The sequence below is a fragment of the Vanellus vanellus genome, assembly GCF_965231255.1.
Source record: "Vanellus vanellus genome assembly, chromosome: 5".
Lineage (NCBI taxonomy): Eukaryota > Metazoa > Chordata > Aves > Charadriiformes > Charadriidae > Vanellus > Vanellus vanellus.
Genome location: NC_138910.1, coordinates 49498685 through 49559632, shown reverse-complemented (window position 1 = coordinate 49559632; position 60948 = coordinate 49498685). Strand labels below are relative to the sequence as shown.

At 50.8% G+C, this 60948-nt stretch overlaps 2 protein-coding genes across 2 annotated transcripts; one reads left to right on the top strand and one right to left on the bottom strand.

Annotated features, from left to right (window-relative positions):
- Positions 1 to 955: 955 nt before the first annotated feature.
- On the top strand, positions 956 to 18779 carry LAMC2 (laminin subunit gamma 2; the record flags this gene model as incomplete). The annotated part of the gene is made up of 23 exons (XM_082483680.1): positions 956 to 1037; positions 5443 to 5631; positions 8113 to 8242; positions 9184 to 9282; positions 9507 to 9643; positions 10034 to 10156; positions 10286 to 10475; positions 10831 to 10943; positions 11267 to 11485; positions 12338 to 12517; positions 13030 to 13263; positions 13503 to 13639; positions 13975 to 14128; positions 14234 to 14439; positions 14719 to 14798; positions 15252 to 15389; positions 16129 to 16273; positions 16522 to 16671; positions 17012 to 17126; positions 17214 to 17413; positions 17985 to 18143; positions 18233 to 18332; positions 18529 to 18779. 23 exons carry the CDS (start codon positions 956 to 958, stop codon positions 18777 to 18779), a joined length of 3531 nt encoding a protein of 1176 aa, XP_082339806.1.
- Positions 18780 to 23931: 5152 nt separating this feature from the next.
- On the bottom strand, positions 23932 to 52711 carry NMNAT2 (nicotinamide nucleotide adenylyltransferase 2; the record flags this gene model as incomplete). The annotated part of the gene is made up of 11 exons (XM_082484652.1): positions 23932 to 24034; positions 24175 to 24242; positions 24443 to 24544; positions 26181 to 26257; positions 27542 to 27586; positions 27702 to 27782; positions 28421 to 28550; positions 29735 to 29813; positions 30536 to 30603; positions 31334 to 31422; positions 52627 to 52711. 11 exons carry the CDS (start codon positions 52709 to 52711, stop codon positions 23932 to 23934), a joined length of 927 nt encoding a protein of 308 aa, XP_082340778.1.
- Positions 52712 to 60948: the final 8237 nt, after the last annotated feature.

Genomic DNA, 60948 nt, shown 5'->3' with positions numbered 1-60948 from the left:
TTCATGGACCACTCTCAGTCATTTGCAACAATAGGTGTCCCATAATAGTAAAGCAGGGGAGATGCATTGTCATCCCAGCTCTATCGGCAACCTCCGGCAAGCCTTCTCCCTTCTCTTTCTCTGCTCCTCAGCCTTTTTCTAGTATGAGCGCAGCTGTACTGCTAACTGTACATCTAACCTCATTTTCTGTCTTGGGAGCAAAAGCAGACAAATGTGTGTGATGATTCCTGGCCTCCACCCCATTTCTAGGTCTGGGGATTTCCTGAACCTGATGCTTGTCTTGTAAATCCCGATAGATCTGCTTCCTGAGTACATGTCCGAGCTGTCCTTGGGGTCTATTCGCACCCCCAGCAGCCCTTGGTTGCGAGTCCCGTTAGTCACCTCTTCTGTCTGCTTTTGAGCCCTGCTTTTGTGGGTTGGTTGGCTGGACCAGGCTTGTGAGCAGGCAGTCCCCATCCACCCTCCCCAGGCTTCCCGTGAGCTCATCATGTTTCACTGAGCTCCCTGCAAGCCGCCTGCGTGCCCAGGCAGCCCCGTTCTCCCCAGCCAGCACCGGTGCCCTGCCCATGGAGGCAGCCGGTGGGATGGAGCTGGACAAACAGGATGGGCAGGAGGGCTGTCCGCAGGGGCTGCAGCTAGATTTTATTTTTACCCCATGAAATAGCACCCCTGGGTGGGTGCAAAGCAGGAGGTCCTCGGGGTGCTGCCCCCGTCGGTGCCTCTCTCCGCAGCGGTGCGATGGTGCGGGGCGGGCGCCCGTCTGTGCTCCCTGGGCTGGGCGCTCCTTCCTCGGGGTGAGTCAGCCCACGGCACACGTGCTCTTCCTGTTGGGAGTGACTCAGGTGGAGCAGCCCATAAAAACCACCCGAGGAAAAAAGAAAAAGCAATAGGCAGCCGGTCGCGAGTTCCCCCATCGCCTGCTGGAGCGGGCACCTTGTGCTCCCCGGCGCAAGAAATGGCTGGGTGCTGGCTCCCGGCCCTGTGCTGCCTCGCGGCGTCTCTCCTGCCCGCAGCCCTGAGCGCCAACGGAGGAGAAGGTGAGGCCTCGGCAAGGTTGGCTGTACCTGCTTTCGCGCTGACATGCAATCCCGCGGGTGGTTTCGCTCACAGCCCTGCCCCAGTGCCGGAGAGCCGGCGGGGTGCCGCAGCACCCTGCTAGGGTGCTCTCTCCTCCCATCTATGGGATTAAAATTGGTCCTGTAGGTACTCCTGCTGACATGTCCTCCAGGGTTAAATGTCCCATGAGCATTTACACTTTTTTTTGTGTTGGTTTGTTTTTTTTTTGTGTGTGTTTTTGTTTTTTTTTTTTCTGTCATCCTTTTTAAATAACTTATTTATGTGCAATTCCTTTATTGCTTTCTGCATAAAGCTACTTGGGTGGGATCTGGGCACGAGCACGAGCATCGCCCAGGGAGCGGGTGGCTGATTTGCCCACCGCTGCTCCAACCAAAACCTTCCCTAAGCCCGAGGAAGAGCTGGAAGCATCCAGGATCCAGTTTGCTGTAGCAACATCTGGGGTGTCTGCATTTTGTGCGAGTCCGCGGCGCTTTTGAGGTGCCCACATCCCCGCCGCACCCCGTGGGAGGCAGTGAGTCTCCCACGGTACGTAGACTGATGGTGAGCTTTAAAAATCCTGAGGAACCTCTTGCATGTGCAATTGTAGCAGAGAGTGCAGTGCAGGGATGCTTAAGCACGTTCAGCCCAGTGGTAATTCAATATCAGGGTTTCAGTCATATTGACGTACAGTCTGGAGATGAGTATGATTGGCCAAAATCAGGTTTTTCATGTATATTTTGTAAATACTGGGTGATTTCAGTTTTTTTTTTTTCTTTGTCTGCAGTACTGGTGTTCTGAAATACACTCACTGGGCTTGAAGTTGGTCTTTTACCAGTTTTCCTTTAAGTGCAGTGCAACCTGATAGGGGGGGGAAAGTGCTGAATAAGTGTGGGTTGTTTTTTTTTTTTTTTTAAAAAAGATGTGATTTGTTTACATGCTACTTGTATATTTATTACAGCAGCCTTAATTGCATACAAGTTTTAAGATACTGATGTAGATTCTTCTCCTCCCTCCTCTCCCTTCCTGGCAGCGTATAGGCAACTGCTGCTTTTCTATAGACTCTTGAACATATCTCTGCATGTATGTAAAAGCGACGGTTGCTAACCAGACACGCTTTTACGTCGCAGCAGACCTTCTGAGTTGGTTTGGTGGCATAAATTAGTCCCCCATGCTGTTACTACTCCCATCCTAGCATTAGATGTGTGCTTGTAATTAGCACGCGTAATGCCGTTTTGCTTGCAAATTAACTCCTTGACTCAAATTGGGTTCGTGTACCATCTGGTGGAGCGGCAGAGGTCAGGGCGCTTGTACTCTGAACTCTGCGGAGCCTTGCCTGAGCAAGCCTGTGTCTGCCTTGGTGGTGTATGCCTGCACATGATGGCTGAAGGCATCTCCCTGGCTTCGGGGAAGAGTTGGGTTGTGCAGGTCAGAGCTCCACTGTGCCAATAAGGTTTCTGACTCGGTGTGTCGGAAAGGAGAAGACATCGGATGACAGCTTTTGGCTCCTGGTGTGTGATCTCTCCCTGCCGATGCTGATGGAGCCTCAGGAGACAGAGGCAGGTCTTCCTGCAGTGAGAAAGCTGTGGAGTCGGGTGATGGGGAAACCCAGGACTTGGGGTAGCAGATAGGACAGCCTTTTGGGTCACTGTCCCAAAAGCACAAAGCAGGGAATGGCTTGTGTTGTTGCAGAGGCTTCGTTGCATGCAACGCTTTATTGATCTCTTGATGAAAGGAGTAGTCTTTGCAGACCGGCTCGTAGGTACAGGGCTATCAGGTCTGCTCCCCACAGACCCAGGGCCAACCTTATCTTCTGGTTTTGTGAATTTAAGAAGACAATTTAAGAGGTGCAAAGCTGTCTCTCTCCTTCTTTAAGCCTTTCTGACATGGGAATTTGTCCCAGCACAGCAAACAGGCATTTTTCACACTTCATTCTGCTGGGTGGGAGCTGGAGGAATGATGTCCTGCTAGGTGTATGCCACAGACCTCTTTCATCCCCGTGCAGTGCTGAAGAAATCCAGCTGCAAAGCTTCCCCTCTGCGGAGCCTGTTCTTCTCCACAGCTGTCTGAGAACTGGATGATCTCAAGGCAGAGCCTCAGGGCACCTGGGTACAAAAATGATCCTGTCCTCAGCTGGCCCTCAGCTTCCAGTAGCTCATGTGTGCTCCATCTCGTTAGCAACTCTAGTGCCTCTCTCTTGGTAAAGATTAAGCTGCCTGAGCTCTCAGGTTTCCAGGAGAAGACCAGCAACAGGAACAGCTACACCGATGAGGTGGTGGCACTAATCTGCAACAACATCTTAAATGGCTTTGGATTAGTGAGACCTGAATCTGTGCCAGGGCTGGAGAGGTGGCTCCTAATGTGCTGCAGCCTTAGAGCAAGACTTGAAAAAAGATTTTCGTTCCCTGGGGGAACGGTGCTCATGCGTGTAATTTAGCAACCCAGTAAATACTCTGGATTACGTAGACGTAGGGTGATGCATGGGTGGAGTTTAAGTCGATGATCCTTATGGTGGGTCCCTTCCAACTTGAGATATTCTAGCTTTAGTGTGGAGGGAGAGGGAGTGGGATTGACCCCAACCAGTCCCGCTGTAAAGGTGAGCGCAAATACCTTGAGAAAGTTCTGTGCTGCTGCTCTCAGTGTTTGTATTGTCTCTGCCTTTTAGTCACTGGTGATGTCCACTGAGGCTCTAGATGCTTTCTCATACTCTAAGAGGCAGGACATCTGTACCTGCAGGTCGCCTTCCAGCAGGCTGGGGTGGCAGAAGACCACCTGCAGCTGGGTCTCGGTCTCCTGGCAGCCAGGCTGCAGGGGAAGAACTGTGTTTGCTGGAGCTGGAAAAATCTTTCTCCCTGTTTGCAGGCGCATGAGGTCATCTCCCTTTTCGGCAGCAGGCTTGGCTGCCGCTTGCTGAGCGCCTTCGTCTGGTATGCGGGTGCTAATGGGTGTGTGTGAGGGTGGCGGGCCATGGCCAGGTGTGAGCGCTGGGCGTTGCGTGCTTGGGTGGTGAGCGCAGGAGGCTTTGCCTGGTCCCAGGAATCACAGATGCAGAGGACAGGGACACTGTATCCTCAGGCTAAGCCGTTCCAGAAGAGCGCTGGGAAGGAGGAGCCTCCACGTGTATCAAGTACAACCCGCTGTCTGCGTCCATGCTGCAGGTTTCTGCTTGCTTTTGGATCTCCTCCACCTTCCTGTGCTGTCACAGGTGGCCTGAGCTGCGGGTGGGCAGCTGGGGGCCACCTTTCATGTCCCAAGGAAGTCAGCAGTGAACATAGTTTCTTGGAGGGAGGTTGAGGATCCCATGGCAGTATTGGGGTAGTTTGGAGCAGCTCATCAGCAGGCCCTGCACCCCTGCAGACCCTGCTTTTTCCCTCACAGTGTTTCTTTCTCCTGCCTGCCTTTGCCAATCATTCTCAACTGCGTCTGCTCTCCTTGGTGGTGCTGAGGAACTTGTCCAAAATGAAGGTCCTCAGGCTTCTAGTTCTGGCTGCTGAGGGCTTGGCTAGTAGATGAGAGGTGGCTTCAAGAGAAGACCTGGGCAAGGCAACGAAGAGTGCTGGAACAGGCGTGTCTGGTGAGATATCTGCCAGTCTGCTCTCCAGAGCTCCTGTCTCTCCTGGCTGTAGTGGGATGCAAAATCTCATGCCCGTCCTTCGTGGCATTTGTCACGCAGTGATGTGGGCAGCTGTAGCTTTTCTTCTTGGGGAGAGTGGGGTGAGATGACCTGTGTAATCCTGCCAAAACCCTTTTTTTTTTTTTTTAAATTTACCTCTTGGCTGGCACTCTTCCACCAAGCTCCTTTGATCACAAACCACTCCTCATCACCCCTGTGCTTGAGTGGGAGGACACTTGCACTACAGACCTGGATGGAGGGACCTGGTGGAAGTTGGTTGAGCTTTCCTTCTGGGCTCGCTCCTGGTCAGAGGCCAAGTGAAACAAAACATAACCTAAGGGATCCTTCCCTTTTCCCTGAAGTCACCAGTAAGATTCTCCATGCTTTTCTCAGGAAAAGGTTTAGGTTTTTTTTTATCATCTCTGCTCACTGAAAGACATCATGTTGGAAGGCCTCTGAAAGGACGGAGGACACCCCTGGACATGCCGCACTGTGGAGCGGAGCTGCTTGGGTCGAGGGGTTCATCCATCCTGAGCTGTGTTGGCAGTGAAATCAGGCATTGCTCTGAAGTGCGGGGATGCAAAGCATGCTGTGGGCACCGGTGGCACAGGGGTAACTGATGGACACAGACGCATGGGGGCAATCACAGAGATGTAGGGACAGGGCTTGTTATTAGCAGAGTGAGAAGGGGAGGTTTGCATTGCCTGGGTTTGTTCCTTTGTAGCTGGTGCCCTCGTCTCTAAGCATCATTTGAGATGCCTCTTTCCTCTCCCCAGTCTGCGACTGCAATGGGATGTCCAGGCAGTGCATCTTCGACTGGCACCTCCTGAGGGAGACGGGGAATGGGTACCGCTGCCTCGGCTGCCTGGGCAACACAGAGGGTGCCCACTGCGAGCGCTGCAAGGAGGGCTTCTTCCGCCAGCGGGAGGAGGACTGCTGCCTGCCCTGCCACTGCCACCCCCAGGGTATGTGACCGCCCGGCGGGAGGGGATGGGGTTGGGTGAGGGATGGAGGGGGGCTTAAAGTGCCTGCCACTGTGTGTGTCCCTAGGCCCTGGTGAGCACGTGGGCTAGGTCAGGCCCTGGGTCCCTACACACCAGACCAGAGCGTCGCAGGAGGAGTGAGTGGGGCCAGCTTGGCTCCAGATGGTATTATCTGGGCAGCTGCCAGAGCCCAGCGTTGTGTTGCTGCACTGTAAGTCGTAGGAGCTGCTCCTCCTCCTAGGTGCTTCACTGCTTGGTGCTGGGAGTTTCAAACCCCTCAGCAGCTCCAGGTTGTATCTAGGCTTCAAGACCCACCTGCCACCCAAAATAATCACAGACTCACAGAATGGTTTGGGTTGGAAGGGACCTTCAAAGATCACCTTGTCTGATCCCCTTGCCATGGTCAGGGACATCTTCCACTAGATCAGGTTGCTGAGAGTCCCATCCAGCCTGACTTTGAACACTTCCAACTTCTCTGGGTGACCTGTTCCTGTGTTCCACCACCCTCATCATAAAACATTTCTTCCTTCTGTCCAACCTAAACCTCCTCTCTTCCAGTTTAAAACCTTTTCCCCTTGTTCTGTCACTACAGGCCCTGGTAAAAAGTCTTTGTACCACCTCCCCTCCCAAGATGCAACTCTCTGAACTCAGGAATTATCCTTTCACTTTTATGATGCAATTAAAAGCCTTTGCGAAGCTCACCTTTATATATTGAGCCCCCTGTATATATTGAAAGGCTTCAATAAGGTCTCACTGGAGCCTTCTCTTCTCCAGACTGAACAACCTCAACTCTCTCAACCTTTCTCCACAGCAGAGGTGTTCCAGCCCTCTGACCATTTTCATGGCCCCATCTGGACCCACTCTAACAGGTCTATGTCTTGTGCTGGGAACCCAGAGCTGGATGCAGTGCTCCAGCTGCAGTCTCATGAGAGCAGAGGGGGAACATCACCCCCCTCGACCTGCTGGCCGTGCTGCTGGTGATGGACCCAGGACACATTGGCTTTCCAGGCTGTGAGCACACATTGCCAGCTCATGTCCAACTTTTCATCCACCAGTACCCCCAAGCCCTTCTCCTCAGAGCTGCTCTCCATCCATCTATCCATCCATCCCCCATTCTGTGCTGATAATGGAGGTTGTCCTGACCCAAGTACAGGACCTTGCACTTGACCTTGTTGAACTTCATGAGGTTCACAGGGGCCCACTACTCCGGCCTCCCTCTGGATGGCATCCCTCCCCTCCCTCATCTCCACCAACAATCCCTGCCTGACAGACACGGATCCTGCTCTGCTCTGCCCCGAACTTGGCAGGTGGCCATGAACTCACTGATGCCTGCCAGGAGCTGCCCTGTGGGGACCTGCTTGCCCCTCCCAGCTGCCATCCTTATCTTGAGGATGACGGCCAAACCCCAACATGGGAGTGGCGGCTTTTGCCGGCTTTGTGAGTCAGGCTGATGCTTCCTGGGTGTCGTAATGTTTGGCAGGCTCCGCAAATGCTCTTAATTGCGTTGTAAAAGTATAATTCCTGAGTTCACAGTGTTGCGCCTCGGGAGGGGAGGTAGTTCAAAGTGCTGCAGCGCTTGGGTACGGACAGAAGGCTTCAGCCTCTCCAGCTCCTCCACTGGCTTTTTGCAGGCTGTAGGGTTACGAGATGGGATTTCTAGCTCTGGGGTGTTTTCTGTGGGTCTTATGGTAGTCACACAGTAGATGCGATGTCTCCTTCATCCCCATCAGGTTTCAGCTTGCTCCACACGTAGGTAGCTCGTACATCTTGCACTGAGGTTCTGTACATACTGAAATTCCTGTTGGTCTCTGTCGATGCAGGAAGATCACTAGAAGCGCCGCCTGAACATGAAAAAAAGGTGGCAGGAGGACAGATCAATAGCCTTTAAGGTGGTGGAAGGGTGAATATCCCCTTCACTGCCCCCCATGATGGCGTGCAGGGAGGGTCCCACAGCAAGACGGCTTCCTGTGGCTCTGGCATCCTCTCCCCTCAGTGCCTGCATATACACAGTGGTAGGTCAGAAACCAAAGATCCTGCCATGACCCTCAGTCCCATAGAATCCCTGTAGAGGGACTAAAATCAAGTTCTACTGATGTCTACTAGCAGAGGGTCTGGCAAAGAAGAAAAAAATCTCTGCTTGTTTGCATGCCCTGCAGTCCATCTTGTCCTTCACAATGACCTTTATGGTAGGGAAGAGGGTCCTTGTCCTGGTCATCTGGTCAATGCCTGCTGGAATTTATCTTCTCCTTGTCTCATGCACCAGTTGGGGAGGCCGGAGCAGCTTTAACAGCCAGACCTGGTGTCCCAGCCCTGTGCTGGGATCTCAGGGAGGGACCTGTCGCCAGAGCTGGGTTGCAGCTGCAGTGACGGTGTGGTGCTTTGCTCCCCTGTTCCACCAGCAGCATCGCTGGGAGGGTGTGGGGAGGTGCCTGTCTGAACGTCTTACCTCCCCTCTTTCCACAGGTGCCCTCAGCCCACAGTGCAACAGTGATGGCCGGTGTAGCTGCAAACCTGGCGTGATGGGCAAGAAGTGTGACCAGTGCCAGCCGGGCTTTGAGTCCCTTTCCGAGGCCGGGTGCCGGAGGAGTGGGCAGTAAGTGCTGGTGACCATTGGTGGCATGGGGACAGCTGGAGAGCCAGCTTCCAGAGCTCTCTCAGCTGCTGTAAAGGGCCCGTCCTGGCTGAAAACACCCTGTGCAAGGGCAGAGGCAGTTTGTTTCGTGGCAACACAGCGATAACTTTAAACGAACCCCGCTGGGAGAGAGCATGCTTGAGTGAGGCTGGGTGTCCATTCCACCCTGCAAAGCTCACTGTCCTGCAATAGTGTCAAAACCTGACCTTAACCACACTCCTAGGCGATTGTTTTATTATCCAGATAACGCCAAACAGGCAACAGCCGGGCTAGCTGGTGTAAAACAAAATATGCCCACTTGTGGGTCTGCCTGGTGTTGGTGCCTCTCGCGAGGACTGCCCCCACGCAAAGATGTGCACGTAAAAATCAACCCCTTCCTTTGCACAAAGCCCTGCTTATAAACACCTTTCGATGTGTTTCTGGTTTGGCTTCCTCAGTGCTGTGTCCTCTTCTTCCTTGCTTCACCCCACTGTTGCTCCTTTGGGGCCCCCAGCAGGCGAAGGGTGGGGGTGAGGGGTGGCTGCCTGCAGCCATGCTGCCATGCCTGGCCTCCTGCCTGAGCCTCCCCGGGGTGTTGCTGCCTGTTGGGGCTCAGCCAGGGTCTATTAAACTCAGCCAGGGTTTATCAAGCTCAGCAGAGCTTCGCTTTGCTCTTGTAGGTGGGTCTGGTGCTCTGGGGTGTCCTGGAGCAGTGGCGTTGGGCATCATCTCAGCCTGGGGTCCGTACTGCTGCAGCTGGATTACTTAGGGAAATGGCTCTGCTGATTATTTTTCTCCTTCTAGCATGGGACTGGTAGCTGTGTGTGAGGGGGTTGTCCGCTGTCTTGTATGACAGCTGGGGGAACTGGGCTCCCAGGCTGAGCTAGAAATCCAGGTAGAGGTTCCCGCTGTCCCTGTTGCAGGAGCCCACAGTGCGAGTGTGACCCAGCTGGCAGCACGGGAGGCTGCCTCTCCGGCCGCTGTGTCTGCAAGGCGAGCGCTACTGGAGAGCGATGTGAGAGGTGGGTGTCAAGAGGACTTGCCAGACCACTGTGTGGCATGTCCTCCATCTACCTGACAGTTACATCTCTGGCTGTTGCACATGTCCATCTCGCCACCCCAGCCTGGCGATGACCTTGAACTGTGCAATGGCTGTGTTGCATGGCTGTCATTAGAGGGCTGATTGTGTTGGCCAGGAAGAGGAGAAAATGGACTTAAACATTGTCACCTTCTTGCATTTGCCCAGGTGCAAGCGACACTTCTATAACTTGGATGCCAGAAACCCTGAGGGATGCTCCCCCTGCTTTTGCTACGGGCACTCAGCTGTGTGTGACAGTGCAGACAACCACAGCATCTACAACATCACCTCCACCTTCCAGCAAGGTGAAGCCCAAGCAGGACATCCCTATGGCTCCTGGGGGGTTTTGCCATCCCTTCTCTCTGATGTGCTGGATGAGCCACCTGGTTTGCAGCCTTGCTGGGACTCCCTGTGCTTTGATGGGTGGGGTGGCTTGATCCCAGGCAAAAGTAGGGTGTGAGGGTGGGGGGACTGTAGGTTTGCTTCATCATGTCTTTCCTGCCAGTTTGGACGAAACCTCTACACCCGGCCTGGCTTATTTACAGATCTATCAGCACAGGGATATCTGTGCTGCCCCCTCAGAGATCAAGGGGTAGGAAGCTGGAGGGTTTTGATAACTCACAGCTTGAGAAAGTTGCTGGAGTCCTGGAAACACCTTGCTTGTCCCTGCTGACTGCTCCTTGTTGGTGCTCCAGGTGCCGAAGGCTGGCGAGGTGTCCATGAAAGTGGCTCCCCAGCCCAGCTCCAATGGTCCCCACGCCATCAGGATGCCTTCATAGCAGCGAGGAGATCAGAGCCAATATACTTTGTGGCGCCTGGTAGGTGTGGGATCGGTGAGGGGGAGAGGTGATGGTGTCCTCTTTGCTTGGTCAGATCCCATGAACTGAGCCTTTAGGAGGAAGGCAAGATTTTTAGTCTTTAATTTTTTCCCTTCCTTCCCTTTGCAGCGAAATTTCTTGGGAACCAGCAGCTGAGCTACGGCCAGACACTTTCCTTCGATTACCGCCTGGACCGAGGGGGACGCCAGCCATCTCCTCATGACGTGGTCCTGGAAGGAGATGGGCTGAGAGTCACTGCCCCCTTCTTGCCCCAGGGGAAGGTCCTGCCCTGCGGTGTCAGCCAGACATACACGTTCAGGTAAAGGGGGATGCTAGGGCATTTGGGGCAGGGTGAGCAAGAAAGGCTGCAGGTTCAAGGAGGTTCCTGGATATTCAGCTGTGATCCCTTGGAGGTGGCAAATGATTGCCTGGTTTGGGATGGATGCATCTTGGGTGCTTCCCTCATGGATGAGGAGGTTACTTTGTGAGAGGGGCAGTAGAAAATCTGGCTTGAGGTTGGGCTGGGTACTTTGCTCAGGGTCAGTCACATGGGTGGATGTTGTTCCCCAAAGTCTTGAACTTAGGAGGGGGATGGATGAGGGATGCTGCATTTCCTTGATGAGGCATCTCATTTTCTGGCAACCGGTTCCACTTCTCCCCCTTCCCACGGGCAGGTTGAATGAGCACCCGAGCAGCAAGTGGAGCCCAAGGCTGAATCACTTTGAATATCGAAGGCTGCTGGGAAACCTGACAGCTCTCTGGATCCGAGCCACCTTTGGGGAGTACAGTAAGTAGGGGGAGAGCTGTGAGGGGGTAGCGCAAGGTTGGCTTCTCCTCGTTGCTGGAGACACCAAGTGCCCATCGATGGAGACACCTTTGCTAAAAGATATTAAAAAAGAATAATAATTTAAGAAGTGCTCTCAGACAGGCAAAATTAAATTATGAAGAGGTTGAGCAAGGTGGTCACAGTGGGGACAGTGAAGCCTTGGCTCCAGTCCATCTGCCCACGGGCGTTGTAATGAAATGTGTGACCTGTGCAGGTCCCAGGTGCAGGGGACTTACAGGTGGAGCTGCTGGCTCCTGTGGGTGATCAGCTGTATCCCCCTCCAGGCACCGGCTACATTGACAACGTTACCCTGGTGTCGGCGCAGCCCATCGCTGGAGTCCGCGCTCCCTGGGTGGAGTACTGCGAGTGCCCGGTGGGGTACCAGGGGCAGTTCTGTGAGAGGTGTGCCCCTGGCTACCGCAGAGATGCCCCTGGCCTGGGGCCGTTCAGCATCTGTGTGCCATGTAATTGCCAGGGGGGAGGAATTTGTGACCCTGACACCGGTAAGAAAAAACACAACCGCGTTGTGCTTGTAAGGCCTGTGGGATCACAGGGTGGCTGCCTGCATCCTGAGAATTGGGCCTATATGGGAGCACGGGGAGCACTGAGTGAGGTGAGATCCCTGGCCTGGAGGGCTGGAGTGCAGGGAACGCCACAGATAAAACTCCCTAAATCCTAGAAGTGCTGTGGCTGAAAATACAGGAAAGATGCATTGGGATCAAATCAGGCTTTGGTGATCCTCGTTGGAGAGAGAAAAGAAACATGTCGTACTACTTGGATAGCGTTAAAAACTTTTCTTCTGACTTTTTATTTTAAAAGTAATTGTGGTGTCAGTAGATATCAGTGATGTTTCACTACCTATCTTGTTAAAATATCCCACAGTGTTGCCATGTAAAGTCAAAGTAATGCAAAGTTAAGCTGTCACTATTTTCCAAGTCTGAATTGGAATTGAATTTCCAAATATGTGAGCATTGATCAGGAGGCACAGAAGGCAAAATGTGGCTCCTTAGGAGCTATATGAGCTGTGAAAAATGAGATTCAGCCACCTTTGGGTGGTGATGGCCAGGCTCCATGCCATGGGATGGGCTCCTCTGTGGGGGTCTTGCTGGGCTCCCATTGCAGAAGCAGCGCTCGGTCCTTCCCGCATGGTGATAGACTGACAGGCAGAGAAGTGAAGCGCATATGGGCAGGTGTGGGGATTATGAGGGATCTAGTGGAGGATGCTGGACCATGGGTGCTTGTGCTGCAGTGGATGGCATGGCTACCAGTGAGGGGTGGTGAGGAGGTGGAGTGGTGGAGGGTGTCCCACCAGGGGTGAAAGCAAACTGCCCTAAGCCCTTTCCTTCCTCATTCAGGTGACTGCTACTCAGGAGACGAAAATGTGGACAATAGTGTCAGCTGCCCCTTCGGCTTCTACCGAGACCCCTGGCAGCCGCAGAGCTGCAGGGCATGCCCCTGTGACAATGGCCAAGGCTGCTCAGTGGTGCTGGGCAGTGAGGATGTCATCTGTGACCAGTGTCCTCTTGGAGCTGCTGGTAATGCCTTTCTCCAGGTCAATTCTGCTCTGCCTTTCTCCAGAGCTTCTACATGCTGTATAGGGAGATGCAGTGGCCAGTGGGCCAGGATGCTCGGACCCAGGCAGATCATCCCATCTCCTCAGCCCGGCTTGCCTATGACACTGCCACTCCTGCCTGTAACGGGGTGTTTCAGCCTCAAGGACTGTGTAAACACACATTGCCCTGCCCCAGGAAAGGTTCTCATCTAAACGGATAACATGGATGGAAAAAGGATGGGTGGAGAGGGAGGGGAATAGGAAAATAAGAAAGAAACCCACCAAAGAGGAAATGAGTTGCCTTAGTTGTTGCACCTAGCTCCTGAGAACGTGCCTGGTGTGTTGTGCATTGGCTGTGGTGGCGAGGAGAGTGGAGATGCTGTTGTGCTGACCCTGATGGGTCTGCACACTCGCATTTCTGTGGGGCAGAAGGAATGAGGCAGCTTCTGCCTACTGGGCAAGAGCATGAGCTTCTCCTCATCTCTCCTTTCCCAGGGGCCAACTGCGAGTACTGTGCTGACGGCTATTATGGAGATCCAACAGCTTCCCGGCCCTGCCAGCCGTGCCGGTGCAACGGCAATTTGGAACCCAACGCTGTTGGGAACTGCGACCGCCAGACGGGGGAGTGCCTCAAGTGCATCTACAACACCGCTGGCTTCTACTGTGACCGCTGCAAAGATGGCTTCTTTGGGAACCCCCTGGCCCCCAGTCCTGCTGACAAGTGCAGACGTAAGAACTGGGCACTGTTTGAGCTGGGGCTGAGTAAGAAAGTCCATGCCAGCACGTGGGATGGCTTGATGGGAAGGACGATGGTGCAAAAGCCAAGGCTGGAAAGTGGGAGTGGAGGGCAGGAACCAGAGCACTGGGCTAAATGCTGGTAGGAAACCTAGGGGAGAGGGTGGATGGAAGGATGTGCTGAGACTTGAGGTAAGGACAGGTGTTTTTCAACATGTGCCTCTGACCCACAGCCTGTGCCTGCGACTCAGCTGGTGCCGAGCCCCTGAAGTGTGGGAGTGATGGGAGCTGCATCTGCAAGCCTGGCTTCGAGGGTCCCAACTGTGAAGAGAGTGAGTGCCCAGCTTGCTACGGCCAGGTGAAAGCCCAGGTAAGCATGTCTACCAGCCCTGGTGCCCCTGAGCAGCAAGGGGTGCAGAGAGATGCTTACCCTCAAGCATTTCCTGGCCTCCTCAACTATCTCCTGGTGTGAGAGAGAAGTGATTTTGCAGGCTGTGCCTGAAGTTTGGGTTTGTACCTGATTTAGCCAGGTAAATAAAATAAAACGATGACCTAGAACTGCTGGCCCACTTTGCCCCATTCAAAAATGAGCCCTTGCTTTAGTCTCCATCCTCCAGTTGGACCATGGGCCTAGTTTCCACTCTGGTCTTTCCATCATGGGCTCAGCGTCCTGCTGGCTGATGGCCTGGTCTGCTGTGGTTGCAGGTGGACCTGTACCTGCAGCAGCTGGCAGAGCTGGAGCTGCTGTTCTCAGAGGTGCAAGCTGGTGGTGGAGCGGGGAGCCAGGAGTTGGAGAGGAGGATGCAGCTGGCCGAGGAGATGTTGCGGGCTATCCTCGGGGAAGCCCTGAGCCTGCAAGGTACCACCCGCCTGCTGCCCTCAGATGGGGCCATCTGTGCCCTATCGGGGAGGGGTTTGCCGAGTGATGAGTTTCTCTTCAACCTCTTGTTTTTGTTCTTGCCAGCCTCTGACAAATCTCTGGAAAGCCGCGTGGCCAGCATGAAGGGGCAAGGGTCCAGCTCTCAGAGCCACTTGGATGAGATCAAGGCAACAGTGGAGAGGCTGAGGTCTCTAGGGAGCCAGTATGAGGGGCAGGTGCAGGACACCCGGCGGCTGCTGGAGAGAGCCAGGCTGGACCTGGACCGCAGCGGAACTGCTCTGCGTCGTGTGGTAAGAGCATCCTCATGTGACACTCTCCTAGTCTAGACCAGGCCTGGAAAAAAATCCATGGAGAGAGCAAGAGTTTAACATATTCCAGTTACTACATTCATTTTGAGTGCAGAAGATATTCTGGTGGCTCTTTCTGTAGCACTGGGACCTGGAGAGGTGCTGGCAGGGGTCTTTGGGGGGCTGTGGAGGTTCAACATGCTGCAGTTGCCTCTCTCGCTGATGAATTGGATGGAGGGCAGGGAAGAGCGAGCACTCATGCCTCTCTCCCTCCCTCCTCAGACCATTCCTGTTTCAAACCTTCCCGGGGGCTCAAATCAGTTCCTGATGCTGGCCCAGGAGGCTCTGAGACTGGCCAACAGGTGAGTTGCTCTGAGGGGAGGGGGACTGAGATCCTGCTGGGTGCCCAGAAGGTCCCTTTTTAGGGTTTCTTGCCTTGCCCCCAGGCTACAGCTGCCATGACCTCTGTGCTGGTCCTGGAGCCATGGGATGATGTGTCTGCTGGGCTGGCTTCGCTGCCCTACAGAGCCATCCTCGGTTGCCTTAGAGGGTGGTGCTGAATCTATTTTAGAAGTATTTTTGGGGTCAGAGTTTGGTCTGAGGATGTCCAGTTGGAACAGGCAGCTTCTTCCTCCCCCCTGGTGCTCCTCTACCCTTAGGAGATGCAGGAGGGACAAGGAAAATATGAGTTCTCAACAATGATGTGTTTCCCGGGAGGGTCTAACCCAGCATCACTGAATACAACAGTAAAGAAAGTTGGTGGAGGAACCTTGGGTGGGAAACCTTTCTCATGAGCCCCCTCCTGTGCTTTGCAGCCATGCACAAGCCGCCAACACCATTAAGCAAGCTGCGAAGGTGGCGCGGGAGGATGCGTGGCAAGCGCTGGAGTTGGTGCGTGCAGCTGCTGGTGGAGAGGAGGCTGTCTCTGGCTCCCTGCAAGGGCTGCTTGGAAAGTAAGTTGCGGCTGCATCTGCCTGCATGTCTTGGGGGTGACATGGAAGGGAGAAGGAAGGTGGCCAAGCCTCCATGGCTCCTTTCCTGTCTCCCCAGAGGAGTTGCAGAAACATGCGATTGGAGGCTGGGCAGGCAGGGACTTGCCTGAACTTCAGTTGTTACATGTCTGAGTGGTGGAGATGGAGGGTTGGTGGCTCTGTAGAGCATCTGCTTCCCATCCCCCAGACTGTGATGCTCCCAGGGTTTAATGCCATGTGTTTGAACAGGCTCCCGGGGGTGACTCTGCACCCAGTTGGAAAATCTGGTCTGGGTTTAGCCCAAGGGTAGATTTAGACCCACATTGTCTGGTCGGTGTGGTGCCTCTCCAGAGCCCACCACGGTGCTGGAACTTTACACACCACTGATGGGGTGTGAGCAATGGCCCCAAATTAAGTTAAGGAGTTGAATGGGAGGAAACATCTAGTGGCAGAACCACTGCGGAGCCTGTGAGGGTTCAGCTGGTGTGAAACACCTTTGGATTTTGGTGCATGAGCATGGAGCCAGGAGCTGCCGTGCTTGGCAGAGGGGCTGGGATGAGGGCAATGTTTGCAATAAGCTTTTTCAGCATGATAAATCTGTGTAGGGTCTTGGAGAGGACTTGGGCACTGTGAACAAGTCAGTGCTGTAGGCAGCATTAATGCTGTCGTGGGGTTTGGTAGCTTGTCTGGTACCATGGTCTTCAACCTCACATCTGTGCAGGTATGAGGAACTGAAGTCACTGGTTGGAGGCCTGAAGGCTGATGCTGATGGGATGGCCTCCGAAGCAGACAGGGCTTACCAGAGCAGCCTTGTGCTCCTCAATTCCCTGTCCCGCTTGATGAAGACTGACATTGGCTCCTTTGAGGTGAGGGCTTTGTGCCTGCAGGACCAGGAGATCCCCTTTTACTCTCCTCTACACCCTCCCTGCTAGAAGCTCAGCCCTTCCCAGGGCTCTGTTTCCACTGGGGAGCCATTGGATGCGCATCTTCCTGTCCTTTTGCCTCTATAGCTGGCCACAGGCACAAGGAGCAAGACAAGCATCCTATGCTTCTTGCTGTGGTTCCTGGGGAGACGCTGGGACCCCCAGGCAGTCATTACATCTCTGTGTTTCAGGGGGAGGCAACCCGGCTGAAGCAGGACGCCAGTGCTCTCCTGAGCCTGGTGGACACCTACATGGCACAATATAGGCAGCTGCAGAGCCGCACGGGACGCTGGGAGGAAGAAATCAAACAGCTACTGCGGAGGGGAGAGGGCGAGAGAGCGGTAAGAGGTTGGCTGGGGGTCTGCACCTTGAGCCATCTTCAGCATGAGCTCGAGCCCCAGTGGGATGCCTGTGGGACCACCACTACTACGTGCTGTCCTAGCCTGTTCACCTTCCTTGGAAACACAGCCGCTTGCGGTTGGTCTTCTGGAGCCAGTGGGAGACCTCATCTGGTGCAGGGTCTCACTGACACTCCTCCTCCACGTCAGGCAGGTTAAAGACCTGTTCCTGGAAAGATTAGAGCTAAGATGACTCATGATCACTGGAGCTGGTTGAGGGACTGCCCAATGCTCTCATACCGTGTCCTTCATCTGCCTGTTGTGTCGCTTTGACCTGTCACAGATGCTGACGCAGCTGCTGTCCCGAGCCAACCTTGCCAGGAGCACAGCCCTGCAAGCCGTGAGCGCTGGCAATGCCACCTTCTACGAGGTGGAACAGATCCTGAAAAGCCTCCGGGGTAATGTCCTAGAAACCCTTCCTTTCCTCTCCCTTGTGGGGTCTCACAAAGGTAGTGCAGCTTCATTTCCACATGCATTTCTTTCAGAGTTTAACCTCCAAGCAGATGACAAGAGAAGGGAAGCCGAAGATGCCATGAGGAGGCTGCCAATTATCAGCAGCATGGTTGCAAGTGCCAGGGAGAAGACAGGCCGAGCTGAAGCGATCCTGGGCAGTGCCGCTTCCGAGTCCAAGGCAGCCAGCAGCGCTGCAGGGGAAGCGAAGGAGATCACCATGGGGATCCAGCAGGTGAGGGCAAGCCCTGGTGTTGTTGTTGGCAGAAAAAGGTTTGGAAGGGAAAACCATGGAAAAAGAGGAGATGGTTGGCAACTCCAATAGATCTTCCTAGTGGACCTGATGTGTTGACTTTTTGGCTGATGTTCATTTGTAGTGGATCCTGCAGAGATAAGAGTTGGCTGTAGTAAGTGGGTGCATGGGGATCTGTGCAGGCATGTTTGCCCGGTGAGGATCTCTGTGGCATCTCTCTGTAGCCACCTTTTGGTGACCAAGGGGATTTTTCACTTCCTCAGTCTAAGTTGCTGGTAGGCTTGTGAGCTCCCAGATTTGCTGTTTGTGGGTTCGACTCTTAGACTGTATGTTGTAATTCCCAAGGGATTCACTGATGCCTGCAGGAGGGCTTGAGCCATAATCAGAAACAACTCTCTGGAACAATGTGGAAGCACATGAAGGATGCAGGAAAGCCTGCAATAATTTTGGGTCCCTGTGGAAGGAACCAGTTTCCACCAGCTCCACACCCCAGTGCTCCCAGACCAATTTCAGCCGTGCTCTGCCCCTCTGAAAGTCCCATTGCATTCCCTAGGAGATCACACGGCTGAAGGTGGAAGCCAACAAGACTGCTGATGGTGTCCTTGCCCTGGAGAAGGCAGTGGCCACCCTGCAACGTGAGGCCAAGGAAGTGGATCACGAATTTGAGAGAAAACTCTCGGAGGTTGAGGCGGATGCTGCTGTGATACAGCAGGTGGGTCCCCATCTCCCTCACCTTGCCCCCTTTCCCTGTTGATGTTTGGGCAAGACTTCACCTTACAACTACCACCTTGCCTTCTTCAGACATCTCAGGAAGCTCAGAGGGTCCATGCCAAGGCTGGCCGGGCAGGGGTGGTCGTGCAGGAGACATTGAGCACCCTGGAAGAGCTGCTACGTCTGATGAGTAGGTTTTGAGCCACTGCTGTAGGGCGTGAATGGAAACAGGTCCCTGCTGGGGTCTGGGCAGGGGTGCTGGGAGTTGTGTGGGATGATGCCTGTAAACGGGCTGCACAGCAGGACGGAGATGAAGTATCTAGAAAGATCTAATGCTCATCCTTCATCCATGGTTCCCTCTTCCTTGTTTTCCTTCTGTGCAACAGACCAGCCTGGTGCTGTGGATGAGGATGGCCTGAAGCAGCTCGAGATGAATTTTAGCAAAGCCAAAACCAGAAGCAATCAGCTGAAGGATGAGATGTTGGAGCTAGAGCAGACAGCTGCATTGCAGAAGGCGCGAGTGCGGACGCTGGAGAGCAGTATTGACGAGATTCTGGCAGATATTAAGAACCTGGAAGATATCCAGAGGAGTCTTCCTCCGGGCTGTTACAACACAAAAGCCATTGAATTGCCGTGAGTGGGCTCTGGAAAGGCTGCAGCACCTGCTAGGCTGTGAACACAGGAAACCCTGGTCCAGCTGCCCTCCTCAAACCCGGCAGGACCGGCTGCATTTGATCATGTTGAACTGATCCTTACCCTGAAGTTCAGCATGGTGGCTGAAGGTTCACATCGTCATGCTGGCCCTGGAGAGTCCCTGATTTTTCAAAATGGTCCATCCCTCGCTCATGGGAGGAAGGAGATGCCTGGCTGCATGAAGGTGCTACTGGCTGAAGAACAGCACATTCCTACAACATTCCTCTGAGGTACAAGTGGGGGTTTCTTGGTGTCAACCTTGAGAATCTGCACAGTTCAGAGCCTGAAGTTCACAGCTGAGAGGTTCTCCATCCCCTGTGGATCCCCTATCCTGGTCTGGCACACACAGAAGGACTAGAGTCTCTGTCCTTACTTTTGACACTGCCACCACCACCTCCTACTCATGTTCTCCATGGGGTCTTCCTCGCCTTTGGTAGGTCAGGAGGCAGGGAGCAAGTAGTATGAAGTGGCAGGTGGGGGACATGAGTTTTGGTCTGTGACACATGGCTTTCTCCTCCCAACCTGCCCAGTTCTCATCTCACTGGGAGTGGTGCTGGTGTGTTTTTGTTGTAGCTTGGAGATTTGGCATCAGATGCCGCTGATGATCCTTTTCATTAAGCTGCAGGTCTTCCATGATGCTTCCCAGTGAGGTGGTTACTGGTTTTCTAAAAGGAAAAAAAAAAAAAAAAGTGCCAGCTGCCTTTGAGCTCAGGGTGATGTGCTGGATGGAGGAAGAAGGGGATCCCAGGCTAGCAGAGGAGAGAACTGCTGGGGCTCCTCAAATGGAAAGTCTTTCCTGCTCCACCTGCTCCCTTCAGCCAGGAGAAGACCCCCTTCCTCCTGCACTTCTTTTCAAGTCCCAAAGCCCCTGAGGGATGAATTTCTTGTCAAAGCTCCTCCTGGGCAAGGACAGGTCTGTCTACCATCTCCTTACATGGTCAAGCACAATCTTTCCTTCCAAGACCAGCTAGTGTGATACCAGGTAGCTTCCCGGGTCTTCCAGAGCCTGGGAGAAGCAAGGTGGTGGCCCATCTGCACAAGCACTCAGGACCCTGCAGCACTTGTCACAGGAACGAGGGCTTTCTCCAGGGATTTGCAGCCACAAGATCTCATGTCTGAGAGCCCGGCCCCATACTGCTGGAGTGTCAGTGTCCTGATTTGATCCATTTAAAAATGTTGATGATGTCTTGAATGTGTCTCCACCTCTCGTTTGGTGCTGCCCGTTCCCCCCTCCATCCATCCATCCCTCCCACATGGTGCTGGATGTTTCTCAGAGGCTCAAGTAGTTGTCCACAGGATTTCCCACTGTCCATCTGAGCAGAGCTTGGAGGAGTTGAAGACTATGGTGCTCGCTTCAGCTACCCATGGCTTTTCTGTGGGTCCAGCTCTGTTCTGACACTGCTTCCAGCTTCTTTTAGATGCCATTTCAGGGGGAAAAAAAGAGCTAGCAGGTGCTGAAAGTCAACTCTGCTGAAGGTCCCTGACCTGTGTGGTGGTGAAGGAGGAGGTCCTGGACGGAGGAGGACACTATGGGGGACATGCTCACCCCTTGTTAGCTCTGATTATCTGATAAAGCAGCACTCATTCTTTTGCTTGATAAGGATATACCAAGTACTATGTCTGCGTTACAATTTTATTTAAGCAAGATGTATTCTTGCCTCTGGCCTGTCTTCCTTCTCCCGTTGTACAGCATAGGGACAGGTATTATGGACCTGACTTTATTTTTCCACGAGTTGGGTTTTTTGAAAGGGGGGATATCAATAAATAACAAGTACTTTTGGCTGGATCTTGCTTACTGGTTTATTTTCTCTAGCATCCCATCTCTAGCATGGCCATCGGTTCTCCAGCAGTGCAGCCATTTGTGCTCTTTGTGCTGATTTGGTCTTGGAGCTGTTTTAAAATGATACCAGTAACATCTTTTTTCTGTTTTGTTTTGTTTATTACATAATTTAAACATTTTGCTGATAAAGTTTTTTTTTTTTTTGTCAATGACCATTTTTTTTTTTCCATATAGCAACAGAAGAAAAAAAAATTAGGCTCCAAAACTTTTGACAAAGGTGAAATCAGTGGCATGGCAACTTCAACCCCTTTCCCCACCCCCCACCCCCATTTTATTTTTTTTCCAAAAGGAATTTGAAGTACATCTCTCTTTCAGAAAATCACACTGTTTAAAAGTGGTGGTTCAAAGACCAAATCCCACAAGCTTCCTCCCAACCCTCCCCTGCACCCTGGAAACCCTGATCCTCACCTCCCCGGTGATTGCATGGTTCTTCAGGGATTATTTTTTTTTTTCCCTACCCACCCAAAGACATTTTCCAAACCAGTCCCAGAGCTGAATGACCTGTTACAAATCCCCTGTCCCACCCCCCCGTATCATGAGTTTTACTGAGCGGATACACAAAGGCGCAGGTAAGACTAAGACAGAATATACTCATCATCCATACCACAACGCTATGTCTCTAAGGCATGCCATCCTAACCACAATGGGATGGGAAACCATCTGGCTTCCCTTGAGTCCCATCTCACATACCTGAGGGAGGGAGGATCTGAGATGGCTCTCGGACACGCCACCTGCCTTCCTTCTCCATCTCCTTTGTTTTATTTCCCTGCATCTTTTCCTCAGTTAAAACCTACTGTCCTTCCTCCCCTTTCAAAGAGGCATCGCTTCCCCAGGAGGTTAAAATCCCTCTCTATTTGTGTGTGTGTTTTGGAGGCTGATTGCTACCATTGCTTTTTCTCCTCCGGCTTGGAGCTAAGAAATGTGGGTGATGTCTGACGAGGACAGGAGGCTGCTATCTGAAATAAATTCTGTGTTGGTCTGGAGAGGGAGGAGAGACTGAAAAACTGAACATGTGAAAACAATGGGTGGAGAGGAGTCTAGCTACTGGCTTCTGTACGTTGGGTGTCTCATGGATGAGACGTCCTACCATGGGCACCGGCTCACCTTAGCTAAGGGACTCAGTAGGCTGTTGGTGAGCAGCTCGAACTGGCTGAAGACCTACCTGGAGGTGTCCCTGCACTCTGAGTCCTGCACACTGTCACTACCCTCTGCTTTGGCTTCTCCGTATCTCCTCACCCTATGGGATACTGCCTGAAGATACCAGAGCTGGCACTGAGGGATTCAGCTGCTGAATTTACCACAGTTCCCAAACAAGCCTCTCCATGCAGAGGGAAATCCCTGGCAAGGAAAGACCTCTTCTGGCCTTTGGGCAAGTCACATCACTTCTGTCTCTCTTTCCCTTCTGTGAAGGGCTGTTCCCTTCTCAAGAAGTCATTAGCTACTGCCTGTAAAACCCTGCCCACTGCAAGGAGCCTGCGGCTGTAGACTACCTTGTTTTGTCCAAAGTTGTTTGCTGTTGCAGAGATGCCAGCAGCATCCAGCAGGTCACCAAATTGAGCACAATGTCTCATCTTTGGAGCTTCCATGAGAGCAGCTTGTGACCCTTCATAGATGTTTAAGTGAGAAGAAATAAAATGTAATTTCAAAAAAAAAAAAAAGGTAACTTCAGATTTTCCTGAAACACCCTGGAGGACTCTCAGCCTTTGGGTGTTGCATTGCTACACTGTTCTGTGCTGGGGACCAGCAGCTAGTCACAGTGCTGTCCCAGGAAAACCACAAAGCCAGCATGGGCAGTGGTTGTGCCTTGGTGGGGGGATTCTAGCCTGAGCCTAGTTGACCCAAATTTGTGGGGAGTGAGCAGATGCCCAGGAGTTAGGCAGCAGAGCTACACCCAAAGCGATACAAGGTTAGACAGAGCAAAGGGAGAGGAAAAGGCGAGGAGTAAAGTAGGACTGTACCTACCTCCTTGTGGCTGTGACCTTTCCCAGGTGCTGTGCAGGGTCCTTGCACCCCTAGGGATGCTCAGCAGGATAACGGCCCACTTCAGCCACCCTCATCTCCCCAAGACTTAAATAATTTTATTTTTCTACATGTTACCTGCCCTGGTTTTAATGTGGAGTGTCTCCACTAGGCTTCTTTCCTGGCGTCTGGGGGCACATCACAGGCAGGACAGTAGGAGCCTGGCATGTCCCAAGGGATGCGTAAATAGCCACAGCCGGTTTGGGAGGGGGAAAGTATCATGCATTTAATAAACTCTTCAAGGAGAGGCAGAGGGGAGAAGGGGAGGGAGAAAGGGGAAGTTTACAGACAGAAACGGACATTTGGAGACTGGAGGATGGGGATGGACCCAAGCCCCATGAAGCTCAGCCAGGTTTCGGGCAAATTCTCACTAGAGGCTTTAGGTCACCACTTGCTTCATCCTCCCTTGTTTCTTGGCTTCATAAATGCCAGGTCCCTTTCTAGGTGCTGTGGGCTGCCCCCTCTGACACTGCGTCAGAGTAGAGCATCACCCCAACTCCACGTGGCTAGGGGGTGGGTTGGGTTCACTTGCAGCCAGGGAAAGGTGAGATATGGCATCCCCCCTAATAATGCTTTGGCAGCAATGTGTCTCTGCTCCCCTTCAGAAATGCCCTCATCATGATTTTTCAGGGCCGGGAGGATGATTCTGTTAGTTGGGTTATCCTACTGCCGGCCTGAGGAGGTTCACCTGCTGTGGGGCACCAATCCAGTTGGGTTACAACTGCCTGCTGCCAACCAGGATTCGTTTGGTCATCGTGTTAAGAGGTCAAAAGGGCTCACACTAAAACTATTTAAGAAAAAAGAGTCCACCTAAATTTATTGAGCTTAAGTACCGTAAGATGATGCAGAAGAGGAAGCCCCTGCTCTGAGCATGCTGGGAGGATGGACCGGGGGGACCACTTCCCAGTGACATGCTGGGAGGGGGGGTGCCGGAGCTGCCTCCCCTTGAGCGCACTGAGCACATCGCTCTTTTACAGGTCCCCTCTACCTCCCGACCTGTGAGGGGGAGGGTGGTTCCCTGAAAAAAGAGACCAAACTGTTCCCCTCAGGGCTGTGCCACGGTTCCCTGGACATTGCTGCATGATGGAGCGCTGGCGCTGGGGGTGAGAGGCAGACATGGGCAGGAGGCCATGGGTGGGGAGAGAGATGAAGACACGAACTGAGAGAGAGAAAAGAGTGATGGAGAGCTGTAGGCAGGCGGGACACAAGGGCTGTCTCGCTGCAAGACCTCTGGTGCTTAGCCGGAGGCGTTGATGTAGAGCTGGCTCTTGAGGATGTAGTCGATGACAGGCTGGCAGAGGTAATCCACGACGTGTCCATCCCCATGCTGCAGGGCCAGTCTGGGGGTTCAGGGGGAGAGAAGGGGTCAGAGCCCGCTTGGGTGGGTTGAGTGTCACCTTGGTGTCCCTACAAATGGAGGGGTGGGCTGAGAACACCCCTCCCCCCATTCTGTAGCAGAAGTGCCCCCTGCATCACCCACCTGCTTTTGGTGGAGCTGACAACCGACATGGGGTGGTTTGAGTCGTCCTTCACCACCAGGATGTTGTTCTGCAGAGGAAGGAGGAAGAAAGGAGTGAAGGGACAGCCTGAAAGCATGTCTGCCTTGCCAGCCTTGGGGGACTGCTGCATGGTGGCCCCATTGCTCACCCCACCTAGAAGCTGAGAGCATCTGGCTGCCAGACATTGTGTGCCCCTTGGAGCTGTGGGTCCTCTGGCAGCCTTCGCCAGCCATGCGTGCATCCACTTACTTTGTACTTGCGAAGTATGGAAGAGTGGTTCATGATCCGATCGGGGTCTGCTCCATCCCGGGGCACCACCACGATCCCGAACTCCCCAACGATCACCTCCATCTAGGAGCAACCCAAAGCGGGGAGAACTTTATAACCACCCCATGCAAAACCTGGACTCTCTGCCAACCCCCCTGACACCATGAAAGCTTGGCCATGGTCTGGATGGAGATAGAAAATGAATTTGAGGCTATCTCAACAGACTTTGGCAGAAACTTGTAATTATCAATGCATGGTGAATGGTCTGAAGTGGATGAAATAAAAAGGCACAGGGTTAAATCCTGTTACTAGATGTTGAGGTTAGACTTTAGGGAGGACTTGTCGTGGTAGAAGGAGGGTGGCAGCAGAAGAGATTGCCTGAGGATGAACATGACCTCTGCCTTGCTGGAAGGCTTTATGACCAGGATGGATGTGTTGGTCCTGACAGAGGTCTTGTAGAGTTGTTCTTCCAAGGTTGTTTGCACCAAGGCTGTTGGCCCAGTTTGACACTACGTGGGGATGGCTCCCACTGCTCACACCCATCTTGGCTAAGACAAACCAGGTTCATCTGAAAGAGCTCTGGGTCAGCAAATTCAGGCAGCAGGAGCTCATGAGGTAGTGCTGGTGCAGAATGCCTCCTCTGCCTGTGCTTTGACATGCAATTTTTGCATCCTTTGTGCTGGGCTTCAAGACTTGCCTCATCTCAGATTTAGCAGCCTTTTAGAGGAGATATCTAATTTTTTTAAAAAACTTTGGATTGAGGACATGGTAACTGATTTTAGAAATGGTTGAGAGGTTCAAAGAGAGGGGGAAGGGGGAGAGGCTGTGTTGATTGCCCAATTTCAGCAAAGAGCCAGGTGAAACTCCCATAGCCAGCACTGCTCTGACTGCCAGGCGCAGCATGCATGTTGGTAACAGTCCTTCTCTAGGGCTGGTGTCCTCCCATGAAAATGTGGCTTCTTCAGGCAGGGACCACAGTGTCCAGGGTGCCGGGTATCCTGCTGCAGTCGTTCACTAATGGGAGGTGAGGGGAGTGGGGTGTTGTGGTGTATGGGCACAGAAAGGTGGGCAGTGGGTTTTTGAGTTTTTTTGAGTTGTGGCAGTGAAGGTGCTCATATCAGCTGTGGGCTGATGTTAGGCATCATCTGGCTGAGGAGTCGAGATGGTTTTCCTTCTTGGTCTTTATAAAGATGAGTACTCGGGTACCCCACATTGCAGGAAAAATCTTTCATTAAGTGAAAGCTGTTGATTTTACTGTAAATGTGTTTCATTTCTAATGTCTGGCCAAGTTTTGTAAATATCTTATGTCCTACCTCCACACCTCGCTCTGCTGGGACTGGCATCTACTTGATGCTGCCTCCTTCCAAGGGATGAGGAGTGGGAGCGCAGCCTTTGGAAATCCCTTGGGACAGGGTTATCCTGCATCCTGGGTGATGTCTTCTGCATGAATGGTGAGTGAGAGCAGGGTTTGGGTCTGTGGAAGGGGAGGCTGGGTAAAGTTGGTGACTCAGGAACAGAAGACCCTGTGCCTTAGGCTGCCCATGTGTAGGGAAAAGCTGGGATGGAGGAGGCAGTGGGATTGGTGGGCACAGCTCCTGACATCTCAAGGAACTTGAAAGGCTCCCAGGAGCACTGAGTGTGGGAAACGGAGGAGGAGGAGGAGGAGGAGGCGAGCCTGGGGAATAGGAGCATGGAGAGGTGCCCAGTGGTGGTGACTCACGTCTGCCTCGTTCCAGAGACCAGGGATGCAGAAGGACTCCAGCAGGTCACTGCCACAGAGCAGTAAGATGCGAAGCTCTGCAGAAAAGAAGCAGAGAAGCTCAGAGGTGGGAGCAAACGGGGCTGAATAGGCACCACTTCCCTCGCCATTCCATTGCACATACCTCTGTTCTGCACAGACCTCCCCTGCCAAAACAAGTCCTGCTAAAGATCCCCTGGTCCTTCTCACATCCCTACTGGTGTCAAACATCAAATAACCCCCACCCTACTTTATTTCAGCTCCTCTCCCATGTGGCTGGGTTGTTGTCAGCATTGGTACATGCTGTTCAACTATGGCTGTGCTCCAGCCCTGGATGTGGTGTGTCCCTGGTGAAGGGAGCCTTTTCTCCATGCTATGGGCACCCACAATCGCTTCATGATCTGCTGCAGGGGCTCCAGCCATGGGGCAATGAGAAGAGCCCAGGACAATGCTCAGAGCCTCGGGTATGGCTGTGTTTGCTTTAGCAAAGCTGGTGGTAAAGCGCCAGAGGTTTTCCTTGCTCATCTTGGAGGACTTCCAAGTCCTCCCTTTCTCTCCCCAGGCTGAGACTGGTGCTTACTGACAGCTTGCTTTAAGGGTTAGCTTTGCTGCAAGAAAGTTGTGCTGTGGGAAGGAGCTTTCTGCTCCAATGGGCCCATAAAGATTAATTTATTTGCACAACCAGCAGAGAAAATCCATAAACTCTCCTGGAGGGGTGGGAAGAGGCAGCTGTGTGGGAAAGTGCCTCCCTGGTTGGTATTTCCAGGTGGCCAAAGGCTTTGGGCTCTGCATGGTGCCGGGGCCAGGATGGCTATTGTGCCAGGCTGTGTGAGCTAGTCCATGAAATGGGTCTCAAAACCACCAGCAAGCTCCCCCTGCTAAGCCCTGGGTGATGTACAGTGGTGCTAAGTATGCGGCAACTCAATGGGTCTAAAACCCCAAAAGTGCTTTAGAGAAAAGGGTACCATGGCTGGTCAGGCAGCCAAAATCCCTTCTGCTGCTGTGTGCAATGTGTGTATGTGGGTGACACCACCATGGGAGGGCAAGTTTGATGGCACTTAGGGTGACTTTCAAAGCATGATGCCATGGTAGGTCTGTGCCAGCACTGGGACCTGGGTCCCCGCTGCTCGCTCCCTTATTTCAGGCTGCTTGTCTGTCAATGGGAACAGGCTCAGGCCAGTTTAGTGTTGCTCCTGTTTCACCCCTGATCCCCAAGAGCTGGCACCGGGGTGAGATGATCCAGCATCCTTCATCTGCCACCAGATCTGTCATGCAGCTGCACTTGAGCCACGTAGTGGTAGCCCAGAGGAGCTGGAGCAACACAAAGGGGATGGCATACTCACCGATCTCCTCATATCTCATCACTGTCCCCAAGTTGGCATTTTCATCTGGGGAAAGGAAGCAAAACAGACATGCTGGTGCCTGGCCTGTGAAAGGGGGCTGGAAAGAAGGCCGGGGGCTGGTGCCGAAGCTGAGGTGATGCTGGGGCTTTCCTCTACATACCCACAAATGTGAAGCGCTCCATGGGCGGGCGAACGCAGCAAATCCGGCTCAGGCTTTCTCCCACCTTCCCCAGGATCTTTGCTGAAGGTGAAGAAGGAGGAAAATTAACAGGAGAATGAACGAACATTTTGGCCACCCCGGTCCTGCTAGATACTCCTGTGCCTGGGTGCGGGAACCACTCCCAGCGTCTCACTGCCTCTTGTGTTTTTAACTCCCAAGAATGCTATGCTGTGCCTTGAAGGGACCAGGTGGTCAGCTAAAACCACAAAAAAAAATCACAGGATGTTTGTTTTTATGGGATTTAAGTAATGCCCCCTCTTCTCCCTAACTAATACCTCCATGTCCCACATCCTCATGACTCGTGTGGGATCCAGCCGTGCCACTTCTCCTGCCAGCTCATCCCTTGCACAAGTGCCATGGGTACTGGATACCCTTTCTCTTAGCTGCTTCTGCTGCCTGGACAACATCCAGCTAAAGTCCAGTGAGATTTCACAGCCATTTTAAGTTGTTCTTGGTTCCCCTTGCTGTGGCAGATGCTACATCTGCTCCCTTCCCCAGCGTTGCATCCCCACCTGACCCTGGGCTTGATCATGGAACCTGATGAGCGGACCTGGCCCCAAAATAAGATGATGGAGCACTATTCCTAATGCTCAGCAGTCCTGGCTGTGAGGTGAGGGGTGGGTGGTCATTCCCCTCTTCCCTATCCAGCTGCCACCTACCCGCGGTGGGCTTGTTGGAGACGTTGTTGTTGTTCTGGTAGATGGTCTGCGAGGACTCGTTCTGGGGCTGGCCAATCACGGGGGTGATGGAGGGGGTGTTGACGTTGGAGAGGATGCAGCCGGTCACTCTCTGCAATGAGAGAGAAATGTAGCTGGAACAGTGCCTTCACCCCAGCTGCATCCCAAAATCTTTATGACCCCCATATCAAGACTCTGTATCCCAGGCTGAAGGTCATCTTCAGTGACAGGTACGTCCAGGCTCACTTTAGGATCGCTGGTGCCATCTGACCTCACCAGATGAGCCTGGGGCTAGCAGGACCCTGTGTATAACAACTTCCAATTAAGGCTGGAGATGGTGGGATTAACTTTTTGTGTGGACCCATGAGGCTGGAAAGGCTGCAACCGTGCTGCCTGCAGGTAGGCATCATTTCCATCACCTGGAGGTGCTCATAAATTCTGATAAGTAAATAAAAATACAGCGGCTGATGAATCAGTGGTGCAAAGCCAGTGGCTTACATGTTACCCTGGGAGCAAACATGCACTCATCTCCTCCCTCAGTACCTGCAGGAAAAGGAAGGCATCCCCAGGGGCTCCCTGACTTCGACATCATGGCCCCTGGATGCCCTGGACATCCTGCCAGGCTGCTTAATGCTTTTTCTGTGCCTCCTGTCTGGGCTTCCCATGAGTTTGCCTGATGCTGTTTTATTGATTTCCCATCCTTGATTTGCTTGCTGTATCCAAGTGTTGGCAGCAGCTGTGCCCTCCCTGTCCTTGTGGTCACCCGAGGGCAGTTGCTTTCCTTTTCAGCCCTCAGGCCTGCCTGGGCTTTGGATAGACTTTTCTTCCTGGGTTTTGCGTTCCCTGGGGACTTCCCATCTCACTGAACCGCTCCGGCAGGTGCATACAGCAGTTTTGGTACAGCTGATGAGCAGGGACACCTGTCCACTTCTCCTTCCCCTCAGGATGGAGCAAGTGGTAGGCATTAATGATTTGGCTTATGCCCACCCCTGCCTTCACTCTGCCTTCACCCCTGTGGCTCTCCCTGGTCTGCATGGGACTGGGATGGCTGCTGGCTCTGACTGGAGGGCTCAATTTGCTTTCACCATCAGGGCAGGAGCTCAAAGCAGCTGTGACAACATATCTTGCACCTCTTCCAGGTCAAGATTTCAAGCACGTTCCTGCAAGTCTTCTCTCTGTCTGTCCCATCCATATTCTGGTTATTGATGTCCACGTGCTAGTGCAAGAGCAACACCACTCCTGCGCTCTCCCTATGCCCTCACCCCAGGTGCACCCATGGTGTGGGAGCTGCCTCACCTTCATCAGGTCACGGTGGTGCTCCAGCACGCTGCAGGTGGTCTGCCAGGTGTCCTGGTAGCACTCCCAGGGGTCCACCCTGTGGGGAGCACAGCAAGGCAACAGCGTTGGCCACTATTTGGACCTCCTGGGCATGTTACCTCCTCCCCAATGGGTTGGCCAGCAGTACTGAGAACAGCCATCATCACCCCCCCAGCTCTGCCATGGACAATATCCTTTCTCCAACCCTGCCACCCAGCTCTCCGTAATAGCTTTGGGGACGTGAATGTGCTCCTGGACACCTTTCCAGTCTTCGTACCCAACTAACCAACATTCATTTGGCTTGGATATATCTACACGTTATGACTCTGCTTCCTGAGGGAAACTCGGAGATGTTTCTGGTCCCACCTCAGCCACCAGACACCACGTGGCAATGCTGGGAAGAGGAGAGTCCCTGGGCTAGTGCTGCAGGTGTAGAAAGGGAAGGTGCCATGGCACAAGGCTGGGGAGGGTTGGGTTCACCCGGATACCACAGACTCAATGGGGGGCTTGTAAGACTCCATGAAGCCAAAGGGTCCCCTTGAAGGATGGTGTAACACCCCCCATCAATTTTCTGCTGGACTAGGAGAGGAAGACCTCTGTTTTTTAATCAAGCTTTGTTTGGAGAGGAGAAAGTCCATCCTGGAGCTCCGACAGCAGGTGGCATCTCCACTTTGGGGACCTGCAGCCCACGTGTTGTGCAGAGGAACTTTGCACGCGGGACTTTGCCACCATGGTGCTGGGGCTTCCAGTGCAGTGGTGAGTATGGGCTCTGCCACTCACCTGATCCAGTCAGAGGACTGGACGGCTAGTTGGCACATGGTCAGGCGGTGCCGGCTTGAGACCAGACCCTGCAAGAGAAGGTGATAGAGGAGCAGTTATGGGGAAGAGGCAAGTGTCATGCCGTGGCCAGCCCAGGCTTGCAAACCTTCCTGGGGCAGAGTATTAGGCTTGCTTAGGTGAGACAGGCCAGAAGGATTCATTCCTGCCCACAAAAAGTTATTTAAGCTCCTGTTTGCCAGAGGAGAGGAGCCCCTGCCTTGCTTCAGCTCTGGTTACAAACCAGTCGGTGAGATTTGCTCAACACTGCCGCTCTCAGCTGCAGTAGGGCCAGGCCTGGGGATAGTGGTTTCTCAGTGAGATTTCTCCGGCTTTCAGGAGAAGATTTCATCTTCTCCTCTCCTAATTTGGTTTCCCCCCCACCAGAAGGTGCTTTTAAAGGTCCCTGTTTGCATTGTTGCATCCCCACAATAAAATTGGCTTTGAAATCATTCAACTCCCCCCCCAAAAAAAACCCCAAACCCAACCCAAAAAAATGACCACCCCCATTTTGGGTGAGGACATTTCTCTTTGCTGTATAGTACTTTGGCTGGTTGTAGGGTCTCGCTGCAGTTTTTATCTACAGAGCAAATGGATTTATCCTCTCCCTCCTCTCGGAGGCTTTACCAGGGTCAGGGGCTACCCTGGGTAGAGGATGTCCATGAAAGGACCACAAGTGCAGGCAGCACTGCCAAGTGCTCACCCCTGTATTGAGACACCAACAGACATATGATGCAGAAAAGGAAAATGGGGATGACTCACCGTCTTCCCATAGGAGTCGTGCACGGGTGAGACAATGCCACCGATGACGATGAAGCGTCCAGTCTTGTGCAGGTAATCCCGGGCTCGCTCTGAAGGAGGAGGACAAGGAAAAGGTTGCAGAGGGATTCAGCTGGACCCACCAAACCCTACAATGCCCTATTGCTGCCCACCGGCTTTGCCCAACGCCTGTGGAGTGGCTCATTGTGGCTCAGACAGTGCCAGGTGGGGAAGGCAACCAAGGGAAGGGCTGGCTTCAACTTTACTGTCCATCTCATTCAGTACCATCCTTGGTCATGCTGAGCATTGACCTTCCCAGGGGCCCAAAAGCCTTGCAGAAAGGAGTATTTGGTGGGGAAAGGGAAGGTCTTCAGCAAAAGCTAAAGCACATTCAGACCCTAAATCACCTTCAACCACCTCACCTGAGCACTAAGGCGGCAGCCAAGAGCCTGCACTACCTGAGAGCCACTCAGCAGAGACAGGCTCTTTTGGCAGCCTTGGAGGAGCCAGACCAGGCTCATGAGGTGATGCATGAAGCTTGTTCATTCACTGCCTGCAGATAAATCCTTTCCTTTCTATTTTTCTCTGCTCTAAAACTATGTCCACCTTTTCTCTCCCTATGACTTCTCCCTTCCTTGCCTGCTCTGGTTTGCCACTGACTACTAGACAAAAGTTTTCTCAGCAGCTGAAAGGTGACTGACAGCTGTCCTGATCTTGAGCATCAATTCTGACAAGGGCTCCTTGGAGATGGGCAAGATTAAAAAAAAACAGGATTGTAACAAAAACTGCTGCCTCCGCCACCACTGAGCTGCAGGGACAACCCCATGGTTTTATGAGCAGAAACTTTGTTGCTGGCTCATGTGTTCGCAGTTGGCCATAAATCCCTGCAGAGGATATCAATGTAGGCTGGGGGATGAATGGGTTGAGGGCAGCTCCATGGAGAAGGACCTGGGGACACTGGTGGGTGACAAATTTGACACATGCAATGTGCGCTTGCAGCCCAGAAAAGCAATTGCAGCCTGGGTGTGTGGCCAACAGGTGGAGGGAAGTAATGATCCCCCTCTACTCCGTTCTTGTGCACTGCATCCAGTTCTGGAATCCCCAGCACAAGACAGACATGGACCTGTTAGAGCGGGTCCAGAGGAGGCCACAGAAATGGTCAGAGGACTGGAACGCTTCTGCTATGGAGAAGGGTTGAGAGAGTTGGGGTTGTTAGCTTGGAGAAGAGAAGGCTCCAGGGAGACCTTGTTGGCTTATAAGAAAAATGGAAACTTTTTACTAGGGCCTGTAGTGACAGGACAAGGGGCAACAGTTTTAAACTAGAAGAGGGTAGATCTAGGGTAGATATAAGGAAGACTTTTTTTTATAATGAGGGTGGTGTGACACTGGAACAGGTTGCCCAGAGAAGTTGTGAATGCCCCATCCCTGGAAGTGTTGAAGGCTGGGTTGGATGGGGCTTTGAGCATCCTGATCTAGTGGAAGCCCATGGCAGGGGGGTTGGAACTAGATGATCTTTGAAGGTGCCTCCCAAGCCAAACCATTCTGTGAGTCTGTGATTCTAAGATGTGCTGTTAGTTGACAGCCTAAATAAGAATTGCCATCATGCATGGGGCTGCACACACAGGGGCCGAGCATGGATGGATCCCTGCCGCCCACACCTCACATGTCACTGTTTTGGAAATGCTGAAGTGTTCACCAGGAGGGGAACTGCACCAGGACTGAGATGCTAGTCCCCATCTGCTCCTCTCTGCTGGAAAACACTAGGATGCTGCTGGTGAGCATCCTCTAGCTCTAATCCTGCTTGCTCCAGCCTTGCTTTCTCCCTACTTGATCCAGCCCTGCGTGCTCCCCGCTTGCTCCAACTTACAGAGAGCAGATGCTGGGAGCTGCTGCTGCAGGATGAAACCTCACCAGAGGAGAGGAAACATTGGTTCAAGAGCACATCATCACAGCAGGACAGGGCAGAGCTCTTCTTGCATGCACCGGGGAGCGGTGAGCTCATGTGCCCTGAGTATGCTAAAGCCGAGCTGGGCTCCTGGGGCCTACCCCTCACAATGTCAGACAGACAGACAGCTGTCCAGTCAGGGAACAGCAGCTCTGCTGCAAAAGCAATGGCAGGTTTTGCCCTCCAGCCCCCTTGGGGCTCATGGCACTGTCCCTGCAATGGCTGTCCGCCGATCCCCAGGGTGTCACTTGATTTTGGGCACTTCTCCACCTGTCGCCTCCCTCTCTTTTTCCTTGGTCTGATCCCAATGCAGCTACTCATCCTGCTTCTCTCCCTGCCTGGGGGCAGAGCCACCCCAGGCTTTGGGTGAGGGCAAGTATGTCCTCCCCTTCTAGAGACCTCTTTGCCAATGCCCCATATGATTGCACCCATCTTCGTCACAGCTCTGCCCCAGTGATGCTGTTATCCACTGACGCACCTGGCTCCAGTGCCTGCAGCCTTTCTCGCTCAAATTCTTGCTGCTCTCCATAACACATGCTATTCAATGTCAGCTGCGTCATCCCTGGGGCTTTCCCTGAGTCCTCTTCCCATGGCACCCATTACCCATGCACCAGATGGTTCCTGGGCAGCTGCATGGCTCTTACACCGCTCTCTCCCTGTGTCAGTGCCACATATTGCCCATGTCCCACCATGCCAAGAGCCTTGCCAGAGTCCCTCCAGCCCAACGAACAGTCTCAGGCTGCTATTTCCAAAAAGACAACGTTCAAGGATAAAAATGCTGGCGAAGAGTTGCTAAGCTCCTGTGGGCTCCTATGCCACGTCTGACACACTCCCCAGAGCACACACATTTGTGCCCTGATGCTTTTCTGAAGATACTCTCAGAGAAGAAAAACAGGTTTCTCACCAACGCTGGAGATGGAAAGTCCCATTTTTTCACGCTGCAGCAGCAGCAGTACCTCCTGCCCCCCAAGCTTTTGCAGCTTTTGCATCCCCTTTACTCAAGCTCTCCTGCTGGGCACATCGCAACCGCTTTGTTCCCCGGGCAAGCTGCACCTGAGCATGAACCACGGCACTTTTACAGGATTGCAGCCTGGAGGAAAGCGAGGAGGAAGAGGCCAGGAGGTATGAGCGTGGCGCAGGTCAGTGGTGGTGGTGGCCATGGTGGGGCTGGCCCTGCCTCCTCTGCTGAGTGTGGGGAAGGTGGTTGGGAAGCATACAGAGCAGCTGTGCCCTCCACAGCTATTGAGAGAGCAGAAAGAAAAAAATGATAGAAAAGGTAAAAGCAAAAAGGGAGACAAGATTGATGAGTCATTAGAAAGCACTTTTTTTTTTTTTGCTAGTGGAGTATCTAGAAAATATTTTGCTTTTGCAAAGAAAACAAGCATTTATGAAGCTAAGATGACTTCAGAATCCATCAGCCATCCTGAGATGTCACTGTGCACCATATACTACAGACAACCTGCTTCAGCCCCTCGTGTTTCCCCAGGGGGATGGGGAACAGCTCTGCCTGAAGGGCTGGTGTCCTCCCATGAAGCAGCACGGAGACACTTGCAGGGAGCCTCCCTCCCCCTCACCATCCTGCACCCAGGCCCAGCTGGCACCCACTAACACTGATGCAAAACGCTCCAGCCTGTGTGGGATGGCTCATGCTTCCCTCAGTGCTATAGCTGCATTATTCCTTGTAAATAAGCAGCAAAGATAATTCCTGCCATCTGGAGAGATGTTTTCTCACCCCAGCCACTCAACACAGCATCAGCTGTTTGGGCAGGGGACCCACCTTACAAACCCATCAATGCCAAAGCAGACATGTTCCCACTTCCCAAAGAGAAACAGTAAAAGAGAGGGGAAGGAGAACAGCCAGTATTTGCCAGACGCAGCGCAGTCATAATGAGTGTAAAGAGGAACAGGAATGGATGGGGAATTCTGCTGTATCTTCTGAAGCTGCTGCAATGAATGGGGGCTCCTGGCCTTTTAGTGGCAACAGAAAAACCTCAATATCCTGCTGCTCATTGAAAATTCACCATGGGATCATTCACACCTGCTGGTGGCACGAGGGTAACGCTGGTTGGGTTTGAGTATGTGGGAGCAGCAGCTGAGCCTCGTGCCACAGTTCGGTGCAACAGGCAGGTGAGAGCACAGCTTGGCACGTCCAGATGTGGGGAAAGGGGCTTTTCCATGGGTACATCAATGGCTGTGGTTTTCCTGCATGTTTCCTGGTCAAATGATCTGTCTGGCTGGTGTGGATGGGGTTGTGTGGTTTAGGTAAGGACTCTTCTCCTGGTGGTGCATCCCTTTAGCTCCTATGCCCTTGCTCCTGCTCTGCTTCAGGGTAAAATTCAGCTCTAAAATTATTTTAGAGCTCCCTCACAATGACTTGTGATGAATGAGGAGCACTCGTACGTTGAAGAAGGTGAGAGGGGCTGAGCAGGGTATGGACCTTGCTGAAGAACTGCTTGGCAATATAATATTTTTCCTCTGAATTTTGAAATTTATACTAGGAAATATTGTTCAGCTTTTTGGTCAGTTAAAAGCTAGTTAATAAACTACAACTGCCATGGATGTCTGTCCCCAACGCCCCCCCACCCCTGAGCTTGCTGAGCAGCCCCAGGCCCTCGTGACAGCCTGTGGGAGTTTTGCCAGCCTCAATAAAACCTTTTCCTTGGACTCACCTGAAATCCTTTCCCTGGCTTCTTTCCCAGTTCTTGTGCCCGGGGCACGCCAGCCACCAGAGAGAGCAAAATGGGCTTAAATCATTCGATCAGAGCAGGGAGTTAAATTCAATTGCCTGAATTAGATCTCCCATAAGTTTCCCTCCCTGCCCTCAAAATCCTGGGCTCAAAAGGGTTAACACTGGCTGTCTGGTTTGAACTATATTTTTTCATCTTTGCTGGTTATTTATCCACCAGGAATCTTGTGGGAGCATTTCCATCCGCCAGCAAGTTTCTCCAAAGGCGGTGAGGGGACCAAACCCGGCCCTGTGCGTGACTATGGCTATCTGTGTTCCAAGTGGTACCCAGTGAAGCATCCTATGGGGGTACACACACAGGAAAATATAATATTCTTAGGGTTTGGGGTTTTTTGCATGGGCAAGGAGGTTTGAAGTTGAACCAGCACCAAAAATTAAAGCACAAAACTCCATGCGTGGTGGCATTCCTTTTGCAGCCTGCCACGACAACCGTCCATAACCACTTGCCCAGAAAACCAACTGTGGAAAAAAAAAAAAAATCCTCTTTCTTCTCCATTCTGTGTTTTAAAAAGAGGAATCGGGGGGTACCAGCAGCACTTCTCCCTCTCCTATGGTCTGTACTTGCCTTTATTGATGCTACTGGCTTTCCCACCAGCACCTTCAAGGTTAATCTATCAAGTGGGAGAAAAAAAAGCGCCATTTTTCCTGATTCTGCTCTTTCTGGCACTACTGAAACTACGTCCGGAGACATCTTCTGGATTGGAAAAAAAAAAAAAAAAGACTGCATAGGGTTTACGTTACAGAAAACAGTATCAAGAGATATTTAGGGAAAAAAAAAAACAAAACAAAACAAAACAAAAAAACAAAAGCAAAAGAGCCACGATGTTGCAATGTTGGAAGAGGAATTAAAAGGAGCAAAGAAATAGTTTTGGACGAGCCTAGAAGCAGAGGAGGTTCATGGGAAGGCTATCCTGACTGCCTCGGAAGCACATGCAAGAAGACAACTGAAATGCTTGGAGCCAATTGCCACCACAGAGGGACAAAATTCAGGCATGATTTTTGGAAAAGCCAAAGCAGAGCCTCCCCAACACATGCTGCCATTGAGGAGAGCTGGGGCTTTGGATGTGCAGAAGAGCGAAGATTGATGGACCAGCATTTACCTTTATATCATAATGCAATTTAAAATGCAAATGAAAATAAAAAGGAAATTCCCTCTCATTATTCCCTGCTTTGCCCTGACTTGATTTTCCTTGCCAAAAGGAGATTAAAAACACTGATGTGTTCATCTCCACACCCTCTCCTTTACGTATGACACCTTTATACACGCTCTCCTTCGCGTATGGCACCTTTATAAAGTTCACTCTTAAGACTAGCTGAACTCCTTGCACATAACCTCCACTTCATGTTCTCAAGGGTGGCCAATGGTGTTAATTTGCCTTGAGTTTTTGGTGGTGAAAGCCAACAATTTCACCTGGCTATCAATTTCTCAAGGTCTGTAGTTAAACAGCCTGGCACCAAGCCTGCATCTTCAGGGGATGTGTTCCATGCTGGTGCGTGTCATCTCAGCTCCGGCTGTCAGAAGCTCATGCTGAGTCTCCACCACCACTGCCTGCCTTAATAAAATACCTTTTCTGGCAGAAAATAGCTCATCTCCTACAAACGCATGCAAAGGATTGGAAGCCCAAGCAAACTCATTTAATTCTTGTGCCTGCAGGCAGAAAAAGTATTTGCCTGTTCGTACAGCAAAGCCAATAGCTTCAATGGGAGAGATCCTATGGGATGCTGATGTGCTACTGGCCTCACAGCGCTCACAGAAGGGTGTGCTGCTGGGAGGGGATTGATGTTGTTGCCCTCTACGTTGCCATCAAAATTGTTCATTTATTTTTTAACTTGCACATTATAATTTAGAGAAACCTGTAAAACTGATGCTGCTTTCCAAAATACATGTGTATATATATGAAAGTTGGGATCTGAAGTTTCAAGAGCTTTTTGCCTACCTCAGAAATACCAAACAGAACATAAATATGCATGGAAAAAAAATTATTTATTGACTGGTAAATCTCTGCAAGGTAAGGATTTGGGCCAACATGCGGGCTATGAAACATCAGTATGGTGTAGCAAATGGAAAGCTGAGCTGGGAACAGGAAGACCTGCCTTCTGGACCTGCCTCGCCCTCGACTTACAGAGTGTCTCTTCACATCCCAGACTGGTCCATTCTCACTTGGTTTTGGGGCAGAGCATATCCATTTGCTTGCAGGGCTGCGTCCATCCAGCAGCTCTGCCTGCTCGCTTGCGGCGCTGCTGTCTCACTTGTTCATCTAACCGTCAGCTAAGCCAGACCTTCACAGACACCCACTTCAAATCAAAAGCCTTTAAAAAGGTGTTTTCTTAAATGACGTCTCAAATCCTGTTTGGAGAGGAGCTGTGCCACCAGCAGGGCTGGCCCTGTGGCAGGAGCAGCCACCCCTGCTGCCGGGACAGTGGCAGAGGACTTGGGCCAGGCGGCACCATGACTTCAGGGTGGCACAAGATGGTGGTGTTAGTTTGCGGCATCTAGAAGAGTCTGTGCTGCAATCACAATGCTGCATTTGAAGTTTCATTATTTTTTTTACAGATTGAATCGTCTCAGACTGACTTATTCTTCAGTGGCTAAATGAAGAGGGTGACAGGCAGCCATAGCCAAGCCTGTCAGAACATGTTAGCTCATCGAGTTTTGAGTTTCATCCTCTGTATAAGGCAAGACAAAACTGCTTTAGCTCTTCTAAGAGATGTGCCTGGGCTGTTGGTGGTTCATTCTACCACTGGGCTGAGGTCACGGTGCGTCCTGCCATGGTGTGTGCTCCTGGCAGGTGCAGGAGGAGGTGTGGGTCTCAGCATCTTGAAACTGTGGGTGATCAGTGATGTGTCTCCAGGCAAGGAGCAACTAGGAATTGGGCAGCAAGGACAGGGACATGGGACAGAGGTCATGGCTGACACAGAAAGGGCAAAGAGGGTGAGTATTCTACTGTCCTTGTGTGTCCTTCTGCTTTTGGGTCTTCTGCTGTCCTTGGGTCTTCCAAACCAAAGAAAGTGGGGTTGTGCATGGCATGAGGCTAAGCCGAAGAGCTCCACATGCAAGCACGGTACTGGTAGTTCTGGGTTTCTGGAAATGGGATGTTGGGTTTGGTAGGTCATTGCTTTGAACCACTGTGGCTGCTTCCTCCAACCGCCCAGGTCCATGTTCTCAGAAAAGACCTTTTTTTACAAAATTTGTTGCATCTTTCATGCAAAATAGCTGCTTGTGGGGACCAGTTTCATGGTCTCCCTGCGGACATAGCTAACACCAAAGACACTGCAATAGCTTTGCATTCCTCTTCTTATCTACATTCTTTATGGTCAGCCATCTGCACAGCTCCCAACCTTCCCTCCCTTCTTGTGCAAAAAATTTTGCCTTGGACAGAGTAGATTTTGGTCTGAAAAGCCATCTCCCGCTCCTCTGCTGGTTTGTTGGGTTTCTGGGCCATTTATTGCTTTTGAGCTCAGCCTTCTGTCACGGCTTGCCAGCCTTTTCTCAGCCCATTTCTTGCCTGTAAAATACCTGTGATGTCCAGAGACCATGCTGGACCCCAGAAAACAGTCTGGTATTTTCATTTTCTTTGAGCACTTTGTAGCCTGCTACACCAATGCAAGGATGTTGGGTTGGAAAAGAAAAACTAATTTCTTTTCTGGTGTAAATAGTCCTTAATGCTCCAGACAGCCTTGCATGGCTTTTAAACATTGTTGACAAATAAACTACCAGTACTGAACCCTGCCAAGATGTGCATTAGCCCACTGGCAGCATGTTTGTGCAGTGGAGAGCTTCCAGCTGTGGCTCCCGGCTCCGTGCCTCCCAGCACAGCCCCACTGTGGCGGCTGGTGGTTGACCTTAGCCTTGCTATGTTGGGGAAGGAATGGAGAGCGGTGACACTTGGACCCTTCCCAAGCTCTGGTGATGCCTCCCCGCTGCCCCAGCTCAGCTTTGCTCACTTTCCCTGCAAATGCATTTCAAATATCTTTGGCTCTACTGCTTTCCTGCAAGATGATGGTAGGGAAAGACCAATCAAAGGATACAGTCCAGGGCTACAAAAATGATAAGTGATAATTTTGTCCAGATTGAATGAAAAAGTAGCATCGTGTTTCTCCAGTAGGAAATCAGTGCTTATTTAAGAGATGTTTCTTTTTGGTGGTTCTCACTGAGTATATTTAATCACAACGTTTTGGCTCCTCTGGCACTGCTCCATCACCTAAATTGATGTTAATGAAATCAAATATTCCTCATGTTCAATTTTTCAAGGTGTAATTTCAAATTGTATTTGCTTTGCCTTTGCATCTGGTTAATTCGCACCCTTAAGACTTCCTTTTTCCTTTTTCCTTTTTTTTTTTTTTTTTTTACAGAGGAATGCCAGCTATGATTTATGCCTTTCTCCCCACAGGGGGTTGAAGTTGCAGCCCACTCACGCTCTCCACCAGCCCTCTAAAAACCAACACGAGGAAGCAAAGAAGCAAGAACGTTTTGCACAGTCTTAATCGCTCTTTCCTGAGAGCCAGGGCAGAGGAGGGTGCACAGCCGCGAGTGACGGAGAAGGCAGAACCATTTCCCGGATATCTCATTTTCATTTCGAGCAATTTGGCCTCTGACATCCTTGAACGGGAGGTGGGACACGGCCACGAGGTGCCAAGGGCAAGGCAGGCACTTTCCTGCTGTCTAAAATACTGTCTCCTGCAGGGGAGAGTGACCCAGATACGTCAGCACACTTTGTTTTATTCGGGAGCAAGCAGCACTTGCAGGACCTAAATGTTGCTTCCTACCCTGAGCCCAACTCGGGCAAGGAGCCAGCAGTTATTCTCAGTCTAATTGAGTGGTGCGCGTGTGGGTATATATATATTTTTAAAAAATAAATAAAAAAATATATAACTCTGAATGCCAAATCAGGGATGTATTCATCAGACCTGTATTCACCTCAGAGCCCAGCTCTCCTGCCTGCCCCCGGGCCACTTTCTCCGTCTCAAGCAGCATCTTCACCCACTCATTGCCTACAGCCACACCTTGGCTGGAGCTGGGGAAACAATTGGCACCTCCATTCCCTGGACTTCCTGGAGGAACAAGATGACATTTCTACTAGAAGAACAAGTCCTGACTGCTCTTCAAGGGAGGTTTCTCTTTTGGGAAGGAGCAAGAGGAGGGGCAGAGAGTGGTTCTTCATCGTGGGGTTGACCCTTCCCAAGGCAAGCCTGGGGAGATCCCAGTGTGTCCCACTGACACAAACAGCCTGTCCTGCCTCAAGCTCAGTGCCTCTTAGATGATCTCAGTCAGATTACCAGGAGACTTTTGGTTGGTAGAAAAATCCCATTAAGCCGACTACTTCTTAATGATTTTCATCTCCGAGATAATTGCTCTGTTACATACTTCCCCCCTTACCCTGTTAGTCCATAGCTGTACCCAGGCATTGTAGAAGGAATAAATTTGGAAGGGACTTCTATGCTAAATGGCTTCAGTCATTGCTGCACATTTGTTTTAATGACTTCTCATAAGCACAAAAAAGCAATGTCCACAAATAGCTCAAAACTAGTGGCGGAAGCAGAGGCTATGAGAGGCTTCAGAGAAGTGATGCTGCTGCAGCTGACCCTCCCACCTCCCAGCCCACCCAGGCCCCACACCAGTGTCCAACTGTGAGCGTGGCCCGACTGATGACTAACGAGACTCATGCTATCACCATCTGTTGACCACACGAGGCTTCATGACAGAAAAGTGAAATTAAATCTTTAAAACAAACTGAAAAAAAAAAAAAAAAGGTTGAAGACTGAGTCACAGTGAGGTGACCTAGAAATTGCAGACCATTTGCTGGAGACCCAACAAGATGGGACCTGGGCAGGGGACAGGCTGGTCCCAGGTGATCTGGGTTTCTTAGATGAAGCCATAGAGGAACAGTCTATTTGATATAATTGAATTTGAAATTGAAGGCATCCTATTTTTCCCTCTTTTTTTCAGAACTGGAGTATTGCAAGGGGCAGTGCACGTGAGAAGGCACAAAGGAGCCCAGGAAGAAAACCTCCAGGTTCCAGAGCTTGAGAAGAAGCATCTGAGGAAGATCCTGGCAAAGCAACCCAGGCCAAAGTGCTTTTGTCCCCTAGACCATCCCACCCTTCTGTAGTGGAGCAGGTGGGAGCAGGCAATGCCCACCAGGTAAACAACATGGGGATAAGTAGGGAGAGCTTAAGTTGAAGCTGCCACCAGCTCCTCCAGGTAGGAACTGGATCTACTTTTCTGTCAGGCAGGTGATTAGCATAGTGCTGTCACTCTCACCACTTCTAAGGAGAAGTGATATCATTTATTACCCAGAGATCTCCATCCTGGTATCACAGAGAGAGGATGAACATGCTCAGCACTTTGCTGGGTCCCACCTGACGGATGGGCAGCTGAATGCTGCCAAGGTGGATCGCCCTCCACCTGGTATTTGACACCCGGTACTGCTGCCTGGGTGCCTTAGAGGTCTTGGGGCTGGTGAGGTGAGGGGAAGCATCTAACCTGGTAAAAGCAGCTCTTAGCAGATAGAAATGGATAAAGAAGATGGCTTCATGTAATGAAGGATATTTTTTGAGCTCCCTGCCAGAGGACAGCACCAAAACACCCTGCTTAGAAGCCCTCAGGGAAGGATTAAGCATCTCTAGGTAAGAAGACTCTCTGTATGTGTGGTATTGAAGTGAAAAGTGAGAGGTTGTATACCTTTCCCTGGCTGATGCATTAGCTGGCTGCCCCATAAGTAAGCAAGGGCTGTGCACGCGGTAGCGTGGCGGAGGGGAGTGCGATTTCCTCTTCCAGTGTAGTATTTTCCTTAGTTTTTAGTGAGAAAGGTGCCAAAACGTGCATTTGTCAGCACTCAGTCTAAAATGCCCCCCTACCAAGACTTATGTAAGTACAAACAAGCGGAGTGAACATCAATGCAGCTGGACTGGGCAGGAAGCGGTCAGAATGATTTCAGCTGAAATCTGTCTCTCCTATAGGTTTTTCAAGGCTAACAGCTCTCCAGATGGTGTAAACCGATGTAAACATGCTGCCTGCAGTAAAGCAACATGAATTTGAGGCACGAATCTGGCCCGGAGCTGGTATTCTGTGGCTGTATCTCAGCTTCAATGAGAGTCTAAATATCAGGAGCAAAAATAAATTGGCGAGCACAGGGAAGGGTGTTCCAGATAGTTCTCACTGCTCTGTTTTGAAATTATTTTTATTGTCCTGGGCCCATGGATAGAGTGAAACAGGACAAGGGTAACAGCAAAAGGCACCTGGTGAATATTTTCAGTATCCTGCCATGGTCTTATATTTTGCTTCCACCAGGATGTGGGTGGCACGGCTGAAGTAGGACAGGCACCTCAATGTTCATCCCTGGAGAGGTCCCAGTCCCCACCTCAGCCAGCCACAGGCTGGGGAATTGGCGTCACCCAGTGCCTTTTTTTTTTTTTTTAATGGAGGCGGGGGGGAAACCCCAACAGATTTCCACGCTTGATTTCCACTGCCCTAATTTCCCCCTGCAAGCGCTCTGTTTGTTTTCATTTCCAAGCCGTTGTAGCACATGAAAGGCAGTGCTTTGTATGCCCCGGCGCATGTCGTGCTGCTCCTTCAGGCTGACACGCGACAGGATCACAACCTTACCAGAAGCAGACTATTTACAGTTCCCAACTACCCATGGAGCAGACATGGGGACCGTTTGCCTGGTGGCTCTTTGCTGGTCTTGGGTTGTCTCTACACGGGTCTGACCCTCGCGTTGTGAGTCTGACCCATGGCTTGTCTTTGCTGACAAAGCATCTGAAGATGCTGACCCTGGCAGGGAGCTGCGCTGCATGAACCAGGACTCAGTAGGCAGAAAACATCCCATCTATGGAGATGCAGAAAGATTGGGGGGATGCTGGTGGTGGCATGGGGTGGTGGAGGCAGCCAAGGTAGGACTTTGGCCTCACAGTGACACCAAAGGGATGTCATGTTTTCGATACCACAGCTGTGTGTTGCCTGGCTGCACAGCTCAGCAAAACCCTCTCTCTTTGCAGATCTATTCCCAAGACCCCCATTTCCTCCAAAAGAAGCATCAATGATGTCTTTGCACAAAGCAAAGGTGCCAGAAGCAAAGCTGTGCCTTTCAGCATCCCTAACTCGGCTCGTGAGATCTCTCTGGGAAAACCGGATTTTCTTACTTCCCTTGCCAATAAGCCCTAGCAAAATGTGGTTTCCTCAGGGAAGGCTTAACCTCAATTAGGGGGTGTTGGATTTTCAATGAAAGTAGAAACCTTTGTGGAACAGGGGCTGTGCAAGTCCTTCCTTGCCTGGCTCAGTGATGGGCTCTCCACCCATCCCATGGGGAGCTCCTCTGCGTTTGTCTCCTACTCCAGCTCCAAAACAGACATATCCCAGTTCATCTTTTCCTAGGGCAAGCCCTATAGTGGCCTTTCAAAATATGTATTTCTAATGACTCTAGGTTTTTCTGTTCCCAAAGTATAGATTTAGCAGTTTTCTGCTGGCGTGACCAAGCTGGTAGCTCAGGCTTACTGAAGGAAACTAGTTGATGCTGGAAAGGGAGAGAAAAAAAGAAACTAAACCACATGCTCCTGACCCAGGTTGTCTTCTCCAGGTGTGACTGCACACCACCAACATATGCAAGAAATGCTGATTCAGGGGGACAAGACCTGTGCCCTCACCCTGGTTTGTTTTCAGGGCTGTGATGGGCACTACAAACTTTGTCTGGCTTTTTCCTTGCGGGGCACCCCGAAAATCCAGCCCTGCTTGGCTGGGCACCAGTGGCACCACAGGACCGTTTGGAGTCAGGGGTTAAAAATGCCAGAGAGGATATGCTTATTTCAAAGTCCAGAGGTGCCCTGGCTTTATCTCCATCTTAGGCTGATTTTTCTGTCTTAGAGGTTGTTGAGTCTTTCCATAGATGCTTTGGGCTCCCTGGTGGAGGTTAAAGTTAGGGTTAGGGTTACTTGTGCTGCACATTCAACACAGCTGGATTGTTTCTGCTTGCCCCTTGCCCCCTGCCCCCTGGCTGCAAGGGGTGGGATGTGGTCTTGACCCCAGCTCTGATGCATCTCTGTGCCTTCTTCCTTGGCTTAGGGCACCCCTTGCAGCCCCCCTGCCTTGCTGTCAGAAGGGATTTTGGAGGTGAGAGCATGCAGGTGTGAGGATGTCTGTTTTGGGCCAGCTGCTGCTCAGATGCACAGAGATAAGCCTAATCACCAGCCACTGCTACCCACGTCCCTCATTGCTGCGATACCCAATACAAACCCTCAGCAGCCTGGCAGGGAAAGACGAGATGTGAGTCCCCCCCGCATTGCACCAGTTGGGAAGGATTAAGTGACTTGCCCAAGGTTGCATGAGAGCTGTGGGCTGCCACTTCTGGGGTTTAGCATTCAGCTAATTGACACCCTTGGCATAGCACAGGCAGCTATTAAAAAGTATCGGAGAAGATGATGCAGGAGGTGTGAGCATCTTAGTGAGTGCAAACGGTTTTTAAATAGAAGCGGAGCCCCTGTTTCTTTCTTGAATGAGGTTGTAGGACTAGATTTCTCACTGCTGAGTTTGTTTATAGTCGGTGGAAGTAAGAGGAGGAACGTGGCACATTTTGGGAGGTGGCATTGTCATAGAGACAATGTAATGTCTCACAGACCATAATAAATACTGCTAAATATTTAAGAGCTTATAAATATTTTAAAGAATTCCTGAGTAGTTACTGATGGAGTTTAATCTGGTGCTTGGGAAAACTCCTCCTCTCTGTGGGTCATGAAGAGGAGATGAGATGCTTGAGATGCAGGATACTGGTGACAAAGGCCATAACAAAAAGAATCTGTATGAGGTGCAGTGATGGGAATGTGACATTAACTGATACATATTGGCACTCAAAAGAGCCATGGGTGCTGCAGTCCTGCTGATGCTGCCCTGTCCTCCTGGCACATGACCCAAGAAGCTGCAGTTTCAGCATGTTTTGGGCAAGTCCTGGGAGTGGAGGCATGTCAGTGACTCACCCCCCACGGCACAAGGCTGGGCTGACTGGTTTCGTTGTCTGCCACTGCTTTGAGCCAGGAACACTTGGCCGGGCTAAGCATGTCTTGCCCTCCCAGGCCTCTCGCACTTATGAAAGATTTCAGCTGTTTGCTGTGATTTCAGCAGCTTGGGTGTCAGTGGAAGCTCCTCTATGGTGTTGCAGGGCCCGGCCAGCATTAACTTAAAAAGCTGCTGAGAGGTGAGCACAGATGCTACAACTCCCCATGTCCAATAAATCACCCCCATGTCCAATAAAGTAACATCTGTCCTGACTCTGCCCCTGGTCGCATCCTTCCTGTTGCCACTTGCCTTGTGCTGCCTGAGCTCCCAGAGCTCTTCCAATGCTGTGCGGAACAAAGCCAGGGCTGAATCAGGCCCTCCCTGTCCGTGCTGTCCTCCTGGAGTCCCATTACCCACCTCTCGCTCGATCGATGCCTCTGGCTAATTATGCATTCAGATTTCAGCCCAGAGATGAAATGGAAACATGAGGCAGCCTTGCAGAGGCCTTGACTTCTTACTCATGTTGCAGATGGCAGAGTTAAAGCCTCTCTCAAGCTCTTGGTGAGCTTTTGCTAGATTGGGGTCTGTGTGTGTAATTTTGCTTCTGGTCATTTGCAGATATATGCGCTTTTAAGCAAAAGGGGAAAGGGCGAGCTGTCATTCTGCTCACTCATTTCTCCCAGCTCCGTTCCAGGCAGCGATGCTCTCATTAAACTGCTCTGCAGTTCAGTTATCTCAATAAAGTAAAAAAAAAAAAAAAAAAGTGATTCTTGAAACTCAGGATATTAAAACAACACACTATAAACAAAAGCCTCAGCTACTGCCTCTTCCTCCCTCTTTACTTACAAAACTCCATCCCTTCATCTCAAAACCCTCTTTACGTGATGCAGCAGGCCTCAGTGCTGCTCCTCTACAAGGGCTGTGTTGAATAATCAAAGAGGAGCCTGCTGGGATCTTTAATTGCTCAAATTGTCTTAAGAAGCCATGTAATGGAGAGTTTTACTTTTGATGGCAGAGTCCTCTTCCATTATTTTCCATCAGAAAACTTTTTTATTTTTTTACCCAGCTGTTGGTTGGCATATAAACTCTCTTCAATAACAGATGCATGTAGGACATAGGGAAAACTTAATTGTCACTAGAGAATAAAGGGCGGGGAAAGGAAAACTAGTGGAGATCTGCTGAATTTCAAGATTCACTCTACCTATGAGCTATGTTTTTCTGCACAAGTCCAGGTCCTGTCACTGTTTGAAACAAAGTGGGTGAGAAACTTGATGGACAAACAGGTTTAAAACATCTAAGGTACCAAGACTGCCTATGAGAAGGCCACATCTGAATGACATCTCACAAACCCCTTCCTCCCATGTGAGCAGACTTGGAGCAACCCATCACTCCATAAACCAGTGTGCAGGAGATTAGATGCCCTGGATACAGACAGAAATGACAGATTTGGTTAAAATTGCCTATTTGCTATCAAATGCTTGATAGTGTCCTAAAAAATAGTTGTGAAAAGACCCAAGTGCTTCTGACAGACTCAAATAATAATGTCCCAACCCTTTCCTTGGGGGTCACCCAAACTCATGCCTCTGAGACCATCTCTGAGCATCCTCATAGACCCCCAGCCTCCACATTTCTGGACCTCATGGGCACTGTGCGGCCGGAGAGAGGAAGGGTGGCTTGAAACCTTCCTTGGCAAGGGCAGGGAGATCCCCGGTAAAGCTCTGCTAATCAAAGGCTGATGAGCAGAGGTGGAAAGGGGGATGGAAACGTGGCAGAAAGGGTTGGTTGACCCAAGCACTAGAGATGAAACTGTGGGAGGCTGCTCCTGCAGTGAGGCAGAAATAAAACTGCATTTGGTGAGCAAGGTTGTCTCCTTGAAGCCAAAAGATTGCACATAAAAGGATGGGTTGTGAGGAATTTCAAAACTTTAAAAATGGAAAAAAAAAAAAGTCTAACATGGCAAAATGGGGAACATGGGCATTTACAGTGAGACTTTTCTTCTACAATAGAAGAAAAAATATTAAAAAGAAGATAGAAAAAAATCAATACCAAAACACTGCATCTTGATTGACCTGATATCATCTCTCCACACCAAACTCCTCATGTTTCACTTCGCAAAAGTCATCTAAACAACTCACAATTTCTCACAGATCCATGGGACAGGACAAGCCCTTTCCCCTGCAGAGCTACAAAAAACTCATTCAACACCTTCCCTCCAACTCTGACAGCCTGTTGCCTCCCTCTCCAACCCTGAAACACCAGGAGGAAGAACCATGCAAAACCTGGAGCCTCTGACCTTGCATGGTGATACCTTTAACCCCAGTATTTTACCCAAGACCACCTTCAAATTGAAGCACACTTTTTTTTTTTTTTAATTGAAAAATACACTTTCTGCCTTGCTCTGCAGGGCTGCCCCTTGGTTTTCACGATCTGAACCCCAGGCAGGAGGAGGACACTGTTGTGTTCGGGTTTCTTGAGCTGGGACAAGGTGGGGAAATGATTTAATTCTCAAAGCAAACACAAGCTCATCAGCTGGAAGGGTGCCAGCACAGGCTTTGGTGTGTTAGCAGAGCTGCGCGGATTAGATTTTGCTTTTGACATTGGTTTGTTGGGTTTTGTCCTTTGGGTGGCATCGCTTGCATGGGAAGGAAGCAGTAGCCGAACTGTGGCGAGGCCAAGATGCAGGGAGATGTCCTTTAGGCAGCAAATCCCACTACTGGTGGTGACGTGCCACTTGGCATGTCCCCAGTGGTTCAGCACAGGGGTGCTGAAGCCAGCATGGGGACATTTTGGAGGTTCCCCTCCTGAGCCAGCTGCAGGGGAGGGCAGTTGAGAATCTACCCCATGCTCAGTGTTTCTCTGAGCATCAGAGGAAAATGAAAGTGAATTGGTTCGAGTTTGAATGTGTGCCAGCCATGCCAGTTGAGGTAAGCAGCTGGGCTCCCCAGCATCCAAGACTGGTGGGGTTTTCACGTGGCTTTAATGCAGGACTCTGTTCCAAATCTTATTTTTCTCCAATTATTAAGACTTTTTGCATGGGATCTGCTTTTCCTTCTCTGTACCTCTTTAGCGTACAAATGGAGATTCGTTTCAGGCTAAAGGCCACCAGTGATCATGTCAAGTTTTAGAAACAACCTCTGCCCTCTTCTCTCCTCCTGCCTTTTCTCCCTGCCATATTAGCATTCTAAACTGCTTCTCATAGCCACATAAAGCTAGAAAATACAACTCAAATTTGTGACTCAGAACATACGTATATCTAAAAGCACATCTGATACCACAAATAACTCAGAGTGTTTTCAGGGCTATGTGGGTGTTTGTCTCAACCCCTTGGTATGGATGGCTCTACAGCACCATATTTCACTAACTTTTTTATTGTATGTTATATATCTTATGTTAATTACTAATTTATATGTGTGGTATTCATTTTATATACACAGACATGAATCAACCTCATTTGGTGAGCTCTATTGACCCAGCCGTGTAACCGACAGAGGACAGAGGAAGCCCTGTTGAAGTAAGTTCATCTCCGCACAGATGAGAGGGTCAGCAATGGGTTGCCATTGCAGCTCTGGGGTTGTAACAAGAATCCCAGCCATCTGGAAACCCAAGGATCATGATGATACTGAGTCTTAAATTCACATGACTGGTGAAAAAAATAACCCAGTGGGAACATTTCCCCCAGAAGAAGAGACTTCCAAATAATTAACCCATCTCCTATTCAGGCAAAAATACTACAGGAAAAGGTTGGCTTTTGGCCTGAATAAAACATGGTAAGATCCAGACTGAGAAAAATTATGGTTGGCATACAATGGTATGCCTACAGTGGCATACCAGTGCAAACCTTATACTTCCTTTTGGCTTAATTAGTTTCACGTGTTAAACAGAAAAATTGTACCTATATCTGTTAGGCAAAAAGTCCTCCTAACAGGCTTATGGAGCCCAAATTTTTGTCTGAAAGATAAAGACAATATTTTTGCACAAATTCAGCTGTTTGAAATACAACATTTACAAGATTGAGTACAGTTTTGGTTGGACTCATATAGCATAGAGCTAATGAGTAACACAGACTTTGGTTGAGATTCCCATGGCTTCACATGATTATTCTTTTACACCTGTGGGGGTGTGTTCCTCAAACAAAAATGAACAGGGATTAAGCTAAATTCTATGTCCTTGCCTTGTAGAAGACTCATTTGTCCCTATCGGTTATCTCAAGATCAGTTATTCCAGGATCTCTACAGAACGTATGCATAGAAAATTTCCATATCAAGCCATCCTCTTTGATCTAAAACACACCTTCCTGAAAGATGTCTGAGTCTTGATTTACAGCCTTTGGGTGACAGAGAATCCATCAGGTATCCAAATACTTTTTCCTATTACTTGATTACCTTCACTCAAAACCACACACCACATTTGTATTTTGAAGTTGTGTGGTATCCAAACCTGCTCCTGGCATCTCACCAATCCTTCCTCTCCACAATAAAGGAGCCCCTTTCCATCACATACCACATATCCCTCCCCCAAGCAGATACTTAAAAGCCATGATCAAGTTGCTCCCTAACATGTTTAAGGATGGATCTAGACTGAGCCTCTCTAGACTCTTGCCACAAAGCCTGGTTTCTGGAGCTAATGTAATTCTTGTTACTGTTCCTCCAAGAAGGGTTTTGCTAACTCTGTACATGAAAATAACACAACCTTTATTCTTCTGCTTCAGATTCCCCTGCTTATATCTACAAGGATTGCATCTGCTGCCTTATTTACAGTGTCACACAGTTTGTATTCAGCAGGCTACATGCAATCACTCCTTAGTCCTTGACACAGTTGCTACTTGGCAGAAGATATTTGCCTGTTGTATATATTTGGCATGTGTTCCTCCTTGCTGGACATATGACTTTGCATTTGACTTCACTGTTTGAACACGCCCTTTTTATCAAACAACCCAAGTTGGGCAGCACAACTGACGCATTACCATTGTTAATTGCTATTCTAGTCACTTTGGGGCCATTGGTACTTTTTACTGGCTGGGACTATATATTTTCTTCCAGCTCATTGATAAAGATACTGAACAGTACTGAACAACAAAAAAAAATCTCATCAGGGGTCTACTAAAAAACACACAGTGCATACCAATAGCCTTATTTTCTAAAATATATCTTGTTACTGTTTTTAGTCCACTGAATGTGGGCCACACTGATATTTTTAATATTACTTTTCTTAATCAAAATATCATCTAGGACTAAATAATGTGAATTATACAAATCTGTTTTATCAATAGTCACTTCTATCAACCAAGTCCTTGTAATTTCATTACATTATCTTCTTTATTTTTAAATAGTTCTTGTTCCTTGTTGTTTGCAATAGGTTTTATCTTAGGGAATAGAATTTTTTCTAAGTTTAAAGTATATTGGTGCCCAGGACTACATTTTGCTGGCACTTGTGAAATGGAATAACAATGTGATCATTTGCATCTAGAAAATCATCATTTTCTAGCCTGCTGCCCAACTCATTATGATCTATGAAAACAAGATCTGATGCAGAAATACCCCAAGCTGATTTCAATTAATTTTGCACTTAGAAACTTATGTACAGCTTTTAGAAACCTCAGGGATGCTTCTCCAGCTGTAGCGCGAGACCTTCAGCATCTGCTCCCCAGCCTCAAATCTCCTATCAGACATCAAGGATGGTTCCTCCCTCTGCACTCTAAGAAGAGATATTAGAAGGCACTGATCTTTCTACTCCCATTTTGTTCAGTAGTCTGCAGTGGACACTTCACCCTCACAGGACTCTTTCCCACCCCAGGTAACTCACTGTTTGCATAGAGATCTCCAGGCATTTCGAGCTTTACCCAAACCGTCAGTATTTATGGCATGTCAGACTGCCTTTGATAGAGACTGCCCTTCCTCCATCCCTCTCTCCCTCCCTCCTTCTTGTCTTGCCTGAACAGGCTGTAGCAGTGATTCTAGCATGCCCGTCATTTGGATCATCTGATGGATGCTCATTAATATCAATCATCTCACACGAACATTTCAGATTCTTCCGACCTATTATCAATCTAAAGGTTGGGTGTTTCAATATTTCGATTAACTCCCTATATTTTTGTTCACTTCTGCCATACCTGGCTTTAGCTGCTTGGGCCGGCCCCTCCCTCCCTCCCTCCCCGGTCAGAGAGGATATAAAAGTGCTGCAGCAACCGCAGATTTGCAGACCAAACGGGCAAGCGACAGCTTACAAACACTGCCAGGAGCCCTTGCCAGGACCGACCCTGGGGGTTTGTGGGGGCGGGAGCGTGACAAGGTGAGGGCAGACGGGGGGAACCCCGCTATCTTAAGGGAAACATAACCCAGGGCTGGATGCCAGCCTTTCTGCTATTGGCTCTTGGTGTGGCCGGGGGCCGAGGCCCGGGTCGGCCTCCGCCTACGGCGCCTTCAGCACCGCCCGCCGCGGACAGCGCCCGGCCCGGGCGGCCCCCCGGCTCCCACCCCCCCGCGCTGCGGTCCCCCGGGAGCGGGGCTGCACCACCCAAAATGCTCCCCCCCACCCCCCACACCTCGGGGCGCAACCCCGGCTCCCTCCCCCCCCCCCCCCCCCCCCCCCCCCGCGCTGCCGGGGGTCCCGGCGGGACTGACCGAACATCTGGATGTGGCCCTTGGTGATGGGGTTGAAGCTGCCGCAGGCCAGCAGGATAACGTGGGTCTTGGTGGTCTCCGTCATGATGCCGGCGCGGCCCTGCCCGGCCCTGCCCAGCCCTGCCCCAGCCGCTTTTTGTGTCTCGGTGCGGCTGCGGCGGCGGCGGGAGGGAAGGAAGGAGGGAGGGAGGGAGCGGGGCCGGGGCGGGAGCGGAGGCGGCGCCGCGGCTGCGGGAGCGGGGCCGGGAGCGGGGCCGGCGCCGCCCCCTCGCCACGCACAGCCTGGGGCAGGCACACCCCGGCGGGTACGGCGGGTGGCTGGGCAGGCTTGCACACACAGATGTGGCACAAGCACACACACACAGAGGCAGGCAGGCGGTGCACCCCCTGCCCAGAGGCTGGGGGCTGCGGTCAGACACCTGGGTACGTACACACACATGTATATGTACACACATGCACGTGTGCAAACGAACACACACCCGCATGCACACGTCCATCTCCACAGGCACAAATATGCGCACATACATTTGCAGAGACATGTGCCCACACATGCATATACCCCCTGTGTATGCATACATCCACATGCATGCCCCCTGTATATGCACACATATGCTTGCACACATACACATGTGCACTACTTCACATGTGCACTCACACACAGATGAATTTCCCTTCTCCGAAGAGGGGTGGGGAGAGGTGGCAGATACCTACACGCACGCACACACACGCACAGGGGCTGTGCCACCCACACCTCCCCCAAGCAGTGGCGACACATTGGCATTCCCAGGGATGAGGAGATCTAACACACACCCATCTACACACACAACTCAATGTTTGAGAACAGCCACACTCTCTGTGTGCCCCCAGTCCTGCTCAGATGACCCCAGAGACCCAAGCACCTGCAGCCCCAGCCTGGGACACTCAGGGCCCTCCCAGCTGCCCCAGTGCAGCATTGTTGCAACGCCTTTTTCTGGGGCCCCGTGGGGAAACTGGCTTGGGGGGGCTTCAGCTTCACCCAACACCTCCATTTCACTGCGAAGGCAATGAAGATCACATAGCTGCTGTGGGTGCGCCGAAAACCAGTTTTTACAGCAAGGTAAACCAGTACCAGAGTGACTGACTGACTAATTATCTTCATTTCTTGTTTGTATGATTGCAGGACTGCTGTTGTCTGCTTAAGAAGCTCTTCTCCCCAGGAAAGGGCTGGCAGAGCCCTCTCTGCTCACAGCCACTGCAGGCGGAGCTGCGGGCAGCTGCCTTCAGCCGCCTCCCAAAGGCTGTCTCTGTCCTGTCACTTCTCTCCATCTCCTACATGCAGCATTTCCTCCCAGTAGGGGATTATTTGTGAGAAAGAAAGGTTTCCCTTTCTCTTCCTTCGTCTGTCCTCTTCCCTCTGCCCTTAAGAGGTACCAACTGCAAGGCTTCACAGCCACCGTTATCTCCCATTGCCCGCAGCAGCAGGGTGTATTTCTCACTGTCTTGTTAAGACAAATTATTTCCAGTCCTTTGCTTGGAAACTTTTCCCGTGCCAGCTTAGCCAGGTGCTGGGATGCTCGTCGTCCCTACCCCTGAATGATATGAAGGAGCAAGACCCCCAGGGAATGAACCCAAGAAGATACTTAGTCCATTTGCTCATAGAACCCTTAAATGCTTATTGTGGAGGCCCTGTCTGGAGTCATACCCTCAGGAGAAGGCATTGATAGCAAGCAGTGGTCTCTCTTGCCACATAGGGGTGCAATAACACACCCCAGGGTTATATTTTTATGCTGATTTTTAATTCAGACTAAGCTGGCATTGAGGAAGAGGGATGCTGAGACAGCTGGTGTGCTCTGCCTCTTCCTCCCTGCCTCTCCCCTTCAATTCCATCCAGATCCCCAGGGAGATGTGGGATATATCAATGGGGTGCTCCTCTTTGGCAACAAGCTGGCTTGAAAAACGCTGGTGTTTGAGGGCTCACTGTCCCCTTTGTATAGGCTTTGCAGGTTGAAGACTGCAGGATGGGGATCGGGAGGAAAGCAGGCAGAGCTGCCAGAATTTAAACAAACCATTAAAAACCCCACCCATACAGCACATGCAGCACGGAAAGGAGAAAGCAGTTTACATGCATTATCCAGAGGTTCTTACAGCCAGGAAAAAATAAAAACCCACCGGGAAAATACTCGCAAGTAGGAGAGAAAAAATGTTGTTAAGAGTGAAAATGTCTACAGGCAAAAATCCTTCAGGGAATTTCCTTTCTCACCAGCGGAAATCCAGGTGGGGAGCTTGCTGCTGTGAACACAAAATGATTTGGGTTCTCAGAGGTTCACTCTCTGTGTTAGTCTCAAAGCCAAACAAACCCCACAACAACGAGCTGGTAGGTCATATGGACATGGCAGATAGGCTGCAAGGGGGGCTTGGCTGGGGGGTGAAGTGGGATCAAGAATGGCAGCAAAACCATGGCCCTGCTGGGGTGAGAGAGGTTCTGCCCCCTCAGCTAGCTCCCCTGACCCCTGCCAAAAGCCATCCCTGTGGCAGTGAGGCCCAGGTACAAGTCTGCATGAGATCAAATTAGATGCACACAGTGGCCCCTAACCTGTGCAAGGTGTCCTAACGGTGTCCTAAAAACAACAGTGTCGCCTTTGCTTGCTCGGCTCAGCTGCAAGAAAGGCCAGGGGAAGCAGATCCATCTCTTTCAATTGGCTGCACAGGGAAAGGGCAATAAATAAATGAACAAATAACGTCAAGTCAGTAAAGGTACAGTGCTCTACCTTCTTACTAGCTCTGTACAGACATTTGATGATTCAATGGGATGAGATTTTTGGGTTGTGCTGGGCTTTTTTTTCGTTCTGCTCCTCCAAGCTTACCCCGAAAGGGAGAGACTTCCTGCTTTAGGAAAAGTTGTGGCTCTCTGCAGTTTAACACGGGTGCTGTGCTCTGTATAACTCTGCCTTTAAAACCACAGGCTTTAATTAGCATATATAAGCCTTAGGGTAACAGCAGAAAAAGAAGACATTCTTCAAGCCTGCCTTGGTCACATGTGTGTGCTGACTGACTGGTCCTTTGTGTGCATGTGCACACATCTCTTACTCTCTGTTTTCACAAAACTTGTTCTGCAATTTTGTTAAAAATTAGCCAATGAGTTAAAAAGCTGGAGTCTAATACACCGAGGGGCAGAAGCCTCTTCTCATTTGGAAACCAGGGACACCTGATGTTTCTGAGTAAGCCGCTTTCCACTCTGGCAAGGTGGGGGTAAGGGTGCTTGTTTTGCATTGCAGAGGCATCAGTGTCTCTACAGCAGTCATTGCTTGTGTGAAGTGATGGAACAAGCTGCAAGCCACCACGGTTCCTGCACAAGAGCCAACCTGGGGCTCCTCTCAGCTCAGCCATCTCCCCTGGCGATGGGCCCAGAGCTCTCACCCTGCTGTACGTCAGCACAGGTTTCAGATGGGAATGGCATTGTGGCACTACTGGTTTGGCTCCCGCCCAGAGCTGCGAGAGGCCTCGTCAATAGGGAACACGGTGCTTCTCTCCTACACGTTCCCACCTAAGATGGTGTCCTACCCCCTTCCCTTGGGGTGGTACAACTCTGAACCAATACGAAATGTGGGGGGTTGCCCTTACAAGAAGATTCCTTCACGGACTCTTTTCGTACAGAAGAGACTGAAGCTCAGGTGAGGCACTTGAAAACAAATTTTTTGTTAATCTTAACCCCATTCCCCACTAATTTTGCATAGGAAATTTTGCAGGGAGGCATCTTTTCTCTTCAGCCTTCTGTAGGTTGCACCACCTGCAGCCATAGGACCACCAGGTGCTGCTGTTGCAGGAGAAGGTACAAATGGAGATAACTCTCCCACTGCCTGATGATCCCCACCGCAACCCACTGGACCTGACAGCTCCTGGCATGGATGGCTGAATCTCTCCACATGCTCCTTTTCATGCTGGGATTTGACCTTAAACACCAGATAGCAAAAATTAAGATGGCCTGACCAGATGTGGTTTACACGCTGCCTGGCTGTGTCGGCGTTGAGGTCTGGCCAGCACTGCCCCTACCTTTTCCTTTGCTTTCCTGCGGTGCCGGGGTGGGTAAGCAACATGGTAAATCAGCTGTCACTTAGCAACGCTGCCGGTTCAGGAGCGGCGGTGGGTTTTGGCATGGGAGCAATGCCTGAGAGGCTGTGCGGTGCATCAGCCAGCCCAAGGCACAGCCCGCTGAGATGTGCAACCAGAGCCAAGCGCCTGGTAGAGACCAGGGTGCAGAGGGAGCTGCGTGCATGGGGAGAGGTTCCTCACCTCCAACACACACTATGTGTGAGGCAGGAGGTTATTTCACCTTCATGTTTTCCAACCCAGCCTTTATTTTCTTTTCCTTGCTGCTTTCCCTGAATACGTGGGTGCGAATTTCCCCCTGGTGAAGACAGCGGCCCCAGCCACAGGAGCCAGATGCTCCCTGCCAGTCCTCCCTGTGATTGCCATGCAGCACCAGAGCGTTCTGAGACCCCCAGCTGATTTGGGCTCCAACTCAGCCCACGGTGGCAAGCAGCCATCTGCCATCTGCGAAGCTGGTACAGCAGGACAGACAGAGGGCAGAAGGCTTGGTTTTATTCTCTGAGGAAGAAAATAGCACGGAGAAACACAGCGGTTTTCCTGCCCCGACACAGGGAGCTTGTAGCAGCACTGCAAATTTGTTGCCTGTGGGACTTAAGAAGCAAGGCTAGACCTGTTAAGTACACCTGAAACATTGCCTGTGGTTCACGCCAAGGGTATTTCTGCATGCAGATCTGTCTGGCTCTTCGCTGTCTGGACAGCTGGGCCCCATGAGCAGTGGGGTCATGCAGCAGAAGGCAGGAAGATAGTGCCTGTGTGCACTGGGGTGAGGGATGGGAGCTCCTTGGTCCGCCCAGCACTGCCTTTCATCTTGTCTCTCCCCTTGGGCTTGGGAGGAGGAAAGGAAACCTGCCAGCTTAGGGCTTTTAAACTGACAGTTTGCAAACTCTTTAAAACAACCCAAAATCTATTGGAGAAAAGAGCAATTCCTGCCGGGGGTGTGGGGGGACAACAGGAGAGTGCTGCTCTGCAAGGGCAGGCAAGCAGGGAGGCAAGCTTAAAAGCCTCTCCTGAGCAGAGGATGGAAGCCCTGAGGAGGTTCCTCATGTCTCTTCTAGCTCCTTTTCCTGCAGGCTGATCCCAGGTGGGACTTGCCATATGGGTGCTTGAGCTCATGCACCCTTTCACTGCTCCCCCGCCTCCCTGCTGCTGGACCCAGTGAACACAAATTGGATCGAGTCCTTTGTTACCCTCAGCCAACTGATTACAAGGTCCAGCCTTGGAGCTAGAGGGGCTTAAACCAGTTGTGAACCCACCCTGGCACAATTCAGAGCTTTTGCTGGCTGGAGCTAAACAAGGGGATTCAGTTCTGCTTCCCACGTGTCAGCCCTGTAACTCTAAGAAATTTTTGTAATGCAAAAATGCATGTTTAAAAAACAAACCAACAAAAAATATATTTTCTTGAGAATTAAGGAGCAAAAGATCTTGAATTATGGAGTCACTCACTTTGTGACCCAGTTGGAATAAACCCCCTGGTTCCCACAAAAGCTGGTTTTCATTTACACCCATTTTTGAGATATAATCTGAACATATCTAAACAAAACTCAGGCCTGCAAACCCAGCCTCTGGGAAGGAAAGGCTTTGCAAATATAAGGCTGGACTGGCCAAGCTGAACCAGTTGATCATAGAGCAACCACACAGGGCAGTAAGAGGAAGCACATGGGCAAGGCTTGAGGGTAGCTGCTATGGCATGAGCCTGGGTGAGCTGGAGGGAACTGCTGAGCCTGCGGTGACCAGGTCTGAGGCCACATGGGATGGGACAGCCTGGCCCAAAGGGAGAAACCTTCCATTTCTAATGACCTAAGGTAGGAGCAGACATTCAAACAAGGAAGGAGAGAGCAGGGCTCTTCAGCCAGCAAAAGACGATTTATAACCGAGGCCTGAAAATTCATGAGTAGCCTGGAGACTTTGGCCGTCTCTTCCAGCTGAAGAGCTTTTCTCAGGATATGGTTCATCATGTCCTGGAAGAAGCTGCCAAAGGCCACCATGGGATAAAGCTCCCATGGGCTCCTAGGGACATGTCAAGGTTGTGGATCTAATACGCCAGCACGGTGGCCTCTGCAAACTGATCCCAAGTGCTCTGCAGCATTTCTAGGACACTGGACCGACTTTTCAAGATATCTCCCTGGGAAGGTCAGCTTGGTAACAGATTTCTCTCTTGCCCATATTCAGCAGCTGAGCATCAGCCACAGATGCAATTAGCTCCGCAGGCATTTTAATGTCTCTAATTCTGTCTGAGGTTACAGCTCAGCTGTGCAGGATGGATCGATCTGCGCGGTCACAACCTGAGCTGGGTTATGCAGGATGGGGGTGCGAGGCAGAGGCACTCGGCGTGGCTCCCCAGGAATGACTGTTTTCTCCTTCCCTTCCAAGAGGGATTTAGCTTTTATTTAGTGTGAAAGGGTACTTCTTTCCAGAACACGCAGCACTTACTCTCAGAGACTGAAAACTAAATCCATTAGATACCTTACGAATTATAAGGATTAAAAGGGATTTCTTTAAGAGATGCAGCGTATTTTACATTTTTTTCTTTGTTCTGAGTGATATTTGCAAGGGAATAATCAAGACTTGACAAACCTCTATACAGTCAAAATTTCTGAATTTTTCTGTATAGGCTATATTTGGAGAAATAAGGTTATAATTAGGGTAAGATAAGGCTTTTGTCACTAACAATTAAAAATCTAAGTAGCATAATCTGGGATGACAACAAATACATTTTAATCACAGTAACATAATGACTGAGGGGGACCAATACAGGGCAAAATTAAGATTGTTTAGGTATCGTCATACTTTGTTTCATCCTTCAAGTTCTTCAATTGCTTTTGAGTGCTAATTTCCCACATTCATAACATTTAGATTGAAATAATCACCAAACCTGCAGGGAATCTGGCATTTTATCATCCAGCTGTTGAGCTGTACTCTCATCTCTCCTTGATCTCAGGTTTTCACCCCGAGCAGTGGGAAAATGTGATGTCTTTCGTGATGAAGACCTAAAAGCCAAGGTTTGGCACTGAGACAGAAGGCTGTCCAGCAGGCACATCTGTACGCGGAAGCAGGGGGAGATTTCATGCACACAAAAATAGACCTTGGACTCTGCTGTGCTCACAGGATATTCCTGGACAATTAAAGATGTTAGTGTTAACGAAGAAGAATGGGAGCCGGCTCCGATTTGGTCCACCTCTCCATTCTTGTCTTAAACAACTTTGAGGAAATATCTTCTGCTCCTCTGACTATCTGTTAAGTGGGGATGGTCACTCGGTCTCCTGTTAGAGCAGGCTGGATCAGTGTTTTGAGGATAAACATGTCAAAGGTCTGTGAAACCCTGAGGTCCTATGGTAACAGGCTGTTGAAGGATGTAAAACAGATTCAAGCTTGGGATTATGAGACTTCCCCTCTGGACAGCAGAGCAGCTTTGCTCCTGGGCATTTTGGCTGCACTGCTGGTGGAGGGACAGAGTTACTCACCGGGTTCACAGGGTCTCTGGTCTGCTGTCCTCATCTGGGGATCATATCCTTCCCAATGCTGTGTAATTAATAAAATGGTAGGCTGCATTTATTGACCAATTAACAACAAATTGATAACATGCGTTGACCTCTATGAGAAATCTGCTTCTTTGAAGATAAGTCTTTTATCAAAAATCTCTTGAAACAAAACTCAGGGGAACTGACTTGTGGGTCCTCCATAAATGGAAGGAAATTATTCCCCTTGCTGCGTGCACCAAAAGGTTTGGAGTAGAATTTCATAGGAAACAGCAGAGCAATCAACAGCAACACCAAGTCCTCAAAAATGTTGTGTGGGAGAAACCGAAGCCAAATCCAGAGGTGTGGGGTTGTGGAAGAGCTCTCCAAGAGGCAAGAAGAGAGGGCAGGGGAGAGAAACTCATGGACACTGTGTCCTAATGGACAGTTTCATTTCAACAGCGCAGAAACTCACGGGGAAGCAAAAAACTCCACAATCCAGTGGAAAAGCCCTGAAAACCAGAAAAAACTGTGCAGGGTCTGACATCCTTTGCTTTTGTGGCTGGAAGATATTCAAGAGAAGTGAGAAAAGGTGAAGAGAGGCTTTGTGGCTGGGCAGTTGCCCTGATGGGCCATAGCTTCCCTTGTATAACTGTCCTGAGGTATGGCTCCACTTGGCAATTTATATTGGCATTAAATTAGTTAAATAACACTGGCAACAACACCTATCAGATTCTCTAGAAAATACCCAGGTCTGCCTATTCCCTGCTGCCCAAGACTC